Genomic DNA, 70745 nt, shown 5'->3' with positions numbered 1-70745 from the left:
GTAAAGGGTAACACACTGCACGCTTCATTCGGGGAGCTAGGTATCCCCAGCTACAGAAAGGTTTCATGAACACAGTTCTAGAAAATCCAGCATACCATGGAAATCGTCCTCGTGACCCTAGTCTCAGCTGTACTGAGAAAAACTCTCTGCTTACAAGTCCTTCTAGGACCTCATAACAAGTCACCGTATCTCAAGATTAAAGGCAGATTGCATTGCAACTTCCACTACAACACTGTTTTCTGTGGAACAATTCAGGCTTTTGGGAGAGGCACAGGACCCTAGGAGACCTAGGGCACTCTTTCGTCTAGGCATTTCACTACACGCAGAGCACCCTGTGTAGAAAAGTTGAATGAGGGAAGAGCCAGGGAGGTAGCTAGGTCTCTTTGGACCTGCCAGAAGCCAGAGACACTTACGCTGCGTGTCAACCTGGAGATGGTGCCTGATGGGACTGGCCTTGTTTTCCCACCTTGAAAGCTCCTCTTCTGCGCCTTGAAGCTCCCTTAAAAACCCTGTTGTTGTCAGGCTTATACTCATTGCAGGCATGACTGTTAGAGGAAAAAGAGGTTACACGAAGAGACAGGGTATTTTAGTTTCCGAGTCAGAGCGCATCCTGTCCTGTTTTATAGCTAAAGGGAAACTCAAAGGGAGCTCTCACTTCCAAGGTGGGCCCTGATATGCCAAGTAGCGGGGTAGGCGTGCAACAGTTTCCATGAGGCCTTAGAAGTTCTCCTGCGTTAGATGAACGCTAGTAAGGTTTTCAGGACTCCTAAATGCCTCGCGGCAGCACTCGTTTCCATACAAAGACACTGAGTACTCCAAGGCTTCCCTGGGCTTGCTGGGCCACAGTCAGACCCGTAGGCCCGTCAGGATGCCCCTGGGTAGGCCGAGTGAAGGGTAACACGCTGCACGCTTTACTCGGGGAGCTAGATATCCCCAACTACCGAAAGGTTTCATGAACACGGTTCTAGAAAGTCAGGCATGCCGTGGAAGTCGTCCTCGTTGCCCTAGTCTGAGCTGTACTGAGAAAAACTCTCTGCTTACAAGTCCTTCTAGGACCTCATAGCTTAAGTCACCGTATCTCAAGGAGAAAGGCAGCTTGCATTGCAACTTCCACTACAGCACAGTTTTCTGTGGAACACTTCAGGCTTTTGGGAGAGGCACCGGACCCTCAGAGACCTAGGGCCCTCTTTCGTCTAGGCAGTTCACTACACGCAGAACACCCTGTGTAGAAAAGTTGAATCAGGGAAGAGCCAGGGAGCTAGCTAGGTCTCTTTTGACCTGCCAGTACCCTGAGACACTTACTCTGAGTGTCATCCTGGAGATGGTGCCTGATGGGACTGGCCTTGTTTTCCCACCTTGAAAGCTCCTCTTATGCGCCTTGAAGATCCCTTAAAAACACTGTGGTTGTCAGCCTTATACTCACGGCAGGCATGGCTGTGAGAGGGAAAAAAAGGTTTCACGAAGAAACAGGGTATCCCAGTTTCTCGGTCAGAGCTCATCCTGTCCTGTTCTATAGCTAAAGGGAATCTCAACGTGAGGCCTAACTTCGAAGGAGGGCCCTGATATGCCATGCAGCAGGGTAGGAGTGCGCAGCTTCCATGAGGCCTTAGTCGCACTTCTGCATTAGTTTCACGGTACTAATCTTCTCAGGACTCCTGCTCCCTTGCGTCTGCACCCGTTTCCGTACAAAGACACTGAGTAACCCCCAGGCTCCCCTGAGTTGAAGATCAACATTCAGACACGTAGGCCCTTCGGAGTGCCCGTGTCTGTGCCGAGTGAAGGGCAGCATGATGCACGCTCCCTCGGGGGAGCTCGATTTCCTCAGCTCACCAACAGCCTCAGGAACACGGTTGTAGTAGGTGCAGCATGCCATGCCAGTCTGCCTGCTTACAGTAGTCCGAGCTGTACTGAGGAAAACTCTTTGCTTACAGTTCCTTCTACCAGCTCCTAGCTGAAGTCAACCAACCTCTAGGAGAGAGTCGGCTTGTGGTCCAAGTGCAACTAGAGCACACTTTCTGGTGTAACGCCGCAGGCTTTTGGAAGATGCCCAGGAGCCCAGGACACCTAGGGAATTCTTTCATTTAGGCAGTTCGCTACACGCAGAACACCCTGCAGAGAAAAGTTGATTCTCCAAGGACCCAGTGAGGAGCTAGGTCTCTTTTGACCTGCTAGAAACCACAGATGCTTCTTCTGCGTGTCAGCCTGGAAATGGCGGCCTTAGGAGACAAGCCTTGTTTTCCCGTCTTGAAAGCTCCATTCATGCGGCCTTGAAGCTACCTGAAAAACACTGTGGTTGTCGGACTTGTCCTCACTCCAGGCATGGCTCTGGAAGAAAATGAGTTTTCTCCAAAGAAAGAGGGTGCTTCCAGGCCCTGGTGGGGAGCATATCCTGCCCTGCACTAGAGCTAAGGGGAATCTCAACGTGCGCCCTACCCTCGACCTAAGGCTCTGATTTGCCCTCCAGAAGGGTAGTTGTGCAGCATTTTCCTTGAGGCCTTAGTCGCAGTCCTGCATTAGTTTAAAGGTACTACTCTTCTCAGGACTCCAGGCCCACTCGTGTCAGTACCCATTTGCGTACAAGAACTCTGAGTACCCCAGGACTCCCCTGGGCTTGCTGGGCCACACTCAGACCCGTAGGCCCTTCAGTGTGCCCCTTTTTAGGCCGAGTGAAAGATAACAAACTGCACTCTTTCTTGGGAAAGCTAGATTTCCTCAGCTCACCATCAGCCTCAGGAACACGGTTCTAGCAAGGCCAGCAAACCATGGAAGTCTGCCTCATCGGCCGATTCTGAGCTGTACTGAGTAAAACTCTCTGCTTTGAAGTCCTTCGAGGACCTCGTACCTGAAGTCACCGTATCTCAAGGAGAAAGACGGCTTGCATTCCAACTTCCACTACGGCACAGTGTTCTGTGTAACACTTCAGGCTTTGGGACATGCACAGGGCTCTTAGAGACCTAGGGCAGTCTATTGTCTAGGCACTTCACTACACGTACAACACCCTGTGCAGAAATATTGATTCTGGGCAGAGCCAAGTAGGTAGCCAGGTCTCTTTTGACCTCTTAGAAACCACAGCTACTTATGCTGTGTGTCAATCTGGAAACAGGACCTGATGGGGCTAGCCTTGCTGTCCCATCATGAAAGCTCCTTTTATGCGCCTAGAAGCTAACTGAAAAACACTGTTGGTGTCGGGCTTATACTCACGACAGGCATGGCTGTGAGAGGGAAAAAGAGGTTTCACGAAGAAACACGTATTCCAGTTTCTGATTCAGAGCTCATCCTGTCCTGTTCTCTAGCTAAAGGGAAACTCAAAGTGAGGCCTAGCTTCGAAGGAGGGCCCTGATACGCCATGCAGTGGAGTAGGCGTGCAAAGGCTTCCATGAGGCCTTAGTCGCTCTTCTGCTTTAGTTGAACGCTAGTAAGCTTTTCAGGACTCGTAGAGCCCTCGCGGCAGCACTCGTTTCCGTACAAGGACACTGAGTACTCCAAGGCTTCCCTGGGCTTGCTGGGCCACAGTCAGACCCGTAGGCCTGTCAGGGTGCCCATGGGTAGGCGGAGTAAAGGGTAACACACTGCACGCTTCATTCGGGGAGCTAGGTATCCCCAGCTACAGAAAGGTTTCATGAACACAGTTCTAGAAAATCCAGCATACCATGGAAATCGTCCTCGTGACCCTAGTCTCAGCTGTACTGAGAAAAACTCTCTGCTTACAAGTCCTTCTAGGACCTCATAACAAGTCACCGTATCTCAAGATTAAAGGCAGATTGCATTGCAACTTCCACTACAACACTGTTTTCTGTGGAACAATTCAGGCTTTTGGGAGAGGCACAGGACCCTAGGAGACCTAGGGCACTCTTTCGTCTAGGCATTTCACTACACGCAGAGCACCCTGTGTAGAAAAGTTGAATGAGGGAAGAGCCAGGGAGGTAGCTAGGTCTCTTTGGACCTGCCAGAAGCCAGAGACACTTACGCTGCGTGTCAACCTGGAGATGGTGCCTGATGGGACTGGCCTTGTTTTCCCACCTTGAAAGCTCCTCTTCTGCGCCTTGAAGCTCCCTTAAAAACCCTGTTGTTGTCAGGCTTATACTCATTGCAGGCATGACTGTTAGAGGAAAAAGAGGTTACACGAAGAGACAGGGTATTTTAGTTTCCGAGTCAGAGCGCATCCTGTCCTGTTTTATAGCTAAAGGGAAACTCAAAGGGAGCTCTCACTTCCAAGGTGGGCCCTGATATGCCAAGTAGCGGGGTAGGCGTGCAACAGTTTCCATGAGGCCTTAGAAGTTCTCCTGCGTTAGATGAACGCTAGTAAGGTTTTCAGGACTCCTAAATGCCTCGCGGCAGCACTCGTTTCCATACAAAGACACTGAGTACTCCAAGGCTTCCCTGGGCTTGCTGGGCCACAGTCAGACCCGTAGGCCCGTCAGGATGCCCCTGGGTAGGCCGAGTGAAGGGTAACACGCTGCACGCTTTACTCGGGGAGCTAGATATCCCCAACTACCGAAAGGTTTCATGAACACGGTTCTAGAAAGTCAGGCATGCCGTGGAAGTCGTCCTCGTTGCCCTAGTCTGAGCTGTACTGAGAAAAACTCTCTGCTTACAAGTCCTTCTAGGACCTCATAGCTTAAGTCACCGTATCTCAAGGAGAAAGGCAGCTTGCATTGCAACTTCCACTACAGCACAGTTTTCTGTGGAACACTTCAGGCTTTTGGGAGAGGCACCGGACCCTCAGAGACCTAGGGCCCTCTTTCGTCTAGGCAGTTCACTACACGCAGAACACCCTGTGTAGAAAAGTTGAATCAGGGAAGAGCCAGGGAGCTAGCTAGGTCTCTTTTGACCTGCCAGTACCCTGAGACACTTACTCTGAGTGTCATCCTGGAGATGGTGCCTGATGGGACTGGCCTTGTTTTCCCACCTTGAAAGCTCCTCTTATGCGCCTTGAAGATCCCTTAAAAACACTGTGGTTGTCAGCCTTATACTCACGGCAGGCATGGCTGTGAGAGGGAAAAAAAGGTTTCACGAAGAAACAGGGTATCCCAGTTTCTCGGTCAGAGCTCATCCTGTCCTGTTCTATAGCTAAAGGGAATCTCAACGTGAGGCCTAACTTCGAAGGAGGGCCCTGATATGCCATGCAGCAGGGTAGGAGTGCGCAGCTTCCATGAGGCCTTAGTCGCACTTCTGCATTAGTTTCACGGTACTAATCTTCTCAGGACTCCTGCTCCCTTGCGTCTGCACCCGTTTCCGTACAAAGACACTGAGTAACCCCCAGGCTCCCCTGAGTTGAAGATCAACATTCAGACACGTAGGCCCTTCGGAGTGCCCGTGTCTGTGCCGAGTGAAGGGCAGCATGATGCACGCTCCCTCGGGGGAGCTCGATTTCCTCAGCTCACCAACAGCCTCAGGAACACGGTTGTAGTAGGTGCAGCATGCCATGCCAGTCTGCCTGCTTACAGTAGTCCGAGCTGTACTGAGGAAAACTCTTTGCTTACAGTTCCTTCTACCAGCTCCTAGCTGAAGTCAACCAACCTCTAGGAGAGAGTCGGCTTGTGGTCCAAGTGCAACTAGAGCACACTTTCTGGTGTAACGCCGCAGGCTTTTGGAAGATGCCCAGGAGCCCAGGACACCTAGGGAATTCTTTCATTTAGGCAGTTCGCTACACGCAGAACACCCTGCAGAGAAAAGTTGATTCTCCAAGGACCCAGTGAGGAGCTAGGTCTCTCTTGACCTGCTAGAAACCACAGATGCTTCTTCTGCGTGTCAGCCTGGAAATGGCGGCCTTAGGAGACAAGCCTTGTTTTCCCGTCTTGAAAGCTCCATTCATGCGGCCTTGAAGCTACCTGAAAAACACTGTGGTTGTCGGACTTGTCCTCACTCCAGGCATGGCTCTGGAAGAAAATGAGTTTTCTCCAAAGAAAGAGGGTGCTTCCAGGCCCTGGTGGGGAGCATATCCTGCCCTGCACTAGAGCTAAGGGGAATCTCAACGTGCGCCCTACCCTCGACCTAAGGCTCTGATTTGCCCTCCAGAAGGGTAGTTGTGCAGCATTTTCCTTGAGGCCTTAGTCGCAGTCCTGCATTAGTTTAAAGGTACTACTCTTCTCAGGACTCCAGGCCCACTCGTGTCAGTACCCATTTGCGTACAAGAACTCTGAGTACCCCAGGACTCCCCTGGGCTTGCTGGGCCACACTCAGACCCGTAGGCCCTTCAGTGTGCCCCTTTTTAGGCCGAGTGAAAGATAACAAACTGCACTCTTTCTTGGGAAAGCTAGATTTCCTCAGCTCACCATCAGCCTCAGGAACACGGTTCTAGCAAGGCCAGCAAACCATGGAAGTCTGCCTCATCGGCCGATTCTGAGCTGTACTGAGTAAAACTCTCTGCTTTGAAGTCCTTCGAGGACCTCGTACCTGAAGTCACCGTATCTCAAGGAGAAAGACGGCTTGCATTCCAACTTCCACTACGGCACAGTGTTCTGTGTAACACTTCAGGCTTTGGGACATGCACAGGGCTCTTAGAGACCTAGGGCAGTCTATTGTCTAGGCACTTCACTACACGTACAACACCCTGTGCAGAAATATTGATTCTGGGCAGAGCCAAGTAGGTAGCCAGGTCTCTTTTGACCTCTTAGAAACCACAGCTACTTATGCTGTGTGTCAATCTGGAAACAGGACCTGATGGGGCTAGCCTTGCTGTCCCATCATGAAAGCTCCTTTTATGCGCCTAGAAGCTAACTGAAAAACACTGTTGGTGTCGGGCTTATACTCACGACAGGCATGGCTGTGAGAGGGAAAAAGAGGTTTCACGAAGAAACACGTATTCCAGTTTCTGATTCAGAGCTCATCCTGTCCTGTTCTCTAGCTAAAGGGAAACTCAAAGTGAGGCCTAGCTTCGAAGGAGGGCCCTGATACGCCATGCAGTGGAGTAGGCGTGCAGCAGCTTCCATGAGGCCTTAGTCGCTCTTCTGCTTTAGTTGAACGCTAGTAAGCTTTTCAGGACTCGTAGAGCCCTCGCGGCAGCACTCGTTTCCGTACAAGGACACTGAGTACTCCAAGGCTTCCCTGGGCTTGCTGGGCCACAGTCAGACCCGTAGGCCTGTCAGGGTGCCCATGGGTAGGCGGAGTAAAGGGTAACACACTGCACGCTTCATTCGGGGAGCTAGGTATCCCCAGCTACAGAAAGGTTTCATGAACACAGTTCTAGAAAATCCAGCATACCATGGAAATCGTCCTCGTGACCCTAGTCTCAGCTGTACTGAGAAAAACTCTCTGCTTACAAGTCCTTCTAGGACCTCATAACAAGTCACCGTATCTCAAGATTAAAGGCAGATTGCATTGCAACTTCCACTACAACACTGTTTTCTGTGGAACAATTCAGGCTTTTGGGAGAGGCACAGGACCCTAGGAGACCTAGGGCACTCTTTCGTCTAGGCATTTCACTACACGCAGAGCACCCTGTGTAGAAAAGTTGAATGAGGGAAGAGCCAGGGAGGTAGCTAGGTCTCTTTGGACCTGCCAGAAGCCAGAGACACTTACGCTGCGTGTCAACCTGGAGATGGTGCCTGATGGGACTGGCCTTGTTTTCCCACCTTGAAAGCTCCTCTTCTGTGCCTTGAAGCTCCCTTAAAAACCCTGTTGTTGTCAGGCTTATACTCATTGCAGGCATGACTGTTAGAGGAAAAAGAGGTTACACGAAGAGACAGGGTATTTTAGTTTCCGAGTCAGAGCGCATCCTGTCCTGTTTTATAGCTAAAGGGAAACTCAAAGGGAGCTCTCACTTCCAAGGTGGGCCCTGATATGCCAAGTAGCGGGGTAGGCGTGCAACAGTTTCCATGAGGCCTTAGAAGTTCTCCTGCGTTAGATGAACGCTAGTAAGGTTTTCAGGACTCCTAAATGCCTCGCGGCAGCACTCGTTTCCATACAAAGACACTGAGTACTCCAAGGCTTCCCTGGGCTTGCTGGGCCACAGTCAGACCCGTAGGCCCGTCAGGATGCCCCTGGGTAGGCCGAGTGAAGGGTAACACGCTGCACGCTTTACTCGGGGAGCTAGATATCCCCAACTACCGAAAGGTTTCATGAACACGGTTCTAGAAAGTCAGGCATGCCGTGGAAGTCGTCCTCGTTGCCCTAGTCTGAGCTGTACTGAGAAAAACTCTCTGCTTACAAGTCCTTCTAGGACCTCATAGCTTAAGTCACCGTATCTCAAGGAGAAAGGCAGCTTGCATTGCAACTTCCACTACAGCACAGTTTTCTGTGGAACACTTCAGGCTTTTGGGAGAGGCACCGGACCCTCAGAGACCTAGGGCCCTCTTTCGTCTAGGCAGTTCACTACACGCAGAACACCCTGTGTAGAAAAGTTGAATCAGGGAAGAGCCAGGGAGCTAGCTAGGTCTCTTTTGACCTGCCAGTACCCTGAGACACTTACTCTGAGTGTCATCCTGGAGATGGTGCCTGATGGGACTGGCCTTGTTTTCCCACCTTGAAAGCTCCTCTTATGCGCCTTGAAGATCCCTTAAAAACACTGTGGTTGTCAGCCTTATACTCACGGCAGGCATGGCTGTGAGAGGGAAAAAAAGGTTTCACGAAGAAACAGGGTATCCCAGTTTCTCGGTCAGAGCTCATCCTGTCCTGTTCTATAGCTAAAGGGAATCTCAACGTGAGGCCTAACTTCGAAGGAGGGCCCTGATATGCCATGCAGCAGGGTAGGAGTGCGCAGCTTCCATGAGGCCTTAGTCGCACTTCTGCATTAGTTTCACGGTACTAATCTTCTCAGGACTCCTGCTCCCTTGCGTCTGCACCCGTTTCCGTACAAAGACACTGAGTAACCCCCAGGCTCCCCTGAGTTGAAGATCAACATTCAGACACGTAGGCCCTTCGGAGTGCCCGTGTCTGTGCCGAGTGAAGGGCAGCATGATGCACGCTCCCTCGGGGGAGCTCGATTTCCTCAGCTCACCAACAGCCTCAGGAACACGGTTGTAGTAGGTGCAGCATGCCATGCCAGTCTGCCTGCTTACAGTAGTCCGAGCTGTACTGAGGAAAACTCTTTGCTTACAGTTCCTTCTACCAGCTCCTAGCTGAAGTCAACCAACCTCTAGGAGAGAGTCGGCTTGTGGTCCAAGTGCAACTAGAGCACACTTTCTGGTGTAACGCCGCAGGCTTTTGGAAGATGCCCAGGAGCCCAGGACACCTAGGGAATTCTTTCATTTAGGCAGTTCGCTACACGCAGAACACCCTGCAGAGAAAAGTTGATTCTCCAAGGACCCAGTGAGGAGCTAGGTCTCTTTTGACCTGCTAGAAACCACAGATGCTTCTTCTGCGTGTCAGCCTGGAAATGGCGGCCTTAGGAGACAAGCCTTGTTTTCCCGTCTTGAAAGCTCCATTCATGCGGCCTTGAAGCTACCTGAAAAACACTGTGGTTGTCGGACTTGTCCTCACTCCAGGCATGGCTCTGGAAGAAAATGAGTTTTCTCCAAAGAAAGAGGGTGCTTCCAGGCCCTGGTGGGGAGCATATCCTGCCCTGCACTAGAGCTAAGGGGAATCTCAACGTGCGCCCTACCCTCGACCTAAGGCTCTGATTTGCCCTCCAGAAGGGTAGTTGTGCAGCATTTTCCTTGAGGCCTTAGTCGCAGTCCTGCATTAGTTTAAAGGTACTACTCTTCTCAGGACTCCAGGCCCACTCGTGTCAGTACCCATTTGCGTACAAGAACTCTGAGTACCCCAGGACTCCCCTGGGCTTGCTGGGCCACACTCAGACCCGTAGGCCCTTCAGTGTGCCCCTTTTTAGGCCGAGTGAAAGATAACAAACTGCACTCTTTCTTGGGAAAGCTAGATTTCCTCAGCTCACCATCAGCCTCAGGAACACGGTTCTAGCAAGGCCAGCAAACCATGGAAGTCTGCCTCATCGGCCGATTCTGAGCTGTACTGAGTAAAACTCTCTGCTTTGAAGTCCTTCGAGGACCTCGTACCTGAAGTCACCGTATCTCAAGGAGAAAGACGGCTTGCATTCCAACTTCCACTACGGCACAGTGTTCTGTGTAACACTTCAGGCTTTGGGACATGCACAGGGCTCTTAGAGACCTAGGGCAGTCTATTGTCTAGGCACTTCACTACACGTACAACACCCTGTGCAGAAATATTGATTCTGGGCAGAGCCAAGTAGGTAGCCAGGTCTCTTTTGACCTCTTAGAAACCACAGCTACTTATGCTGTGTGTCAATCTGGAAACAGGACCTGATGGGGCTAGCCTTGCTGTCCCATCATGAAAGCTCCTTTTATGCGCCTAGAAGCTAACTGAAAAACACTGTTGGTGTCGGGCTTATACTCACGACAGGCATGGCTGTGAGAGGGAAAAAGAGGTTTCACGAAGAAACACGTATTCCAGTTTCTGATTCAGAGCTCATCCTGTCCTGTTCTCTAGCTAAAGGGAAACTCAAAGTGAGGCCTAGCTTCGAAGGAGGGCCCTGATACGCCATGCAGTGGAGTAGGCGTGCAAAGGCTTCCATGAGGCCTTAGTCGCTCTTCTGCTTTAGTTGAACGCTAGTAAGCTTTTCAGGACTCGTAGAGCCCTCGCGGCAGCACTCGTTTCCGTACAAGGACACTGAGTACTCCAAGGCTTCCCTGGGCTTGCTGGGCCACAGTCAGACCCGTAGGCCTGTCAGGGTGCCCATGGGTAGGCGGAGTAAAGGGTAACACACTGCACGCTTCATTCGGGGAGCTAGGTATCCCCAGCTACAGAAAGGTTTCATGAACACAGTTCTAGAAAATCCAGCATACCATGGAAATCGTCCTCGTGACCCTAGTCTCAGCTGTACTGAGAAAAACTCTCTGCTTACAAGTCCTTCTAGGACCTCATAACAAGTCACCGTATCTCAAGATTAAAGGCAGATTGCATTGCAACTTCCACTACAACACTGTTTTCTGTGGAACAATTCAGGCTTTTGGGAGAGGCACAGGACCCTAGGAGACCTAGGGCACTCTTTCGTCTAGGCATTTCACTACACGCAGAGCACCCTGTGTAGAAAAGTTGAATGAGGGAAGAGCCAGGGAGGTAGCTAGGTCTCTTTGGACCTGCCAGAAGCCAGAGACACTTACGCTGCGTGTCAACCTGGAGATGGTGCCTGATGGGACTGGCCTTGTTTTCCCACCTTGAAAGCTCCTCTTATGCGCCTTGAAGCTCCCTTAAAAACCCTGTTGTTGTCAGGCTTATACTCATTGCAGGCATGACTGTTAGAGGAAAAAGAGGTTACACGAAGAGACAGGGTATTTTAGTTTCCGAGTCAGAGCGCATCCTGTCCTGTTTTATAGCTAAAGGGAAACTCAAAGGGAGCTCTCACTTCCAAGGTGGGCCCTGATATGCCAAGTAGCGGGGTAGGCGTGCAACAGTTTCCATGAGGCCTTAGAAGTTCTCCTGCGTTAGATGAACGCTAGTAAGGTTTTCAGGACTCCTAAATGCCTCGCGGCAGCACTCGTTTCCATACAAAGACACTGAGTACTCCAAGGCTTCCCTGGGCTTGCTGGGCCACAGTCAGACCCGTAGGCCCGTCAGGATGCCCCTGGGTAGGCCGAGTGAAGGGTAACACGCTGCACGCTTTACTCGGGGAGCTAGATATCCCCAACTACCGAAAGGTTTCATGAACACGGTTCTAGAAAGTCAGGCATGCCGTGGAAGTCGTCCTCGTTGCCCTAGTCTGAGCTGTACTGAGAAAAACTCTCTGCTTACAAGTCTTCTAGGACCTCATAGCTTAAGTCACCGTATCTCAAGGAGAAAGGCAGCTTGCATTGCAACTTCCACTACAGCACAGTTTTCTGTGGAACACTTCAGGCTTTTGGGAGAGGCACCGGACCCTCAGAGACCTAGGGCCCTCTTTCGTCTAGGCAGTTCACTACACGCAGAACACCCTGTGTAGAAAAGTTGAATCAGGGAAGAGCCAGGGAGCTAGCTAGGTCTCTTTTGACCTGCCAGTACCCTGAGACACTTACTCTGAGTGTCATCCTGGAGATGGTGCCTGATGGGACTGGCCTTGTTTTCCCACCTTGAAAGCTCCTCTTATGCGCCTTGAAGATCCCTTAAAAACACTGTGGTTGTCAGCCTTATACTCACGGCAGGCATGGCTGTGAGAGGGAAAAAAAGGTTTCACGAAGAAACAGGGTATCCCAGTTTCTCGGTCAGAGCTCATCCTGTCCTGTTCTATAGCTAAAGGGAATCTCAACGTGAGGCCTAACTTCGAAGGAGGGCCCTGATATGCCATGCAGCAGGGTAGGAGTGCGCAGCTTCCATGAGGCCTTAGTCGCACTTCTGCATTAGTTTCACGGTACTAATCTTCTCAGGACTCCTGCTCCCTTGCGTCTGCACCCGTTTCCGTACAAAGACACTGAGTAACCCCCAGGCTCCCCTGAGTTGAAGATCAACATTCAGACACGTAGGCCCTTCGGAGTGCCCGTGTCTGTGCCGAGTGAAGGGCAGCATGATGCACGCTCCCTCGGGGGAGCTCGATTTCCTCAGCTCACCAACAGCCTCAGGAACACGGTTGTAGTAGGTGCAGCATGCCATGCCAGTCTGCCTGCTTACAGTAGTCCGAGCTGTACTGAGGAAAACTCTTTGCTTACAGTTCCTTCTACCAGCTCCTAGCTGAAGTCAACCAACCTCTAGGAGAGAGTCGGCTTGTGGTCCAAGTGCAACTAGAGCACACTTTCTGGTGTAACGCCGCAGGCTTTTGGAAGATGCCCAGGAGCCCAGGACACCTAGGGAATTCTTTCATTTAGGCAGTTCGCTACACGCAGAACACCCTGCAGAGAAAAGTTGATTCTCCAAGGACCCAGTGAGGAGCTAGGTCTCTCTTGACCTGCTAGAAACCACAGATGCTTCTTCTGCGTGTCAGCCTGGAAATGGCGGCCTTAGGAGACAAGCCTTGTTTTCCCGTCTTGAAAGCTCCATTCATGCGGCCTTGAAGCTACCTGAAAAACACTGTGGTTGTCGGACTTGTCCTCACTCCAGGCATGGCTCTGGAAGAAAATGAGTTTTCTCCAAAGAAAGAGGGTGCTTCCAGGCCCTGGTGGGGAGCATATGTTGCCCTGCACTAGAGCTAAGGGGAATCTCAACGTGCGCCCTACCCTCGACCTAAGGCTCTGATTTGCCCTCCAGAAGGGTAGTTGTGCAGCATTTTCCTTGAGGCCTTAGTCGCAGTCCTGCATTAGTTTAAAGGTACTACTCTTCTCAGGACTCCAGGCCCACTCGTGTCAGTACCCATTTGCGTACAAGAACTCTGAGTACCCCAGGACTCCCCTGGGCTTGCTGGGCCACACTCAGACCCGTAGGCCCTTCAGTGTGCCCCTTTTTAGGCCGAGTGAAAGATAACAAACTGCACTCTTTCTTGGGAAAGCTAGATTTCCTCAGCTCACCATCAGCCTCAGGAACACGGTTCTAGCAAGGCCAGCAAACCATGGAAGTCTGCCTCATCGGCCGATTCTGAGCTGTACTGAGTAAAACTCTCTGCTTTGAAGTCCTTCGAGGACCTCGTACCTGAAGTCACCGTATCTCAAGGAGAAAGACGGCTTGCATTCCAACTTCCACTACGGCACAGTGTTCTGTGTAACACTTCAGGCTTTGGGACATGCACAGGGCTCTTAGAGACCTAGGGCAGTCTATTGTCTAGGCACTTCACTACACGTACAACACCCTGTGCAGAAATATTGATTCTGGGCAGAGCCAAGTAGGTAGCCAGGTCTCTTTTGACCTCTTAGAAACCACAGCTACTTATGCTGTGTGTCAATCTGGAAACAGGACCTGATGGGGCTAGCCTTGCTGTCCCATCATGAAAGCTCCTTTTATGCGCCTAGAAGCTAACTGAAAAACACTGTTGGTGTCGGGCTTATACTCACGACAGGCATGGCTGTGAGAGGGAAAAAGAGGTTTCACGAAGAAACACGTATTCCAGTTTCTGATTCAGAGCTCATCCTGTCCTGTTCTCTAGCTAAAGGGAAACTCAAAGTGAGGCCTAGCTTCGAAGGAGGGCCCTGATACGCCATGCAGTGGAGTAGGCGTGCAGCAGCTTCCATGAGGCCTTAGTCGCTCTTCTGCTTTAGTTGAACGCTAGTAAGCTTTTCAGGACTCGTAGAGCCCTCGCGGCAGCACTCGTTTCCGTACAAGGACACTGAGTACTCCAAGGCTTCCCTGGGCTTGCTGGGCCACAGTCAGACCCGTAGGCCTGTCAGGGTGCCCATGGGTAGGCGGAGTAAAGGGTAACACACTGCACGCTTCATTCGGGGAGCTAGGTATCCCCAGCTACAGAAAGGTTTCATGAACACAGTTCTAGAAAATCCAGCATACCATGGAAATCGTCCTCGTGACCCTAGTCTCAGCTGTACTGAGAAAAACTCTCTGCTTACAAGTCCTTCTAGGACCTCATAACAAGTCACCGTATCTCAAGATTAAAGGCAGATTGCATTGCAACTTCCACTACAACACTGTTTTCTGTGGAACAATTCAGGCTTTTGGGAGAGGCACAGGACCCTAGGAGACCTAGGGCACTCTTTCGTCTAGGCATTTCACTACACGCAGAGCACCCTGTGTAGAAAAGTTGAATGAGGGAAGAGCCAGGGAGGTAGCTAGGTCTCTTTGGACCTGCCAGAAGCCAGAGACACTTACGCTGCGTGTCAACCTGGAGATGGTGCCTGATGGGACTGGCCTTGTTTTCCCACCTTGAAAGCTCCTCTTCTGCGCCTTGAAGCTCCCTTAAAAACCCTGTTGTTGTCAGGCTTATACTCATTGCAGGCATGACTGTTAGAGGAAAAAGAGGTTACACGAAGAGACAGGGTATTTTAGTTTCCGAGTCAGAGCGCATCCTGTCCTGTTTTATAGCTAAAGGGAAACTCAAAGGGAGCTCTCACTTCCAAGGTGGGCCCTGATATGCCAAGTAGCGGGGTAGGCGTGCAACAGTTTCCATGAGGCCTTAGAAGTTCTCCTGCGTTAGATGAACGCTAGTAAGGTTTTCAGGACTCCTAAATGCCTCGCGGCAGCACTCGTTTCCATACAAAGACACTGAGTACTCCAAGGCTTCCCTGGGCTTGCTGGGCCACAGTCAGACCCGTAGGCCCGTCAGGATGCCCCTGGGTAGGCCGAGTGAAGGGTAACACGCTGCACGCTTTACTCGGGGAGCTAGATATCCCCAACTACCGAAAGGTTTCATGAACACGGTTCTAGAAAGTCAGGCATGCCGTGGAAGTCGTCCTCGTTGCCCTAGTCTGAGCTGTACTGAGAAAAACTCTCTGCTTACAAGTCCTTCTAGGACCTCATAGCTTAAGTCACCGTATCTCAAGGAGAAAGGCAGCTTGCATTGCAACTTCCACTACAGCACAGTTTTCTGTGGAACACTTCAGGCTTTTGGGAGAGGCACCGGACCCTCAGAGACCTAGGGCCCTCTTTCGTCTAGGCAGTTCACTACACGCAGAACACCCTGTGTAGAAAAGTTGAATCAGGGAAGAGCCAGGGAGCTAGCTAGGTCTCTTTTGACCTGCCAGTACCCTGAGACACTTACTCTGAGTGTCATCCTGGAGATGGTGCCTGATGGGACTGGCCTTGTTTTCCCACCTTGAAAGCTCCTCTTATGCGCCTTGAAGATCCCTTAAAAACACTGTGGTTGTCAGCCTTATACTCACGGCAGGCATGGCTGTGAGAGGGAAAAAAAGGTTTCACGAAGAAACAGGGTATCCCAGTTTCTCGGTCAGAGCTCATCCTGTCCTGTTCTATAGCTAAAGGGAATCTCAACGTGAGGCCTAACTTCGAAGGAGGGCCCTGATATGCCATGCAGCAGGGTAGGAGTGCGCAGCTTCCATGAGGCCTTAGTCGCACTTCTGCATTAGTTTCACGGTACTAATCTTCTCAGGACTCCTGCTCCCTTGCGTCTGCACCCGTTTCCGTACAAAGACACTGAGTAACCCCCAGGCTCCCCTGAGTTGAAGATCAACATTCAGACACGTAGGCCCTTCGGAGTGCCCGTGTCTGTGCCGAGTGAAGGGCAGCATGATGCACGCTCCCTCGGGGGAGCTCGATTTCCTCAGCTCACCAACAGCCTCAGGAACACGGTTGTAGTAGGTGCAGCATGCCATGCCAGTCTGCCTGCTTACAGTAGTCCGAGCTGTACTGAGGAAAACTCTTTGCTTACAGTTCCTTCTACCAGCTCCTAGCTGAAGTCAACCAACCTCTAGGAGAGAGTCGGCTTGTGGTCCAAGTGCAACTAGAGCACACTTTCTGGTGTAACGCCGCAGGCTTTTGGAAGATGCCCAGGAGCCCAGGACACCTAGGGAATTCTTTCATTTAGGCAGTTCGCTACACGCAGAACACCCTGCAGAGAAAAGTTGATTCTCCAAGGACCCAGTGAGGAGCTAGGTCTCTCTTGACCTGCTAGAAACCACAGATGCTTCTTCTGCGTGTCAGCCTGGAAATGGCGGCCTTAGGAGACAAGCCTTGTTTTCCCGTCTTGAAAGCTCCATTCATGCGGCCTTGAAGCTACCTGAAAAACACTGTGGTTGTCGGACTTGTCCTCACTCCAGGCATGGCTCTGGAAGAAAATGAGTTTTCTCCAAAGAAAGAGGGTGCTTCCAGGCCCTGGTGGGGAGCATATCCTGCCCTGCACTAGAGCTAAGGGGAATCTCAACGTGCGCCCTACCCTCGACCTAAGGCTCTGATTTGCCCTCCAGAAGGGTAGTTGTGCAGCATTTTCCTTGAGGCCTTAGTCGCAGTCCTGCATTAGTTTAAAGGTACTACTCTTCTCAGGACTCCAGGCCCACTCGTGTCAGTACCCATTTGCGTACAAGAACTCTGAGTACCCCAGGACTCCCCTGGGCTTGCTGGGCCACACTCAGACCCGTAGGCCCTTCAGTGTGCCCCTTTTTAGGCCGAGTGAAAGATAACAAACTGCACTCTTTCTTGGGAAAGCTAGATTTCCTCAGCTCACCATCAGCCTCAGGAACACGGTTCTAGCAAGGCCAGCAAACCATGGAAGTCTGCCTCCTCACCCGATTCTGAGCTGTACTGAGTAAAACTCTCTGCTTTGAAGTCCTTCGAGGACCTCGTACCTGAAGTCACCGTATCTCAAGGAGAAAGACGGCTTGCATTCCAACTTCCACTACGGCACAGTGTTCTGTGTAACACTTCAGGCTTTGGGACATGCACAGGGCTCTTAGAGACCTAGGGCAGTCTATTGTCTAGGCACTTCACTACACGTACAACACCCTGTGCAGAAATATTGATTCTGGGCAGAGCCAAGTAGGTAGCCAGGTCTCTTTTGACCTCTTAGAAACCACAGCTACTTATGCTGTGTGTCAATCTGGAAACAGGACCTGATGGGGCTAGCCTTGCTGTCCCATCATGAAAGCTCCTTTTATGCGCCTAGAAGCTAACTGAAAAACACTGTTGGTGTCGGGCTTATACTCACGACAGGCATGGCTGTGAGAGGGAAAAAGAGGTTTCACGAAGAAACACGTATTCCAGTTTCTGATTCAGAGCTCATCCTGTCCTGTTCTCTAGCTAAAGGGAAACTCAAAGTGAGGCCTAGCTTCGAAGGAGGGCCCTGATACGCCATGCAGTGGAGTAGGCGTGCAAAGGCTTCCATGAGGCCTTAGTCGCTCTTCTGCTTTAGTTGAACGCTAGTAAGCTTTTCAGGACTCGTAGAGCCCTCGCGGCAGCACTCGTTTCCGTACAAGGACACTGAGTACTCCAAGGCTTCCCTGGGCTTGCTGGGCCACAGTCAGACCCGTAGGCCTGTCAGGGTGCCCATGGGTAGGCGGAGTAAAGGGTAACACACTGCACGCTTCATTCGGGGAGCTAGGTATCCCCAGCTACAGAAAGGTTTCATGAACACAGTTCTAGAAAATCCAGCATACCATGGAAATCGTCCTCGTGACCCTAGTCTCAGCTGTACTGAGAAAAACTCTCTGCTTACAAGTCCTTCTAGGACCTCATAACAAGTCACCGTATCTCAAGATTAAAGGCAGATTGCATTGCAACTTCCACTACAACACTGTTTTCTGTGGAACAATTCAGGCTTTTGGGAGAGGCACAGGACCCTAGGAGACCTAGGGCACTCTTTCGTCTAGGCATTTCACTACACGCAGAGCACCCTGTGTAGAAAAGTTGAATGAGGGAAGAGCCAGGGAGGTAGCTAGGTCTCTTTGGACCTGCCAGAAGCCAGAGACACTTACGCTGCGTGTCAACCTGGAGATGGTGCCTGATGGGACTGGCCTTGTTTTCCCACCTTGAAAGCTCCTCTTATGCGCCTTGAAGCTCCCTTAAAAACCCTGTTGTTGTCAGGCTTATACTCATTGCAGGCATGACTGTTAGAGGAAAAAGAGGTTACACGAAGAGACAGGGTATTTTAGTTTCCGAGTCAGAGCGCATCCTGTCCTGTTTTATAGCTAAAGGGAAACTCAAAGGGAGCTCTCACTTCCAAGGTGGGCCCTGATATGCCAAGTAGCGGGGTAGGCGTGCAACAGTTTCCATGAGGCCTTAGAAGTTCTCCTGCGTTAGATGAACGCTAGTAAGGTTTTCAGGACTCCTAAATGCCTCGCGGCAGCACTCGTTTCCATACAAAGACACTGAGTACTCCAAGGCTTCCCTGGGCTTGCTGGGCCACAGTCAGACCCGTAGGCCCGTCAGGATGCCCCTGGGTAGGCCGAGTGAAGGGTAACACGCTGCACGCTTTACTCGGGGAGCTAGATATCCCCAACTACCGAAAGGTTTCATGAACACGGTTCTAGAAAGTCAGGCATGCCGTGGAAGTCGTCCTCGTTGCCCTAGTCTGAGCTGTACTGAGAAAAACTCTCTGCTTACAAGTCCTTCTAGGACCTCATAGCTTAAGTCACCGTATCTCAAGGAGAAAGGCAGCTTGCATTGCAACTTCCACTACAGCACAGTTTTCTGTGGAACACTTCAGGCTTTTGGGAGAGGCACCGGACCCTCAGAGACCTAGGGCCCTCTTTCGTCTAGGCAGTTCACTACACGCAGAACACCCTGTGTAGAAAAGTTGAATCAGGGAAGAGCCAGGGAGCTAGCTAGGTCTCTTTTGACCTGCCAGTACCCTGAGACACTTACTCTGAGTGTCATCCTGGAGATGGTGCCTGATGGGACTGGCCTTGTTTTCCCACCTTGAAAGCTCCTCTTATGCGCCTTGAAGATCCCTTAAAAACACTGTGGTTGTCAGCCTTATACTCACGGCAGGCATGGCTGTGAGAGGGAAAAAAAGGTTTCACGAAGAAACAGGGTATCCCAGTTTCTCGGTCAGAGCTCATCCTGTCCTGTTCTATAGCTAAAGGGAATCTCAACGTGAGGCCTAACTTCGAAGGAGGGCCCTGATATGCCATGCAGCAGGGTAGGAGTGCGCAGCTTCCATGAGGCCTTAGTCGCACTTCTGCATTAGTTTCACGGTACTAATCTTCTCAGGACTCCTGCTCCCTTGCGTCTGCACCCGTTTCCGTACAAAGACACTGAGTAACCCCCAGGCTCCCCTGAGTTGAAGATCAACATTCAGACACGTAGGCCCTTCGGAGTGCCCGTGTCTGTGCCGAGTGAAGGGCAGCATGATGCACGCTCCCTCGGGGGAGCTCGATTTCCTCAGCTCACCAACAGCCTCAGGAACACGGTTGTAGTAGGTGCAGCATGCCATGCCAGTCTGCCTGCTTACAGTAGTCCGAGCTGTACTGAGGAAAACTCTTTGCTTACAGTTCCTTCTACCAGCTCCTAGCTGAAGTCAACCAACCTCTAGGAGAGAGTCGGCTTGTGGTCCAAGTGCAACTAGAGCACACTTTCTGGTGTAACGCCGCAGGCTTTTGGAAGATGCCCAGGAGCCCAGGACACCTAGGGAATTCTTTCATTTAGGCAGTTCGCTACACGCAGAACACCCTGCAGAGAAAAGTTGATTCTCCAAGGACCCAGTGAGGAGCTAGGTCTCTTTTGACCTGCTAGAAACCACAGATGCTTCTTCTGCGTGTCAGCCTGGAAATGGCGGCCTTAGGAGACAAGCCTTGTTTTCCCGTCTTGAAAGCTCCATTCATGCGGCCTTGAAGCTACCTGAAAAACACTGTGGTTGTCGGACTTGTCCTCACTCCAGGCATGGCTCTGGAAGAAAATGAGTTTTCTCCAAAGAAAGAGGGTGCTTCCAGGCCCTGGTGGGGAGCATATCCTGCCCTGCACTAGAGCTAAGGGGAATCTCAACGTGCGCCCTACCCTCGACCTAAGGCTCTGATTTGCCCTCCAGAAGGGTAGTTGTGCAGCATTTTCCTTGAGGCCTTAGTCGCAGTCCTGCATTAGTTTAAAGGTACTACTCTTCTCAGGACTCCAGGCCCACTCGTGTCAGTACCCATTTGCGTACAAGAACTCTGAGTACCCCAGGACTCCCCTGGGCTTGCTGGGCCACACTCAGACCCGTAGGCCCTTCAGTGTGCCCCTTTTTAGGCCGAGTGAAAGATAACAAACTGCACTCTTTCTTGGGAAAGCTAGATTTCCTCAGCTCACCATCAGCCTCAGGAACACGGTTCTAGCAAGGCCAGCAAACCATGGAAGTCTGCCTCATCGGCCGATTCTGAGCTGTACTGAGTAAAACTCTCTGCTTTGAAGTCCTTCGAGGACCTCGTACCTGAAGTCACCGTATCTCAAGGAGAAAGACGGCTTGCATTCCAACTTCCACTACGGCACAGTGTTCTGTGTAACACTTCAGGCTTTGGGACATGCACAGGGCTCTTAGAGACCTAGGGCAGTCTATTGTCTAGGCACTTCACTACACGTACAACACCCTGTGCAGAAATATTGATTCTGGGCAGAGCCAAGTAGGTAGCCAGGTCTCTTTTGACCTCTTAGAAACCACAGCTACTTATGCTGTGTGTCAATCTGGAAACAGGACCTGATGGGGCTAGCCTTGCTGTCCCATCATGAAAGCTCCTTTTATGCGCCTAGAAGCTAACTGAAAAACACTGTTGGTGTCGGGCTTATACTCACGACAGGCATGGCTGTGAGAGGGAAAAAGAGGTTTCACGAAGAAACACGTATTCCAGTTTCTGATTCAGAGCTCATCCTGTCCTGTTCTCTAGCTAAAGGGAAACTCAAAGTGAGGCCTAGCTTCGAAGGAGGGCCCTGATACGCCATGCAGTGGAGTAGGCGTGCAGCAGCTTCCATGAGGCCTTAGTCGCTCTTCTGCTTTAGTTGAACGCTAGTAAGCTTTTCAGGACTCGTAGAGCCCTCGCGGCAGCACTCGTTTCCGTACAAGGACACTGAGTACTCCAAGGCTTCCCTGGGCTTGCTGGGCCACAGTCAGACCCGTAGGCCTGTCAGGGTGCCCATGGGTAGGCGGAGTAAAGGGTAACACACTGCACGCTTCATTCGGGGAGCTAGGTATCCCCAGCTACAGAAAGGTTTCATGAACACAGTTCTAGAAAATCCAGCATACCATGGAAATCGTCCTCGTGACCCTAGTCTCAGCTGTACTGAGAAAAACTCTCTGCTTACAAGTCCTTCTAGGACCTCATAACAAGTCACCGTATCTCAAGATTAAAGGCAGATTGCATTGCAACTTCCACTACAACACTGTTTTCTGTGGAACAATTCAGGCTTTTGGGAGAGGCACAGGACCCTAGGAGACCTAGGGCACTCTTTCGTCTAGGCATTTCACTACACGCAGAGCACCCTGTGTAGAAAAGTTGAATGAGGGAAGAGCCAGGGAGGTAGCTAGGTCTCTTTGGACCTGCCAGAAGCCAGAGACACTTACGCTGCGTGTCAACCTGGAGATGGTGCCTGATGGGACTGGCCTTGTTTTCCCACCTTGAAAGCTCCTCTTATGCGCCTTGAAGCTCCCTTAAAAACCCTGTTGTTGTCAGGCTTATACTCATTGCAGGCATGACTGTTAGAGGAAAAAGAGGTTACACGAAGAGACAGGGTATTTTAGTTTCCGAGTCAGAGCGCATCCTGTCCTGTTTTATAGCTAAAGGGAAACTCAAAGGGAGCTCTCACTTCCAAGGTGGGCCCTGATATGCCAAGTAGCGGGGTAGGCGTGCAACAGTTTCCATGAGGCCTTAGAAGTTCTCCTGCGTTAGATGAACGCTAGTAAGGTTTTCAGGACTCCTAAATGCCTCGCGGCAGCACTCGTTTCCATACAAAGACACTGAGTACTCCAAGGCTTCCCTGGGCTTGCTGGGCCACAGTCAGACCCGTAGGCCCGTCAGGATGCCCCTGGGTAGGCCGAGTGAAGGGTAACACGCTGCACGCTTTACTCGGGGAGCTAGATATCCCCAACTACCGAAAGGTTTCATGAACACGGTTCTAGAAAGTCAGGCATGCCGTGGAAGTCGTCCTCGTTGCCCTAGTCTGAGCTGTACTGAGAAAAACTCTCTGCTTACAAGTCCTTCTAGGACCTCATAGCTTAAGTCACCGTATCTCAAGGAGAAAGGCAGCTTGCATTGCAACTTCCACTACAGCACAGTTTTCTGTGGAACACTTCAGGCTTTTGGGAGAGGCACCGGACCCTCAGAGACCTAGGGCCCTCTTTCGTCTAGGCAGTTCACTACACGCAGAACACCCTGTGTAGAAAAGTTGAATCAGGGAAGAGCCAGGGAGCTAGCTAGGTCTCTTTTGACCTGCCAGTACCCTGAGACACTTACTCTGAGTGTCATCCTGGAGATGGTGCCTGATGGGACTGGCCTTGTTTTCCCACCTTGAAAGCTCCTCTTATGCGCCTTGAAGATCCCTTAAAAACACTGTGGTTGTCAGCCTTATACTCACGGCAGGCATGGCTGTGAGAGGGAAAAAAAGGTTTCACGAAGAAACAGGGTATCCCAGTTTCTCGGTCAGAGCTCATCCTGTCCTGTTCTATAGCTAAAGGGAATCTCAACGTGAGGCCTAACTTCGAAGGAGGGCCCTGATATGCCATGCAGCAGGGTAGGAGTGCGCAGCTTCCATGAGGCCTTAGTCGCACTTCTGCATTAGTTTCACGGTACTAATCTTCTCAGGACTCCTGCTCCCTTGCGTCTGCACCCGTTTCCGTACAAAGACACTGAGTAACCCCCAGGCTCCCCTGAGTTGAAGATCAACATTCAGACACGTAGGCCCTTCGGAGTGCCCGTGTCTGTGCCGAGTGAAGGGCAGCATGATGCACGCTCCCTCGGGGGAGCTCGATTTCCTCAGCTCACCAACAGCCTCAGGAACACGGTTGTAGTAGGTGCAGCATGCCATGCCAGTCTGCCTGCTTACAGTAGTCCGAGCTGTACTGAGGAAAACTCTTTGCTTACAGTTCCTTCTACCAGCTCCTAGCTGAAGTCAACCAACCTCTAGGAGAGAGTCGGCTTGTGGTCCAAGTGCAACTAGAGCACACTTTCTGGTGTAACGCCGCAGGCTTTTGGAAGATGCCCAGGAGCCCAGGACACCTAGGGAATTCTTTCATTTAGGCAGTTCGCTACACGCAGAACACCCTGCAGAGAAAAGTTGATTCTCCAAGGACCCAGTGAGGAGCTAGGTCTCTTTTGACCTGCTAGAAACCACAGATGCTTCTTCTGCGTGTCAGCCTGGAAATGGCGGCCTTAGGAGACAAGCCTTGTTTTCCCGTCTTGAAAGCTCCATTCATGCGGCCTTGAAGCTACCTGAAAAACACTGTGGTTGTCGGACTTGTCCTCACTCCAGGCATGGCTCTGGAAGAAAATGAGTTTTCTCCAAAGAAAGAGGGTGCTTCCAGGCCCTGGTGGGGAGCATATCCTGCCCTGCACTAGAGCTAAGGGGAATCTCAACGTGCGCCCTACCCTCGACCTAAGGCTCTGATTTGCCCTCCAGAAGGGTAGTTGTGCAGCATTTTCCTTGAGGCCTTAGTCGCAGTCCTGCATTAGTTTAAAGGTACTACTCTTCTCAGGACTCCAGGCCCACTCGTGTCAGTACCCATTTGCGTACAAGAACTCTGAGTACCCCAGGACTCCCCTGGGCTTGCTGGGCCACACTCAGACCCGTAGGCCCTTCAGTGTGCCCCTTTTTAGGCCGAGTGAAAGATAACAAACTGCACTCTTTCTTGGGAAAGCTAGATTTCCTCAGCTCACCATCAGCCTCAGGAACACGGTTCTAGCAAGGCCAGCAAACCATGGAAGTCTGCCTCCTCACCCGATTCTGAGCTGTACTGAGTAAAACTCTCTGCTTTGAAGTCCTTCGAGGACCTCGTACCTGAAGTCACCGTATCTCAAGGAGAAAGACGGCTTGCATTCCAACTTCCACTACGGCACAGTGTTCTGTGTAACACTTCAGGCTTTGGGACATGCACAGGGCTCTTAGAGACCTAGGGCAGTCTATTGTCTAGGCACTTCACTACACGTACAACACCCTGTGCAGAAATATTGATTCTGGGCAGAGCCAAGTAGGTAGCCAGGTCTCTTTTGACCTCTTAGAAACCACAGCTACTTATGCTGTGTGTCAATCTGGAAACAGGACCTGATGGGGCTAGCCTTGCTGTCCCATCATGAAAGCTCCTTTTATGCGCCTAGAAGCTAACTGAAAAACACTGTTGGTGTCGGGCTTATACTCACGACAGGCATGGCTGTGAGAGGGAAAAAGAGGTTTCACGAAGAAACACGTATTCCAGTTTCTGATTCAGAGCTCATCCTGTCCTGTTCTCTAGCTAAAGGGAAACTCAAAGTGAGGCCTAGCTTCGAAGGAGGGCCCTGATACGCCATGCAGTGGAGTAGGCGTGCAAAGGCTTCCATGAGGCCTTAGTCGCTCTTCTGCTTTAGTTGAACGCTAGTAAGCTTTTCAGGACTCGTAGAGCCCTCGCGGCAGCACTCGTTTCCGTACAAGGACACTGAGTACTCCAAGGCTTCCCTGGGCTTGCTGGGCCACAGTCAGACCCGTAGGCCTGTCAGGGTGCCCATGGGTAGGCGGAGTAAAGGGTAACACACTGCACGCTTCATTCGGGGAGCTAGGTATCCCCAGCTACAGAAAGGTTTCATGAACACAGTTCTAGAAAATCCAGCATACCATGGAAATCGTCCTCGTGACCCTAGTCTCAGCTGTACTGAGAAAAACTCTCTGCTTACAAGTCCTTCTAGGACCTCATAACAAGTCACCGTATCTCAAGATTAAAGGCAGATTGCATTGCAACTTCCACTACAACACTGTTTTCTGTGGAACAATTCAGGCTTTTGGGAGAGGCACAGGACCCTAGGAGACCTAGGGCACTCTTTCGTCTAGGCATTTCACTACACGCAGAGCACCCTGTGTAGAAAAGTTGAATGAGGGAAGAGCCAGGGAGGTAGCTAGGTCTCTTTGGACCTGCCAGAAGCCAGAGACACTTACGCTGCGTGTCAACCTGGAGATGGTGCCTGATGGGACTGGCCTTGTTTTCCCACCTTGAAAGCTCCTCTTATGCGCCTTGAAGCTCCCTTAAAAACCCTGTTGTTGTCAGGCTTATACTCATTGCAGGCATGACTGTTAGAGGAAAAAGAGGTTACACGAAGAGACAGGGTATTTTAGTTTCCGAGTCAGAGCGCATCCTGTCCTGTTTTATAGCTAAAGGGAAACTCAAAGGGAGCTCTCACTTCCAAGGTGGGCCCTGATATGCCAAGTAGCGGGGTAGGCGTGCAACAGTTTCCATGAGGCCTTAGAAGTTCTCCTGCGTTAGATGAACGCTAGTAAGGTTTTCAGGACTCCTAAATGCCTCGCGGCAGCACTCGTTTCCATACAAAGACACTGAGTACTCCAAGGCTTCCCTGGGCTTGCTGGGCCACAGTCAGACCCGTAGGCCCGTCAGGATGCCCCTGGGTAGGCCGAGTGAAGGGTAACACGCTGCACGCTTTACTCGGGGAGCTAGATATCCCCAACTACCGAAAGGTTTCATGAACACGGTTCTAGAAAGTCAGGCATGCCGTGGAAGTCGTCCTCGTTGCCCTAGTCTGAGCTGTACTGAGAAAAACTCTCTGCTTACAAGTCCTTCTAGGACCTCATAGCTTAAGTCACCGTATCTCAAGGAGAAAGGCAGCTTGCATTGCAACTTCCACTACAGCACAGTTTTCTGTGGAACACTTCAGGCTTTTGGGAGAGGCACCGGACCCTCAGAGACCTAGGGCCCTCTTTCGTCTAGGCAGTTCACTACACGCAGAACACCCTGTGTAGAAAAGTTGAATCAGGGAAGAGCCAGGGAGCTAGCTAGGTCTCTTTTGACCTGCCAGTACCCTGAGACACTTACTCTGAGTGTCATCCTGGAGATGGTGCCTGATGGGACTGGCCTTGTTTTCCCACCTTGAAAGCTCCTCTTATGCGCCTTGAAGATCCCTTAAAAACACTGTGGTTGTCAGCCTTATACTCACGGCAGGCATGGCTGTGAGAGGGAAAAAAAGGTTTCACGAAGAAACAGGGTATCCCAGTTTCTCGGTCAGAGCTCATCCTGTCCTGTTCTATAGCTAAAGGGAATCTCAACGTGAGGCCTAACTTCGAAGGAGGGCCCTGATATGCCATGCAGCAGGGTAGGAGTGCGCAGCTTCCATGAGGCCTTAGTCGCACTTCTGCATTAGTTTCACGGTACTAATCTTCTCAGGACTCCTGCTCCCTTGCGTCTGCACCCGTTTCCGTACAAAGACACTGAGTAACCCCCAGGCTCCCCTGAGTTGAAGATCAACATTCAGACACGTAGGCCCTTCGGAGTGCCCGTGTCTGTGCCGAGTGAAGGGCAGCATGATGCACGCTCCCTCGGGGGAGCTCGATTTCCTCAGCTCACCAACAGCCTCAGGAACACGGTTGTAGTAGGTGCAGCATGCCATGCCAGTCTGCCTGCTTACAGTAGTCCGAGCTGTACTGAGGAAAACTCTTTGCTTACAGTTCCTTCTACCAGCTCCTAGCTGAAGTCAACCAACCTCTAGGAGAGAGTCGGCTTGTGGTCCAAGTGCAACTAGAGCACACTTTCTGGTGTAACGCCGCAGGCTTTTGGAAGATGCCCAGGAGCCCAGGACACCTAGGGAATTCTTTCATTTAGGCAGTTCGCTACACGCAGAACACCCTGCAGAGAAAAGTTGATTCTCCAAGGACCCAGTGAGGAGCTAGGTCTCTTTTGACCTGCTAGAAACCACAGATGCTTCTTCTGCGTGTCAGCCTGGAAATGGCGGCCTTAGGAGACAAGCCTTGTTTTCCCGTCTTGAAAGCTCCATTCATGCGGCCTTGAAGCTACCTGAAAAACACTGTGGTTGTCGGACTTGTCCTCACTCCAGGCATGGCTCTGGAAGAAAATGAGTTTTCTCCAAAGAAAGAGGGTGCTTCCAGGCCCTGGTGGGGAGCATATCCTGCCCTGCACTAGAGCTAAGGGGAATCTCAACGTGCGCCCTACCCTCGACCTAAGGCTCTGATTTGCCCTCCAGAAGGGTAGTTGTGCAGCATTTTCCTTGAGGCCTTAGTCGCAGTCCTGCATTAGTTTAAAGGTACTACTCTTCTCAGGACTCCAGGCCCACTCGTGTCAGTACCCATTTGCGTACAAGAACTCTGAGTACCCCAGGACTCCCCTGGGCTTGCTGGGCCACACTCAGACCCGTAGGCCCTTCAGTGTGCCCCTTTTTAGGCCGAGTGAAAGATAACAAACTGCACTCTTTCTTGGGAAAGCTAGATTTCCTCAGCTCACCATCAGCCTCAGGAACACGGTTCTAGCAAGGCCAGCAAACCATGGAAGTCTGCCTCATCGGCCGATTCTGAGCTGTACTGAGTAAAACTCTCTGCTTTGAAGTCCTTCGAGGACCTCGTACCTGAAGTCACCGTATCTCAAGGAGAAAGACGGCTTGCATTCCAACTTCCACTACGGCACAGTGTTCTGTGTAACACTTCAGGCTTTGGGACATGCACAGGGCTCTTAGAGACCTAGGGCAGTCTATTGTCTAGGCACTTCACTACACGTACAACACCCTGTGCAGAAATATTGATTCTGGGCAGAGCCAAGTAGGTAGCCAGGTCTCTTTTGACCTCTTAGAAACCACAGCTACTTATGCTGTGTGTCAATCTGGAAACAGGACCTGATGGGGCTAGCCTTGCTGTCCCATCATGAAAGCTCCTTTTATGCGCCTAGAAGCTAACTGAAAAACACTGTTGGTGTCGGGCTTATACTCACGACAGGCATGGCTGTGAGAGGGAAAAAGAGGTTTCACGAAGAAACACGTATTCCAGTTTCTGATTCAGAGCTCATCCTGTCCTGTTCTCTAGCTAAAGGGAAACTCAAAGTGAGGCCTAGCTTCGAAGGAGGGCCCTGATACGCCATGCAGTGGAGTAGGCGTGCAAAGGCTTCCATGAGGCCTTAGTCGCTCTTCTGCTTTAGTTGAACGCTAGTAAGCTTTTCAGGACTCGTAGAGCCCTCGCGGCAGCACTCGTTTCCGTACAAGGACACTGAGTACTCCAAGGCTTCCCTGGGCTTGCTGGGCCACAGTCAGACCCGTAGGCCTGTCAGGGTGCCCATGGGTAGGCGGAGTAAAGGGTAACACACTGCACGCTTCATTCGGGGAGCTAGGTATCCCCAGCTACAGAAAGGTTTCATGAACACAGTTCTAGAAAATCCAGCATACCATGGAAATCGTCCTCGTGACCCTAGTCTCAGCTGTACTGAGAAAAACTCTCTGCTTACAAGTCCTTCTAGGACCTCATAACAAGTCACCGTATCTCAAGATTAAAGGCAGATTGCATTGCAACTTCCACTACAACACTGTTTTCTGTGGAACAATTCAGGCTTTTGGGAGAGGCACAGGACCCTAGGAGACCTAGGGCACTCTTTCGTCTAGGCATTTCACTACACGCAGAGCACCCTGTGTAGAAAAGTTGAATGAGGGAAGAGCCAGGGAGGTAGCTAGGTCTCTTTGGACCTGCCAGAAGCCAGAGACACTTACGCTGCGTGTCAACCTGGAGATGGTGCCTGATGGGACTGGCCTTGTTTTCCCACCTTGAAAGCTCCTCTTATGCGCCTTGAAGCTCCCTTAAAAACCCTGTTGTTGTCAGGCTTATACTCATTGCAGGCATGACTGTTAGAGGAAAAAGAGGTTACACGAAGAGACAGGGTATTTTAGTTTCCGAGTCAGAGCGCATCCTGTCCTGTTTTATAGCTAAAGGGAAACTCAAAGGGAGCTCTCACTTCCAAGGTGGGCCCTGATATGCCAAGTAGCGGGGTAGGCGTGCAACAGTTTCCATGAGGCCTTAGAAGTTCTCCTGCGTTAGATGAACGTTAGTAAGGTTTTCAGGACTCCTAAATGCCTCGCGGCAGCACTCGTTTCCATACAAAGACACTGAGTACTCCAAGGCTTCCCTGGGCTTGCTGGGCCACAGTCAGACCCGTAGGCCCGTCAGGATGCCCCTGGGTAGGCCGAGTGAAGGGTAACACGCTGCACGCTTTACTCGGGGAGCTAGATATCCCCAACTACCGAAAGGTTTCATGAACACGGTTCTAGAAAGTCAGGCATGCCGTGGAAGTCGTCCTCGTTGCCCTAGTCTGAGCTGTACTGAGAAAAACTCTCTGCTTACAAGTCCTTCTAGGACCTCATAGCTTAAGTCACCGTATCTCAAGGAGAAAGGCAGCTTGCATTGCAACTTCCACTACAGCACAGTTTTCTGTGGAACACTTCAGGCTTTTGGGAGAGGCACCGGACCCTCAGAGACCTAGGGCCCTCTTTCGTCTAGGCAGTTCACTACACGCAGAACACCCTGTGTAGAAAAGTTGAATCAGGGAAGAGCCAGGGAGCTAGCTAAGTCTCTTTTGACCTGCCAGTACCCTGAGACACTTACTCTGAGTGTCATCCTGGAGATGGTGCCTGATGGGACTGGCCTTGTTTTCCCACCTTGAAAGCTCCTCTTATGCGCCTTGAAGATCCCTTAAAAACACTGTGGTTGTCAGCCTTATACTCACGGCAGGCATGGCTGTGAGAGGGAAAAAAAGGTTTCACGAAGAAACAGGGTATCCCAGTTTCTCGGTCAGAGCTCATCCTGTCCTGTTCTATAGCTAAAGGGAATCTCAACGTGAGGCCTAACTTCGAAGGAGGGCCCTGATATGCCATGCAGCAGGGTAGGAGTGCGCAGCTTCCATGAGGCCTTAGTCGCACTTCTGCATTAGTTTCACGGTACTAATCTTCTCAGGACTCCTGCTCCCTTGCGTCTGCACCCGTTTCCGTACAAAGACACTGAGTAACCCCCAGGCTCCCCTGAGTTGAAGATCAACATTCAGACACGTAGGCCCTTCGGAGTGCCCGTGTCTGTGCCGAGTGAAGGGCAGCATGATGCACGCTCCCTCGGGGGAGCTCGATTTCCTCAGCTCACCAACAGCCTCAGGAACACGGTTGTAGTAGGTGCAGCATGCCATGCCAGTCTGCCTGCTTACAGTAGTCCGAGCTGTACTGAGGAAAACTCTTTGCTTACAGTTCCTTCTACCAGCTCCTAGCTGAAGTCAACCAACCTCTAGGAGAGAGTCGGCTTGTGGTCCAAGTGCAACTAGAGCACACTTTCTGGTGTAACGCCGCAGGCTTTTGGAAGATGCCCAGGAGCCCAGGACACCTAGGGAATTCTTTCATTTAGGCAGTTCGCTACACGCAGAACACCCTGCAGAGAAAAGTTGATTCTCCAAGGACCCAGTGAGGAGCTAGGTCTCTTTTGACCTGCTAGAAACCACAGATGCTTCTTCTGCGTGTCAGCCTGGAAATGGCGGCCTTAGGAGACAAGCCTTGTTTTCCCGTCTTGAAAGCTCCATTCATGCGGCCTTGAAGCTACCTGAAAAACACTGTGGTTGTCGGACTTGTCCTCACTCCAGGCATGGCTCTGGAAGAAAATGAGTTTTCTCCAAAGAAAGAGGGTGCTTCCAGGCCCTGGTGGGGAGCATATCCTGCCCTGCACTAGAGCTAAGGGGAATCTCAACGTGCGCCCTACCCTCGACCTAAGGCTCTGATTTGCCCTCCAGAAGGGTAGTTGTGCAGCATTTTCCTTGAGGCCTTAGTCGCAGTCCTGCATTAGTTTAAAGGTACTACTCTTCTCAGGACTCCAGGCCCACTCGTGTCAGTACCCATTTGCGTACAAGAACTCTGAGTACCCCAGGACTCCCCTGGGCTTGCTGGGCCACACTCAGACCCGTAGGCCCTTCAGTGTGCCCCTTTTTAGGCCGAGTGAAAGATAACAAACTGCACTCTTTCTTGGGAAAGCTAGATTTCCTCAGCTCACCATCAGCCTCAGGAACACGGTTCTAGCAAGGCCAGCAAACCATGGAAGTCTGCCTCCTCACCCGATTCTGAGCTGTACTGAGTAAAACTCTCTGCTTTGAAGTCCTTCGAGGACCTCGTACCTGAAGTCACCGTATCTCAAGGAGAAAGACGGCTTGCATTCCAACTTCCACTACGGCACAGTGTTCTGTGTAACACTTCAGGCTTTGGGACATGCACAGGGCTCTTAGAGACCTAGGGCAGTCTATTGTCTAGGCACTTCACTACACGTACAACACCCTGTGCAGAAATATTGATTCTGGGCAGAGCCAAGTAGGTAGCCAGGTCTCTTTTGACCTCTTAGAAACCACAGCTACTTATGCTGTGTGTCAATCTGGAAACAGGACCTGATGGGGCTAGCCTTGCTGTCCCATCATGAAAGCTCCTTTTATGCGCCTAGAAGCTAACTGAAAAACACTGTTGGTGTCGGGCTTATACTCACGACAGGCATGGCTGTGAGAGGGAAAAAGAGGTTTCACGAAGAAACACGTATTCCAGTTTCTGATTCAGAGCTCATCCTGTCCTGTTCTCTAGCTAAAGGGAAACTCAAAGTGAGGCCTAGCTTCGAAGGAGGGCCCTGATACGCCATGCAGTGGAGTAGGCGTGCAGCAGCTTCCATGAGGCCTTAGTCGCTCTTCTGCTTTAGTTGAACGCTAGTAAGCTTTTCAGGACTCGTAGAGCCCTCGCGGCAGCACTCGTTTCCGTACAAGGACACTGAGTACTCCAAGGCTTCCCTGGGCTTGCTGGGCCACAGTCAGACCCGTAGGCCTGTCAGGGTGCCCATGGGTAGGCGGAGTAAAGGGTAACACACTGCACGCTTCATTCGGGGAGCTAGGTATCCCCAGCTACAGAAAGGTTTCATGAACACAGTTCTAGAAAATCCAGCATACCATGGAAATCGTCCTCGTGACCCTAGTCTCAGCTGTACTGAGAAAAACTCTCTGCTTACAAGTCCTTCTAGGACCTCATAACAAGTCACCGTATCTCAAGATTAAAGGCAGATTGCATTGCAACTTCCACTACAACACTGTTTTCTGTGGAACAATTCAGGCTTTTGGGAGAGGCACAGGACCCTAGGAGACCTAGGGCACTCTTTCGTCTAGGCATTTCACTACACGCAGAGCACCCTGTGTAGAAAAGTTGAATGAGGGAAGAGCCAGGGAGGTAGCTAGGTCTCTTTGGACCTGCCAGAAGCCAGAGACACTTACGCTGCGTGTCAACCTGGAGATGGTGCCTGATGGGACTGGCCTTGTTTTCCCACCTTGAAAGCTCCTCTTATGCGCCTTGAAGCTCCCTTAAAAACCCTGTTGTTGTCAGGCTTATACTCATTGCAGGCATGACTGTTAGAGGAAAAAGAGGTTACACGAAGAGACAGGGTATTTTAGTTTCCGAGTCAGAGCGCATCCTGTCCTGTTTTATAGCTAAAGGGAAACTCAAAGGGAGCTCTCACTTCCAAGGTGGGCCCTGATATGCCAAGTAGCGGGGTAGGCGTGCAACAGTTTCCATGAGGCCTTAGAAGTTCTCCTGCGTTAGATGAACGCTAGTAAGGTTTTCAGGACTCCTAAATGCCTCGCGGCAGCACTCGTTTCCATACAAAGACACTGAGTACTCCAAGGCTTCCCTGGGCTTGCTGGGCCACAGTCAGACCCGTAGGCCCGTCAGGATGCCCCTGGGTAGGCCGAGTGAAGGGTAACACGCTGCACGCTTTACTCGGGGAGCTAGATATCCCCAACTACCGAAAGGTTTCATGAACACGGTTCTAGAAAGTCAGGCATGCCGTGGAAGTCGTCCTCGTTGCCCTAGTCTGAGCTGTACTGAGAAAAACTCTCTGCTTACAAGTCCTTCTAGGACCTCATAGCTTAAGTCACCGTATCTCAAGGAGAAAGGCAGCTTGCATTGCAACTTCCACTACAGCACAGTTTTCTGTGGAACACTTCAGGCTTTTGGGAGAGGCACCGGACCCTCAGAGACCTAGGGCCCTCTTTCGTCTAGGCAGTTCACTACACGCAGAACACCCTGTGTAGAAAAGTTGAATCAGGGAAGAGCCAGGGAGCTAGCTAGGTCTCTTTTGACCTGCCAGTACCCTGAGACACTTACTCTGAGTGTCATCCTGGAGATGGTGCCTGATGGGACTGGCCTTGTTTTCCCACCTTGAAAGCTCCTCTTATGCGCCTTGAAGATCCCTTAAAAACACTGTGGTTGTCAGCCTTATACTCACGGCAGGCATGGCTGTGAGAGGGAAAAAAAGGTTTCACGAAGAAACAGGGTATCCCAGTTTCTCGGTCAGAGCTCATCCTGTCCTGTTCTATAGCTAAAGGGAATCTCAACGTGAGGCCTAACTTCGAAGGAGGGCCCTGATATGCCATGCAGCAGGGTAGGAGTGCGCAGCTTCCATGAGGCCTTAGTCGCACTTCTGCATTAGTTTCACGGTACTAATCTTCTCAGGACTCCTGCTCCCTTGCGTCTGCACCCGTTTCCGTACAAAGACACTGAGTAACCCCCAGGCTCCCCTGAGTTGAAGATCAACATTCAGACACGTAGGCCCTTCGGAGTGCCCGTGTCTGTGCCGAGTGAAGGGCAGCATGATGCACGCTCCCTCGGGGGAGCTCGATTTCCTCAGCTCACCAACAGCCTCAGGAACACGGTTGTAGTAGGTGCAGCATGCCATGCCAGTCTGCCTGCTTACAGTAGTCCGAGCTGTACTGAGGAAAACTCTTTGCTTACAGTTCCTTCTACCAGCTCCTAGCTGAAGTCAACCAACCTCTAGGAGAGAGTCGGCTTGTGGTCCAAGTGCAACTAGAGCACACTTTCTGGTGTAACGCCGCAGGCTTTTGGAAGATGCCCAGGAGCCCAGGACACCTAGGGAATTCTTTCATTTAGGCAGTTCGCTACACGCAGAACACCCTGCAGAGAAAAGTTGATTCTCCAAGGACCCAGTGAGGAGCTAGGTCTCTTTTGACCTGCTAGAAACCACAGATGCTTCTTCTGCGTGTCAGCCTGGAAATGGCGGCCTTAGGAGACAAGCCTTGTTTTCCCGTCTTGAAAGCTCCATTCATGCGGCCTTGAAGCTACCTGAAAAACACTGTGGTTGTCGGACTTGTCCTCACTCCAGGCATGGCTCTGGAAGAAAATGAGTTTTCTCCAAAGAAAGAGGGTGCTTCCAGGCCCTGGTGGGGAGCATATCCTGCCCTGCACTAGAGCTAAGGGGAATCTCAACGTGCGCCCTACCCTCGACCTAAGGCTCTGATTTGCCCTCCAGAAGGGTAGTTGTGCAGCATTTTCCTTGAGGCCTTAGTCGCAGTCCTGCATTAGTTTAAAGGTACTACTCTTCTCAGGACTCCAGGCCCACTCGTGTCAGTACCCATTTGCGTACAAGAACTCTGAGTACCCCAGGACTCCCCTGGGCTTGCTGGGCCACACTCAGACCCGTAGGCCCTTCAGTGTGCCCCTTTTTAGGCCGAGTGAAAGATAACAAACTGCACTCTTTCTTGGGAAAGCTAGATTTCCTCAGCTCACCATCAGCCTCAGGAACACGGTTCTAGCAAGGCCAGCAAACCATGGAAGTCTGCCTCATCGGCCGATTCTGAGCTGTACTGAGTAAAACTCTCTGCTTTGAAGTCCTTCGAGGACCTCGTACCTGAAGTCACCGTATCTCAAGGAGAAAGACGGCTTGCATTCCAACTTCCACTACGGCACAGTGTTCTGTGTAACACTTCAGGCTTTGGGACATGCACAGGGCTCTTAGAGACCTAGGGCAGTCTATTGTCTAGGCACTTCACTACACGTACAACACCCTGTGCAGAAATATTGATTCTGGGCAGAGCCAAGTAGGTAGCCAGGTCTCTTTTGACCTCTTAGAAACCACAGCTACTTATGCTGTGTGTCAATCTGGAAACAGGACCTGATGGGGCTAGCCTTGCTGTCCCATCATGAAAGCTCCTTTTATGCGCCTAGAAGCTAACTGAAAAACACTGTTGGTGTCGGGCTTATACTCACGACAGGCATGGCTGTGAGAGGGAAAAAGAGGTTTCACGAAGAAACACGTATTCCAGTTTCTGATTCAGAGCTCATCCTGTCCTGTTCTCTAGCTAAAGGGAAACTCAAAGTGAGGCCTAGCTTCGAAGGAGGGCCCTGATACGCCATGCAGTGGAGTAGGCGTGCAAAGGCTTCCATGAGGCCTTAGTCGCTCTTCTGCTTTAGTTGAACGCTAGTAAGCTTTTCAGGACTCGTAGAGCCCTCGCGGCAGCACTCGTTTCCGTACAAGGACACTGAGTACTCCAAGGCTTCCCTGGGCTTGCTGGGCCACAGTCAGACCCGTAGGCCTGTCAGGGTGCCCATGGGTAGGCGGAGTAAAGGGTAACACACTGCACGCTTCATTCGGGGAGCTAGGTATCCCCAGCTACAGAAAGGTTTCATGAACACAGTTCTAGAAAATCCAGCATACCATGGAAATCGTCCTCGTGACCCTAGTCTCAGCTGTACTGAGAAAAACTCTCTGCTTACAAGTCCTTCTAGGACCTCATAACAAGTCACCGTATCTCAAGATTAAAGGCAGATTGCATTGCAACTTCCACTACAACACTGTTTTCTGTGGAACAATTCAGGCTTTTGGGAGAGGCACAGGACCCTAGGAGACCTAGGGCACTCTTTCGTCTAGGCATTTCACTACACGCAGAGCACCCTGTGTAGAAAAGTTGAATGAGGGAAGAGCCAGGGAGGTAGCTAGGTCTCTTTGGACCTGCCAGAAGCCAGAGACACTTACGCTGCGTGTCAACCTGGAGATGGTGCCTGATGGGACTGGCCTTGTTTTCCCACCTTGAAAGCTCCTCTTATGCGCCTTGAAGCTCCCTTAAAAACCCTGTTGTTGTCAGGCTTATACTCATTGCAGGCATGACTGTTAGAGGAAAAAGAGGTTACACGAAGAGACAGGGTATTTTAGTTTCCGAGTCAGAGCGCATCCTGTCCTGTTTTATAGCTAAAGGGAAACTCAAAGGGAGCTCTCACTTCCAAGGTGGGCCCTGATATGCCAAGTAGCGGGGTAGGCGTGCAACAGTTTCCATGAGGCCTTAGAAGTTCTCCTGCGTTAGATGAACGCTAGTAAGGTTTTCAGGACTCCTAAATGCCTCGCGGCAGCACTCGTTTCCATACAAAGACACTGAGTACTCCAAGGCTTCCCTGGGCTTGCTGGGCCACAGTCAGACCCGTAGGCCCGTCAGGATGCCCCTGGGTAGGCCGAGTGAAGGGTAACACGCTGCACGCTTTACTCGGGGAGCTAGATATCCCCAACTACCGAAAGGTTTCATGAACACGGTTCTAGAAAGTCAGGCATGCCGTGGAAGTCGTCCTCGTTGCCCTAGTCTGAGCTGTACTGAGAAAAACTCTCTGCTTACAAGTCCTTCTAGGACCTCATAGCTTAAGTCACCGTATCTCAAGGAGAAAGGCAGCTTGCATTGCAACTTCCACTACAGCACAGTTTTCTGTGGAACACTTCAGGCTTTTGGGAGAGGCACCGGACCCTCAGAGACCTAGGGCCCTCTTTCGTCTAGGCAGTTCACTACACGCAGAACACCCTGTGTAGAAAAGTTGAATCAGGGAAGAGCCAGGGAGCTAGCTAGGTCTCTTTTGACCTGCCAGTACCCTGAGACACTTACTCTGAGTGTCATCCTGGAGATGGTGCCTGATGGGACTGGCCTTGTTTTCCCACCTTGAAAGCTCCTCTTATGCGCCTTGAAGATCCCTTAAAAACACTGTGGTTGTCAGCCTTATACTCACGGCAGGCATGGCTGTGAGAGGGAAAAAAAGGTTTCACGAAGAAACAGGGTATCCCAGTTTCTCGGTCAGAGCTCATCCTGTCCTGTTCTATAGCTAAAGGGAATCTCAACGTGAGGCCTAACTTCGAAGGAGGGCCCTGATATGCCATGCAGCAGGGTAGGAGTGCGCAGCTTCCATGAGGCCTTAGTCGCACTTCTGCATTAGTTTCACGGTACTAATCTTCTCAGGACTCCTGCTCCCTTGCGTCTGCACCCGTTTCCGTACAAAGACACTGAGTAACCCCCAGGCTCCCCTGAGTTGAAGATCAACATTCAGACACGTAGGCCCTTCGGAGTGCCCGTGTCTGTGCCGAGTGAAGGGCAGCATGATGCACGCTCCCTCGGGGGAGCTCGATTTCCTCAGCTCACCAACAGCCTCAGGAACACGGTTGTAGTAGGTGCAGCATGCCATGCCAGTCTGCCTGCTTACAGTAGTCCGAGCTGTACTGAGGAAAACTCTTTGCTTACAGTTCCTTCTACCAGCTCCTAGCTGAAGTCAACCAACCTCTAGGAGAGAGTCGGCTTGTGGTCCAAGTGCAACTAGAGCACACTTTCTGGTGTAACGCCGCAGGCTTTTGGAAGATGCCCAGGAGCCCAGGACACCTAGGGAATTCTTTCATTTAGGCAGTTCGCTACACGCAGAACACCCTGCAGAGAAAAGTTGATTCTCCAAGGACCCAGTGAGGAGCTAGGTCTCTTTTGACCTGCTAGAAACCACAGATGCTTCTTCTGCGTGTCAGCCTGGAAATGGCGGCCTTAGGAGACAAGCCTTGTTTTCCCGTCTTGAAAGCTCCATTCATGCGGCCTTGAAGCTACCTGAAAAACACTGTGGTTGTCGGACTTGTCCTCACTCCAGGCATGGCTCTGGAAGAAAATGAGTTTTCTCCAAAGAAAGAGGGTGCTTCCAGGCCCTGGTGGGGAGCATATCCTGCCCTGCACTAGAGCTAAGGGGAATCTCAACGTGCGCCCTACCCTCGACCTAAGGCTCTGATTTGCCCTCCAGAAGGGTAGTTGTGCAGCATTTTCCTTGAGGCCTTAGTCGCAGTCCTGCATTAGTTTAAAGGTACTACTCTTCTCAGGACTCCAGGCCCACTCGTGTCAGTACCCATTTGCGTACAAGAACTCTGAGTACCCCAGGACTCCCCTGGGCTTGCTGGGCCACACTCAGACCCGTAGGCCCTTCAGTGTGCCCCTTTTTAGGCCGAGTGAAAGATAACAAACTGCACTCTTTCTTGGGAAAGCTAGATTTCCTCAGCTCACCATCAGCCTCAGGAACACGGTTCTAGCAAGGCCAGCAAACCATGGAAGTCTGCCTCATCGGCCGATTCTGAGCTGTACTGAGTAAAACTCTCTGCTTTGAAGTCCTTCGAGGACCTCGTACCTGAAGTCACCGTATCTCAAGGAGAAAGACGGCTTGCATTCCAACTTCCACTACGGCACAGTGTTCTGTGTAACACTTCAGGCTTTGGGACATGCACAGGGCTCTTAGAGACCTAGGGCAGTCTATTGTCTAGGCACTTCACTACACGTACAACACCCTGTGCAGAAATATTGATTCTGGGCAGAGCCAAGTAGGTAGCCAGGTCTCTTTTGACCTCTTAGAAACCACAGCTACTTATGCTGTGTGTCAATCTGGAAACAGGACCTGATGGGGCTAGCCTTGCTGTCCCATCATGAAAGCTCCTTTTATGCGCCTAGAAGCTAACTGAAAAACACTGTTGGTGTCGGGCTTATACTCACGACAGGCATGGCTGTGAGAGGGAAAAAGAGGTTTCACGAAGAAACACGTATTCCAGTTTCTGATTCAGAGCTCATCCTGTCCTGTTCTCTAGCTAAAGGGAAACTCAAAGTGAGGCCTAGCTTCGAAGGAGGGCCCTGATACGCCATGCAGTGGAGTAGGCGTGCAAAGGCTTCCATGAGGCCTTAGTCGCTCTTCTGCTTTAGTTGAACGCTAGTAAGCTTTTCAGGACTCGTAGAGCCCTCGCGGCAGCACTCGTTTCCGTACAAGGACACTGAGTACTCCAAGGCTTCCCTGGGCTTGCTGGGCCACAGTCAGACCCGTAGGCCTGTCAGGGTGCCCATGGGTAGGCGGAGTAAAGGGTAACACACTGCACGCTTCATTCGGGGAGCTAGGTATCCCCAGCTACAGAAAGGTTTCATGAACACAGTTCTAGAAAATCCAGCATACCATGGAAATCGTCCTCGTGACCCTAGTCTCAGCTGTACTGAGAAAAACTCTCTGCTTACAAGTCCTTCTAGGACCTCATAACAAGTCACCGTATCTCAAGATTAAAGGCAGATTGCATTGCAACTTCCACTACAACACTGTTTTCTGTGGAACAATTCAGGCTTTTGGGAGAGGCACAGGACCCTAGGAGACCTAGGGCACTCTTTCGTCTAGGCATTTCACTACACGCAGAGCACCCTGTGTAGAAAAGTTGAATGAGGGAAGAGCCAGGGAGGTAGCTAGGTCTCTTTGGACCTGCCAGAAGCCAGAGACACTTACGCTGCGTGTCAACCTGGAGATGGTGCCTGATGGGACTGGCCTTGTTTTCCCACCTTGAAAGCTCCTCTTATGCGCCTTGAAGCTCCCTTAAAAACCCTGTTGTTGTCAGGCTTATACTCATTGCAGGCATGACTGTTAGAGGAAAAAGAGGTTACACGAAGAGACAGGGTATTTTAGTTTCCGAGTCAGAGCGCATCCTGTCCTGTTTTATAGCTAAAGGGAAACTCAAAGGGAGCTCTCACTTCCAAGGTGGGCCCTGATATGCCAAGTAGCGGGGTAGGCGTGCAACAGTTTCCATGAGGCCTTAGAAGTTCTCCTGCGTTAGATGAACGTTAGTAAGGTTTTCAGGACTCCTAAATGCCTCGCGGCAGCACTCGTTTCCATACAAAGACACTGAGTACTCCAAGGCTTCCCTGGGCTTGCTGGGCCACAGTCAGACCCGTAGGCCCGTCAGGATGCCCCTGGGTAGGCCGAGTGAAGGGTAACACGCTGCACGCTTTACTCGGGGAGCTAGATATCCCCAACTACCGAAAGGTTTCATGAACACGGTTCTAGAAAGTCAGGCATGCCGTGGAAGTCGTCCTCGTTGCCCTAGTCTGAGCTGTACTGAGAAAAACTCTCTGCTTACAAGTCCTTCTAGGACCTCATAGCTTAAGTCACCGTATCTCAAGGAGAAAGGCAGCTTGCATTGCAACTTCCACTACAGCACAGTTTTCTGTGGAACACTTCAGGCTTTTGGGAGAGGCACCGGACCCTCAGAGACCTAGGGCCCTCTTTCGTCTAGGCAGTTCACTACACGCAGAACACCCTGTGTAGAAAAGTTGAATCAGGGAAGAGCCAGGGAGCTAGCTAGGTCTCTTTTGACCTGCCAGTACCCTGAGACACTTACTCTGAGTGTCATCCTGGAGATGGTGCCTGATGGGACTGGCCTTGTTTTCCCACCTTGAAAGCTCCTCTTATGCGCCTTGAAGATCCCTTAAAAACACTGTGGTTGTCAGCCTTATACTCACGGCAGGCATGGCTGTGAGAGGGAAAAAAAGGTTTCACGAAGAAACAGGGTATCCCAGTTTCTCGGTCAGAGCTCATCCTGTCCTGTTCTATAGCTAAAGGGAATCTCAACGTGAGGCCTAACTTCGAAGGAGGGCCCTGATATGCCATGCAGCAGGGTAGGAGTGCGCAGCTTCCATGAGGCCTTAGTCGCACTTCTGCATTAGTTTCACGGTACTAATCTTCTCAGGACTCCTGCTCCCTTGCGTCTGCACCCGTTTCCGTACAAAGACACTGAGTAACCCCCAGGCTCCCCTGAGTTGAAGATCAACATTCAGACACGTAGGCCCTTCGGAGTGCCCGTGTCTGTGCCGAGTGAAGGGCAGCATGATGCACGCTCCCTCGGGGGAGCTCGATTTCCTCAGCTCACCAACAGCCTCAGGAACACGGTTGTAGTAGGTGCAGCATGCCATGCCAGTCTGCCTGCTTACAGTAGTCCGAGCTGTACTGAGGAAAACTCTTTGCTTACAGTTCCTTCTACCAGCTCCTAGCTGAAGTCAACCAACCTCTAGGAGAGAGTCGGCTTGTGGTCCAAGTGCAACTAGAGCACACTTTCTGGTGTAACGCCGCAGGCTTTTGGAAGATGCCCAGGAGCCCAGGACACCTAGGGAATTCTTTCATTTAGGCAGTTCGCTACACGCAGAACACCCTGCAGAGAAAAGTTGATTCTCCAAGGACCCAGTGAGGAGCTAGGTCTCTTTTGACCTGCTAGAAACCACAGATGCTTCTTCTGCGTGTCAGCCTGGAAATGGCGGCCTTAGGAGACAAGCCTTGTTTTCCCGTCTTGAAAGCTCCATTCATGCGGCCTTGAAGCTACCTGAAAAACACTGTGGTTGTCGGACTTGTCCTCACTCCAGGCATGGCTCTGGAAGAAAATGAGTTTTCTCCAAAGAAAGAGGGTGCTTCCAGGCCCTGGTGGGGAGCATATCCTGCCCTGCACTAGAGCTAAGGGGAATCTCAACGTGCGCCCTACCCTCGACCTAAGGCTCTGATTTGCCCTCCAGAAGGGTAGTTGTGCAGCATTTTCCTTGAGGCCTTAGTCGCAGTCCTGCATTAGTTTAAAGGTACTACTCTTCTCAGGACTCCAGGCCCACTCGTGTCAGTACCCATTTGCGTACAAGAACTCTGAGTACCCCAGGACTCCCCTGGGCTTGCTGGGCCACACTCAGACCCGTAGGCCCTTCAGTGTGCCCCTTTTTAGGCCGAGTGAAAGATAACAAACTGCACTCTTTCTTGGGAAAGCTAGATTTCCTCAGCTCACCATCAGCCTCAGGAACACGGTTCTAGCAAGGCCAGCAAACCATGGAAGTCTGCCTCATCGGCCGATTCTGAGCTGTACTGAGTAAAACTCTCTGCTTTGAAGTCCTTCGAGGACCTCGTACCTGAAGTCACCGTATCTCAAGGAGAAAGACGGCTTGCATTCCAACTTCCACTACGGCACAGTGTTCTGTGTAACACTTCAGGCTTTGGGACATGCACAGGGCTCTTAGAGACCTAGGGCAGTCTATTGTCTAGGCACTTCACTACACGTACAACACCCTGTGCAGAAATATTGATTCTGGGCAGAGCCAAGTAGGTAGCCAGGTCTCTTTTGACCTCTTAGAAACCACAGCTACTTATGCTGTGTGTCAATCTGGAAACAGGACCTGATGGGGCTAGCCTTGCTGTCCCATCATGAAAGCTCCTTTTATGCGCCTAGAAGCTAACTGAAAAACACTGTTGGTGTCGGGCTTATACTCACGACAGGCATGGCTGTGAGAGGGAAAAAGAGGTTTCACGAAGAAACACGTATTCCAGTTTCTGATTCAGAGCTCATCCTGTCCTGTTCTCTAGCTAAAGGGAAACTCAAAGTGAGGCCTAGCTTCGAAGGAGGGCCCTGATACGCCATGCAGTGGAGTAGGCGTGCAAAGGCTTCCATGAGGCCTTAGTCGCTCTTCTGCTTTAGTTGAACGCTAGTAAGCTTTTCAGGACTCGTAGAGCCCTCGCGGCAGCACTCGTTTCCGTACAAGGACACTGAGTACTCCAAGGCTTCCCTGGGCTTGCTGGGCCACAGTCAGACCCGTAGGCCTGTCAGGGTGCCCATGGGTAGGCGGAGTAAAGGGTAACACACTGCACGCTTCATTCGGGGAGCTAGGTATCCCCAGCTACAGAAAGGTTTCATGAACACAGTTCTAGAAAATCCAGCATACCATGGAAATCGTCCTCGTGACCCTAGTCTCAGCTGTACTGAGAAAAACTCTCTGCTTACAAGTCCTTCTAGGACCTCATAACAAGTCACCGTATCTCAAGATTAAAGGCAGATTGCATTGCAACTTCCACTACAACACTGTTTTCTGTGGAACAATTCAGGCTTTTGGGAGAGGCACAGGACCCTAGGAGACCTAGGGCACTCTTTCGTCTAGGCATTTCACTACACGCAGAGCACCCTGTGTAGAAAAGTTGAATGAGGGAAGAGCCAGGGAGGTAGCTAGGTCTCTTTGGACCTGCCAGAAGCCAGAGACACTTACGCTGCGTGTCAACCTGGAGATGGTGCCTGATGGGACTGGCCTTGTTTTCCCACCTTGAAAGCTCCTCTTATGCGCCTTGAAGCTCCCTTAAAAACCCTGTTGTTGTCAGGCTTATACTCATTGCAGGCATGACTGTTAGAGGAAAAAGAGGTTACACGAAGAGACAGGGTATTTTAGTTTCCGAGTCAGAGCGCATCCTGTCCTGTTTTATAGCTAAAGGGAAACTCAAAGGGAGCTCTCACTTCCAAGGTGGGCCCTGATATGCCAAGTAGCGGGGTAGGCGTGCAACAGTTTCCATGAGGCCTTAGAAGTTCTCCTGCGTTAGATGAACGCTAGTAAGGTTTTCAGGACTCCTAAATGCCTCGCGGCAGCACTCGTTTCCATACAAAGACACTGAGTACTCCAAGGCTTCCCTGGGCTTGCTGGGCCACAGTCAGACCCGTAGGCCCGTCAGGATGCCCCTGGGTAGGCCGAGTGAAGGGTAACACGCTGCACGCTTTACTCGGGGAGCTAGATATCCCCAACTACCGAAAGGTTTCATGAACACGGTTCTAGAAAGTCAGGCATGCCGTGGAAGTCGTCCTCGTTGCCCTAGTCTGAGCTGTACTGAGAAAAACTCTCTGCTTACAAGTCCTTCTAGGACCTCATAGCTTAAGTCACCGTATCTCAAGGAGAAAGGCAGCTTGCATTGCAACTTCCACTACAGCACAGTTTTCTGTGGAACACTTCAGGCTTTTGGGAGAGGCACCGGACCCTCAGAGACCTAGGGCCCTCTTTCGTCTAGGCAGTTCACTACACGCAGAACACCCTGTGTAGAAAAGTTGAATCAGGGAAGAGCCAGGGAGCTAGCTAGGTCTCTTTTGACCTGCCAGTACCCTGAGACACTTACTCTGAGTGTCATCCTGGAGATGGTGCCTGATGGGACTGGCCTTGTTTTCCCACCTTGAAAGCTCCTCTTATGCGCCTTGAAGATCCCTTAAAAACACTGTGGTTGTCAGCCTTATACTCACGGCAGGCATGGCTGTGAGAGGGAAAAAAAGGTTTCACGAAGAAACAGGGTATCCCAGTTTCTCGGTCAGAGCTCATCCTGTCCTGTTCTATAGCTAAAGGGAATCTCAACGTGAGGCCTAACTTCGAAGGAGGGCCCTGATATGCCATGCAGCAGGGTAGGAGTGCGCAGCTTCCATGAGGCCTTAGTCGCACTTCTGCATTAGTTTCACGGTACTAATCTTCTCAGGACTCCTGCTCCCTTGCGTCTGCACCCGTTTCCGTACAAAGACACTGAGTAACCCCCAGGCTCCCCTGAGTTGAAGATCAACATTCAGACACGTAGGCCCTTCGGAGTGCCCGTGTCTGTGCCGAGTGAAGGGCAGCATGATGCACGCTCCCTCGGGGGAGCTCGATTTCCTCAGCTCACCAACAGCCTCAGGAACACGGTTGTAGTAGGTGCAGCATGCCATGCCAGTCTGCCTGCTTACAGTAGTCCGAGCTGTACTGAGGAAAACTCTTTGCTTACAGTTCCTTCTACCAGCTCCTAGCTGAAGTCAACCAACCTCTAGGAGAGAGTCGGCTTGTGGTCCAAGTGCAACTAGAGCACACTTTCTGGTGTAACGCCGCAGGCTTTTGGAAGATGCCCAGGAGCCCAGGACACCTAGGGAATTCTTTCATTTAGGCAGTTCGCTACACGCAGAACACCCTGCAGAGAAAAGTTGATTCTCCAAGGACCCAGTGAGGAGCTAGGTCTCTCTTGACCTGCTAGAAACCACAGATGCTTCTTCTGCGTGTCAGCCTGGAAATGGCGGCCTTAGGAGACAAGCCTTGTTTTCCCGTCTTGAAAGCTCCATTCATGCGGCCTTGAAGCTACCTGAAAAACACTGTGGTTGTCGGACTTGTCCTCACTCCAGGCATGGCTCTGGAAGAAAATGAGTTTTCTCCAAAGAAAGAGGGTGCTTCCAGGCCCTGGTGGGGAGCATATCCTGCCCTGCACTAGAGCTAAGGGGAATCTCAACGTGCGCCCTACCCTCGACCTAAGGCTCTGATTTGCCCTCCAGAAGGGTAGTTGTGCAGCATTTTCCTTGAGGCCTTAGTCGCAGTCCTGCATTAGTTTAAAGGTACTACTCTTCTCAGGACTCCAGGCCCACTCGTGTCAGTACCCATTTGCGTACAAGAACTCTGAGTACCCCAGGACTCCCCTGGGCTTGCTGGGCCACACTCAGACCCGTAGGCCCTTCAGTGTGCCCCTTTTTAGGCCGAGTGAAAGATAACAAACTGCACTCTTTCTTGGGAAAGCTAGATTTCCTCAGCTCACCATCAGCCTCAGGAACACGGTTCTAGCAAGGCCAGCAAACCATGGAAGTCTGCCTCCTCGGCCGATTCTGAGCTGTACTGAGTAAAACTCTCTGCTTTGAAGTCCTTCGAGGACCTCGTACCTGAAGTCACCGTATCTCAAGGAGAAAGACGGCTTGCATTCCAACTTCCACTACGGCACAGTGTTCTGTGTAACACTTCAGGCTTTGGGACATGCACAGGGCTCTTAGAGACCTAGGGCAGTCTATTGTCTAGGCACTTCACTACACGTACAACACCCTGTGCAGAAATATTGATTCTGGGCAGAGCCAAGTAGGTAGCCAGGTCTCTTTTGACCTCTTAGAAACCACAGCTACTTATGCTGTGTGTCAATCTGGAAACAGGACCTGATGGGGCTAGCCTTGCTGTCCCATCATGAAAGCTCCTTTTATGCGCCTAGAAGCTAACTGAAAAACACTGTTGGTGTCGGGCTTATACTCACGACAGGCATGGCTGTGAGAGGGAAAAAGAGGTTTCACGAAGAAACACGTATTCCAGTTTCTGATTCAGAGCTCATCCTGTCCTGTTCTCTAGCTAAAGGGAAACTCAAAGTGAGGCCTAGCTTCGAAGGAGGGCCCTGATACGCCATGCAGTGGAGTAGGCGTGCAGCAGCTTCCATGAGGCCTTAGTCGCTCTTCTGCTTTAGTTGAACGCTAGTAAGCTTTTCAGGACTCGTAGAGCCCTCGCGGCAGCACTCGTTTCCGTACAAGGACACTGAGTACTCCAAGGCTTCCCTGGGCTTGCTGGGCCACAGTCAGACCCGTAGGCCTGTCAGGGTGCCCATGGGTAGGCGGAGTAAAGGGTAACACACTGCACGCTTCATTCGGGGAGCTAGGTATCCCCAGCTACAGAAAGGTTTCATGAACACAGTTCTAGAAAATCCAGCATACCATGGAAATCGTCCTCGTGACCCTAGTCTCAGCTGTACTGAGAAAAACTCTCTGCTTACAAGTCCTTCTAGGACCTCATAACAAGTCACCGTATCTCAAGATTAAAGGCAGATTGCATTGCAACTTCCACTACAACACTGTTTTCTGTGGAACAATTCAGGCTTTTGGGAGAGGCACAGGACCCTAGGAGACCTAGGGCACTCTTTCGTCTAGGCATTTCACTACACGCAGAGCACCCTGTGTAGAAAAGTTGAATGAGGGAAGAGCCAGGGAGGTAGCTAGGTCTCTTTGGACCTGCCAGAAGCCAGAGACACTTACGCTGCGTGTCAACCTGGAGATGGTGCCTGATGGGACTGGCCTTGTTTTCCCACCTTGAAAGCTCCTCTTCTGCGCCTTGAAGCTCCCTTAAAAACCCTGTTGTTGTCAGGCTTATACTCATTGCAGGCATGACTGTTAGAGGAAAAAGAGGTTACACGAAGAGACAGGGTATTTTAGTTTCCGAGTCAGAGCGCATCCTGTCCTGTTTTATAGCTAAAGGGAAACTCAAAGGGAGCTCTCACTTCCAAGGTGGGCCCTGATATGCCAAGTAGCGGGGTAGGCGTGCAACAGTTTCCATGAGGCCTTAGAAGTTCTCCTGCGTTAGATGAACGCTAGTAAGGTTTTCAGGACTCCTAAATGCCTCGCGGCAGCACTCGTTTCCATACAAAGACACTGAGTACTCCAAGGCTTCCCTGGGCTTGCTGGGCCACAGTCAGACCCGTAGGCCCGTCAGGATGCCCCTGGGTAGGCCGAGTGAAGGGTAACACGCTGCACGCTTTACTCGGGGAGCTAGATATCCCCAACTACCGAAAGGTTTCATGAACACGGTTCTAGAAAGTCAGGCATGCCGTGGAAGTCGTCCTCGTTGCCCTAGTCTGAGCTGTACTGAGAAAAACTCTCTGCTTACAAGTCCTTCTAGGACCTCATAGCTTAAGTCACCGTATCTCAAGGAGAAAGGCAGCTTGCATTGCAACTTCCACTACAGCACAGTTTTCTGTGGAACACTTCAGGCTTTTGGGAGAGGCACCGGACCCTCAGAGACCTAGGGCCCTCTTTCGTCTAGGCAGTTCACTACACGCAGAACACCCTGTGTAGAAAAGTTGAATCAGGGAAGAGCCAGGGAGCTAGCTAGGTCTCTTTTGACCTGCCAGTACCCTGAGACACTTACTCTGAGTGTCATCCTGGAGATGGTGCCTGATGGGACTGGCCTTGTTTTCCCACCTTGAAAGCTCCTCTTATGCGCCTTGAAGATCCCTTAAAAACACTGTGGTTGTCAGCCTTATACTCACGGCAGGCATGGCTGTGAGAGGGAAAAAAAGGTTTCACGAAGAAACAGGGTATCCCAGTTTCTCGGTCAGAGCTCATCCTGTCCTGTTCTATAGCTAAAGGGAATCTCAACGTGAGGCCTAACTTCGAAGGAGGGCCCTGATATGCCATGCAGCAGGGTAGGAGTGCGCAGCTTCCATGAGGCCTTAGTCGCACTTCTGCATTAGTTTCACGGTACTAATCTTCTCAGGACTCCTGCTCCCTTGCGTCTGCACCCGTTTCCGTACAAAGACACTGAGTAACCCCCAGGCTCCCCTGAGTTGAAGATCAACATTCAGACACGTAGGCCCTTCGGAGTGCCCGTGTCTGTGCCGAGTGAAGGGCAGCATGATGCACGCTCCCTCGGGGGAGCTCGATTTCCTCAGCTCACCAACAGCCTCAGGAACACGGTTGTAGTAGGTGCAGCATGCCATGCCAGTCTGCCTGCTTACAGTAGTCCGAGCTGTACTGAGGAAAACTCTTTGCTTACAGTTCCTTCTACCAGCTCCTAGCTGAAGTCAACCAACCTCTAGGAGAGAGTCGGCTTGTGGTCCAAGTGCAACTAGAGCACACTTTCTGGTGTAACGCCGCAGGCTTTTGGAAGATGCCCAGGAGCCCAGGACACCTAGGGAATTCTTTCATTTAGGCAGTTCGCTACACGCAGAACACCCTGCAGAGAAAAGTTGATTCTCCAAGGACCCAGTGAGGAGCTAGGTCTCTTTTGACCTGCTAGAAACCACAGATGCTTCTTCTGCGTGTCAGCCTGGAAATGGCGGCCTTAGGAGACAAGCCTTGTTTTCCCGTCTTGAAAGCTCCATTCATGCGGCCTTGAAGCTACCTGAAAAACACTGTGGTTGTCGGACTTGTCCTCACTCCAGGCATGGCTCTGGAAGAAAATGAGTTTTCTCCAAAGAAAGAGGGTGCTTCCAGGCCCTGGTGGGGAGCATATCCTGCCCTGCACTAGAGCTAAGGGGAATCTCAACGTGCGCCCTACCCTCGACCTAAGGCTCTGATTTGCCCTCCAGAAGGGTAGTTGTGCAGCATTTTCCTTGAGGCCTTAGTCGCAGTCCTGCATTAGTTTAAAGGTACTACTCTTCTCAGGACTCCAGGCCCACTCGTGTCAGTACCCATTTGCGTACAAGAACTCTGAGTACCCCAGGACTCCCCTGGGCTTGCTGGGCCACACTCAGACCCGTAGGCCCTTCAGTGTGCCCCTTTTTAGGCCGAGTGAAAGATAACAAACTGCACTCTTTCTTGGGAAAGCTAGATTTCCTCAGCTCACCATCAGCCTCAGGAACACGGTTCTAGCAAGGCCAGCAAACCATGGAAGTCTGCCTCCTCACCCGATTCTGAGCTGTACTGAGTAAAACTCTCTGCTTTGAAGTCCTTCGAGGACCTCGTACCTGAAGTCACCGTATCTCAAGGAGAAAGACGGCTTGCATTCCAACTTCCACTACGGCACAGTGTTCTGTGTAACACTTCAGGCTTTGGGACATGCACAGGGCTCTTAGAGACCTAGGGCAGTCTATTGTCTAGGCACTTCACTACACGTACAACACCCTGTGCAGAAATATTGATTCTGGGCAGAGCCAAGTAGGTAGCCAGGTCTCTTTTGACCTCTTAGAAACCACAGCTACTTATGCTGTGTGTCAATCTGGAAACAGGACCTGATGGGGCTAGCCTTGCTGTCCCATCATGAAAGCTCCTTTTATGCGCCTAGAAGCTAACTGAAAAACACTGTTGGTGTCGGGCTTATACTCACGACAGGCATGGCTGTGAGAGGGAAAAAGAGGTTTCACGAAGAAACACGTATTCCAGTTTCTGATTCAGAGCTCATCCTGTCCTGTTCTCTAGCTAAAGGGAAACTCAAAGTGAGGCCTAGCTTCGAAGGAGGGCCCTGATACGCCATGCAGTGGAGTAGGCGTGCAAAGGCTTCCATGAGGCCTTAGTCGCTCTTCTGCTTTAGTTGAACGCTAGTAAGCTTTTCAGGACTCGTAGAGCCCTCGCGGCAGCACTCGTTTCCGTACAAGGACACTGAGTACTCCAAGGCTTCCCTGGGCTTGCTGGGCCACAGTCAGACCCGTAGGCCTGTCAGGGTGCCCATGGGTAGGCGGAGTAAAGGGTAACACACTGCACGCTTCATTCGGGGAGCTAGGTATCCCCAGCTACAGAAAGGTTTCATGAACACAGTTCTAGAAAATCCAGCATACCATGGAAATCGTCCTCGTGACCCTAGTCTCAGCTGTACTGAGAAAAACTCTCTGCTTACAAGTCCTTCTAGGACCTCATAACAAGTCACCGTATCTCAAGATTAAAGGCAGATTGCATTGCAACTTCCACTACAACACTGTTTTCTGTGGAACAATTCAGGCTTTTGGGAGAGGCACAGGACCCTAGGAGACCTAGGGCACTCTTTCGTCTAGGCATTTCACTACACGCAGAGCACCCTGTGTAGAAAAGTTGAATGAGGGAAGAGCCAGGGAGGTAGCTAGGTCTCTTTGGACCTGCCAGAAGCCAGAGACACTTACGCTGCGTGTCAACCTGGAGATGGTGCCTGATGGGACTGGCCTTGTTTTCCCACCTTGAAAGCTCCTCTTATGCGCCTTGAAGCTCCCTTAAAAACCCTGTTGTTGTCAGGCTTATACTCATTGCAGGCATGACTGTTAGAGGAAAAAGAGGTTACACGAAGAGACAGGGTATTTTAGTTTCCGAGTCAGAGCGCATCCTGTCCTGTTTTATAGCTAAAGGGAAACTCAAAGGGAGCTCTCACTTCCAAGGTGGGCCCTGATATGCCAAGTAGCGGGGTAGGCGTGCAACAGTTTCCATGAGGCCTTAGAAGTTCTCCTGCGTTAGATGAACGCTAGTAAGGTTTTCAGGACTCCTAAATGCCTCGCGGCAGCACTCGTTTCCATACAAAGACACTGAGTACTCCAAGGCTTCCCTGGGCTTGCTGGGCCACAGTCAGACCCGTAGGCCCGTCAGGATGCCCCTGGGTAGGCCGAGTGAAGGGTAACACGCTGCACGCTTTACTCGGGGAGCTAGATATCCCCAACTACCGAAAGGTTTCATGAACACGGTTCTAGAAAGTCAGGCATGCCGTGGAAGTCGTCCTCGTTGCCCTAGTCTGAGCTGTACTGAGAAAAACTCTCTGCTTACAAGTCCTTCTAGGACCTCATAGCTTAAGTCACCGTATCTCAAGGAGAAAGGCAGCTTGCATTGCAACTTCCACTACAGCACAGTTTTCTGTGGAACACTTCAGGCTTTTGGGAGAGGCACCGGACCCTCAGAGACCTAGGGCCCTCTTTCGTCTAGGCAGTTCACTACACGCAGAACACCCTGTGTAGAAAAGTTGAATCAGGGAAGAGCCAGGGAGCTAGCTAGGTCTCTTTTGACCTGCCAGTACCCTGAGACACTTACTCTGAGTGTCATCCTGGAGATGGTGCCTGATGGGACTGGCCTTGTTTTCCCACCTTGAAAGCTCCTCTTATGCGCCTTGAAGATCCCTTAAAAACACTGTGGTTGTCAGCCTTATACTCACGGCAGGCATGGCTGTGAGAGGGAAAAAAAGGTTTCACGAAGAAACAGGGTATCCCAGTTTCTCGGTCAGAGCTCATCCTGTCCTGTTCTATAGCTAAAGGGAATCTCAACGTGAGGCCTAACTTCGAAGGAGGGCCCTGATATGCCATGCAGCAGGGTAGGAGTGCGCAGCTTCCATGAGGCCTTAGTCGCACTTCTGCATTAGTTTCACGGTACTAATCTTCTCAGGACTCCTGCTCCCTTGCGTCTGCACCCGTTTCCGTACAAAGACACTGAGTAACCCCCAGGCTCCCCTGAGTTGAAGATCAACATTCAGACACGTAGGCCCTTCGGAGTGCCCGTGTCTGTGCCGAGTGAAGGGCAGCATGATGCACGCTCCCTCGGGGGAGCTCGATTTCCTCAGCTCACCAACAGCCTCAGGAACACGGTTGTAGTAGGTGCAGCATGCCATGCCAGTCTGCCTGCTTACAGTAGTCCGAGCTGTACTGAGGAAAACTCTTTGCTTACAGTTCCTTCTACCAGCTCCTAGCTGAAGTCAACCAACCTCTAGGAGAGAGTCGGCTTGTGGTCCAAGTGCAACTAGAGCACACTTTCTGGTGTAACGCCGCAGGCTTTTGGAAGATGCCCAGGAGCCCAGGACACCTAGGGAATTCTTTCATTTAGGCAGTTCGCTACACGCAGAACACCCTGCAGAGAAAAGTTGATTCTCCAAGGACCCAGTGAGGAGCTAGGTCTCTTTTGACCTGCTAGAAACCACAGATGCTTCTTCTGCGTGTCAGCCTGGAAATGGCGGCCTTAGGAGACAAGCCTTGTTTTCCCGTCTTGAAAGCTCCATTCATGCGGCCTTGAAGCTACCTGAAAAACACTGTGGTTGTCGGACTTGTCCTCACTCCAGGCATGGCTCTGGAAGAAAATGAGTTTTCTCCAAAGAAAGAGGGTGCTTCCAGGCCCTGGTGGGGAGCATATCCTGCCCTGCACTAGAGCTAAGGGGAATCTCAACGTGCGCCCTACCCTCGACCTAAGGCTCTGATTTGCCCTCCAGAAGGGTAGTTGTGCAGCATTTTCCTTGAGGCCTTAGTCGCAGTCCTGCATTAGTTTAAAGGTACTACTCTTCTCAGGACTCCAGGCCCACTCGTGTCAGTACCCATTTGCGTACAAGAACTCTGAGTACCCCAGGACTCCCCTGGGCTTGCTGGGCCACACTCAGACCCGTAGGCCCTTCAGTGTGCCCCTTTTTAGGCCGAGTGAAAGATAACAAACTGCACTCTTTCTTGGGAAAGCTAGATTTCCTCAGCTCACCATCAGCCTCAGGAACACGGTTCTAGCAAGGCCAGCAAACCATGGAAGTCTGCCTCATCGGCCGATTCTGAGCTGTACTGAGTAAAACTCTCTGCTTTGAAGTCCTTCGAGGACCTCGTACCTGAAGTCACCGTATCTCAAGGAGAAAGACGGCTTGCATTCCAACTTCCACTACGGCACAGTGTTCTGTGTAACACTTCAGGCTTTGGGACATGCACAGGGCTCTTAGAGACCTAGGGCAGTCTATTGTCTAGGCACTTCACTACACGTACAACACCCTGTGCAGAAATATTGATTCTGGGCAGAGCCAAGTAGGTAGCCAGGTCTCTTTTGACCTCTTAGAAACCACAGCTACTTATGCTGTGTGTCAATCTGGAAACAGGACCTGATGGGGCTAGCCTTGCTGTCCCATCATGAAAGCTCCTTTTATGCGCCTAGAAGCTAACTGAAAAACACTGTTGGTGTCGGGCTTATACTCACGACAGGCATGGCTGTGAGAGGGAAAAAGAGGTTTCACGAAGAAACACGTATTCCAGTTTCTGATTCAGAGCTCATCCTGTCCTGTTCTCTAGCTAAAGGGAAACTCAAAGTGAGGCCTAGCTTCGAAGGAGGGCCCTGATACGCCATGCAGTGGAGTAGGCGTGCAAAGGCTTCCATGAGGCCTTAGTCGCTCTTCTGCTTTAGTTGAACGCTAGTAAGCTTTTCAGGACTCGTAGAGCCCTCGCGGCAGCACTCGTTTCCGTACAAGGACACTGAGTACTCCAAGGCTTCCCTGGGCTTGCTGGGCCACAGTCAGACCCGTAGGCCTGTCAGGGTGCCCATGGGTAGGCGGAGTAAAGGGTAACACACTGCACGCTTCATTCGGGGAGCTAGGTATCCCCAGCTACAGAAAGGTTTCATGAACACAGTTCTAGAAAATCCAGCATACCATGGAAATCGTCCTCGTGACCCTAGTCTCAGCTGTACTGAGAAAAACTCTCTGCTTACAAGTCCTTCTAGGACCTCATAACAAGTCACCGTATCTCAAGATTAAAGGCAGATTGCATTGCAACTTCCACTACAACACTGTTTTCTGTGGAACAATTCAGGCTTTTGGGAGAGGCACAGGACCCTAGGAGACCTAGGGCACTCTTTCGTCTAGGCATTTCACTACACGCAGAGCACCCTGTGTAGAAAAGTTGAATGAGGGAAGAGCCAGGGAGGTAGCTAGGTCTCTTTGGACCTGCCAGAAGCCAGAGACACTTACGCTGCGTGTCAACCTGGAGATGGTGCCTGATGGGACTGGCCTTGTTTTCCCACCTTGAAAGCTCCTCTTATGCGCCTTGAAGCTCCCTTAAAAACCCTGTTGTTGTCAGGCTTATACTCATTGCAGGCATGACTGTTAGAGGAAAAAGAGGTTACACGAAGAGACAGGGTATTTTAGTTTCCGAGTCAGAGCGCATCCTGTCCTGTTTTATAGCTAAAGGGAAACTCAAAGGGAGCTCTCACTTCCAAGGTGGGCCCTGATATGCCAAGTAGCGGGGTAGGCGTGCAACAGTTTCCATGAGGCCTTAGAAGTTCTCCTGCGTTAGATGAACGCTAGTAAGGTTTTCAGGACTCCTAAATGCCTCGCGGCAGCACTCGTTTCCATACAAAGACACTGAGTACTCCAAGGCTTCCCTGGGCTTGCTGGGCCACAGTCAGACCCGTAGGCCCGTCAGGATGCCCCTGGGTAGGCCGAGTGAAGGGTAACACGCTGCACGCTTTACTCGGGGAGCTAGATATCCCCAACTACCGAAAGGTTTCATGAACACGGTTCTAGAAAGTCAGGCATGCCGTGGAAGTCGTCCTCGTTGCCCTAGTCTGAGCTGTACTGAGAAAAACTCTCTGCTTACAAGTCCTTCTAGGACCTCATAGCTTAAGTCACCGTATCTCAAGGAGAAAGGCAGCTTGCATTGCAACTTCCACTACAGCACAGTTTTCTGTGGAACACTTCAGGCTTTTGGGAGAGGCACCGGACCCTCAGAGACCTAGGGCCCTCTTTCGTCTAGGCAGTTCACTACACGCAGAACACCCTGTGTAGAAAAGTTGAATCAGGGAAGAGCCAGGGAGCTAGCTAGGTCTCTTTTGACCTGCCAGTACCCTGAGACACTTACTCTGAGTGTCATCCTGGAGATGGTGCCTGATGGGACTGGCCTTGTTTTCCCACCTTGAAAGCTCCTCTTATGCGCCTTGAAGATCCCTTAAAAACACTGTGGTTGTCAGCCTTATACTCACGGCAGGCATGGCTGTGAGAGGGAAAAAAAGGTTTCACGAAGAAACAGGGTATCCCAGTTTCTCGGTCAGAGCTCATCCTGTCCTGTTCTATAGCTAAAGGGAATCTCAACGTGAGGCCTAACTTCGAAGGAGGGCCCTGATATGCCATGCAGCAGGGTAGGAGTGCGCAGCTTCCATGAGGCCTTAGTCGCACTTCTGCATTAGTTTCACGGTACTAATCTTCTCAGGACTCCTGCTCCCTTGCGTCTGCACCCGTTTCCGTACAAAGACACTGAGTAACCCCCAGGCTCCCCTGAGTTGAAGATCAACATTCAGACACGTAGGCCCTTCGGAGTGCCCGTGTCTGTGCCGAGTGAAGGGCAGCATGATGCACGCTCCCTCGGGGGAGCTCGATTTCCTCAGCTCACCAACAGCCTCAGGAACACGGTTGTAGTAGGTGCAGCATGCCATGCCAGTCTGCCTGCTTACAGTAGTCCGAGCTGTACTGAGGAAAACTCTTTGCTTACAGTTCCTTCTACCAGCTCCTAGCTGAAGTCAACCAACCTCTAGGAGAGAGTCGGCTTGTGGTCCAAGTGCAACTAGAGCACACTTTCTGGTGTAACGCCGCAGGCTTTTGGAAGATGCCCAGGAGCCCAGGACACCTAGGGAATTCTTTCATTTAGGCAGTTCGCTACACGCAGAACACCCTGCAGAGAAAAGTTGATTCTCCAAGGACCCAGTGAGGAGCTAGGTCTCTTTTGACCTGCTAGAAACCACAGATGCTTCTTCTGCGTGTCAGCCTGGAAATGGCGGCCTTAGGAGACAAGCCTTGTTTTCCCGTCTTGAAAGCTCCATTCATGCGGCCTTGAAGCTACCTGAAAAACACTGTGGTTGTCGGACTTGTCCTCACTCCAGGCATGGCTCTGGAAGAAAATGAGTTTTCTCCAAAGAAAGAGGGTGCTTCCAGGCCCTGGTGGGGAGCATATCCTGCCCTGCACTAGAGCTAAGGGGAATCTCAACGTGCGCCCTACCCTCGACCTAAGGCTCTGATTTGCCCTCCAGAAGGGTAGTTGTGCAGCATTTTCCTTGAGGCCTTAGTCGCAGTCCTGCATTAGTTTAAAGGTACTACTCTTCTCAGGACTCCAGGCCCACTCGTGTCAGTACCCATTTGCGTACAAGAACTCTGAGTACCCCAGGACTCCCCTGGGCTTGCTGGGCCACACTCAGACCCGTAGGCCCTTCAGTGTGCCCCTTTTTAGGCCGAGTGAAAGATAACAAACTGCACTCTTTCTTGGGAAAGCTAGATTTCCTCAGCTCACCATCAGCCTCAGGAACACGGTTCTAGCAAGGCCAGCAAACCATGGAAGTCTGCCTCATCGGCCGATTCTGAGCTGTACTGAGTAAAACTCTCTGCTTTGAAGTCCTTCGAGGACCTCGTACCTGAAGTCACCGTATCTCAAGGAGAAAGACGGCTTGCATTCCAACTTCCACTACGGCACAGTGTTCTGTGTAACACTTCAGGCTTTGGGACATGCACAGGGCTCTTAGAGACCTAGGGCAGTCTATTGTCTAGGCACTTCACTACACGTACAACACCCTGTGCAGAAATATTGATTCTGGGCAGAGCCAAGTAGGTAGCCAGGTCTCTTTTGACCTCTTAGAAACCACAGCTACTTATGCTGTGTGTCAATCTGGAAACAGGACCTGATGGGGCTAGCCTTGCTGTCCCATCATGAAAGCTCCTTTTATGCGCCTAGAAGCTAACTGAAAAACACTGCTGGTGTCGGGCTTATACTCACGACAGGCATGGCTGTGAGAGGGAAAAAGAGGTTTCACGAAGAAACACGTATTCCAGTTTCTGATTCAGAGCTCATCCTGTCCTGTTCTCTAGCTAAAGGGAAACTCAAAGTGAGGCCTAGCTTCGAAGGAGGGCCCTGATACGCCATGCAGTGGAGTAGGCGTGCAGCAGCTTCCATGAGGCCTTAGTCGCTCTTCTGCTTTAGTTGAACGCTAGTAAGCTTTTCAGGACTCGTAGAGCCCTCGCGGCAGCACTCGTTTCCGTACAGCGACCCTGAGTACCCCGAGGCTCCCCTGGGATTGCTGGGTCACACTCAGACCCGTAGGCCATTCAGGGTGGCCCTACGTAGGTCGAGTGAAGAGTCACACGCTGCACTCTTCCTTGGGCGAGCTAGATATCCCCAGCTCGCCAATGGCTTCATGAACACGGTCCTAGCAAGTCCAGCATACCATGAAATTCGTCCTCGTTGCCCTACTCTGAGCGGTACTGAGAAAAACTCTCTGCTTACAAGTCCTTCTAGGACCTCATAGCTTAAGTCACCGTATCTCAAGGAGAAAGGCAGCTTGCATTGCAACTTCCACTTCAGCACAGTTTTCTGTGGAACACTTCAGGCTTTTGGGAGAGGCACCGGACCCTCAGAGACCTAGGGCCCTCTTTCGTCTAGGCAGTTCACTACACGCAGAACACCCTGTGTAGAAAAGTTGAATCAGGGAAGAGCCAGGGAGCTAGCTAGGTCTCTTTTGACCTGCCAGTACCCTGAGACACTTACTCTGAGTGTCATCCTGGAGATGGTGCCTGATGGGACTGGCCTTGTTTTCCCACCTTGAAAGCTCCTCTTATGCGCCTTGAAGATCCCTTAAAAACACTGTGGTTGTCAGCCTTATACTCACGGCAGGCATGGCTGTGAGAGGGAAAAAAAGGTTTCACGAAGAAACAGGGTATCCCAGTTTCTCGGTCAGAGCTCATCCTGTCCTGTTCTATAGCTAAAGGGAATCTCAACGTGAGGCCTAACTTCGAAGGAGGGCCCTGATATGCCATGCAGCAGGGTAGGAGTGCGCAGCTTCCATGAGGCCTTAGTCGCACTTCTGCATTAGTTTCACGGTACTAATCTTCTCAGGACTCCTGCTCCCTTGCGTCTGCACCCGTTTCCGTACAAAGACACTGAGTAACCCCCAGGCTCCCCTGAGTTGAAGATCAACATTCAGACACGTAGGCCCTTCGGAGTGCCCGTGTCTGTGCCGAGTGAAGGGCAGCATGATGCACGCTCCCTCGGGGGAGCTCGATTTCCTCAGCTCACCAACAGCCTCAGGAACACGGTTGTAGTAGGTGCAGCATGCCATGCCAGTCTGCCTGCTTACAGTAGTCCGAGCTGTACTGAGGAAAACTCTTTGCTTACAGTTCCTTCTACCAGCTCCTAGCTGAAGTCAACCAACCTCTAGGAGAGAGTCGGCTTGTGGTCCAAGTGCAACTAGAGCACACTTTCTGGTGTAACGCCGCAGGCTTTTGGAAGATGCCCAGGAGCCCAGGACACCTAGGGAATTCTTTCATTTAGGCAGTTCGCTACACGCAGAACACCCTGCAGAGAAAAGTTGATTCTCCAAGGACCCAGTGAGGAGCTAGGTCTCTCTTGACCTGCTAGAAACCACAGATGCTTCTTCTGCGTGTCAGCCTGGAAATGGCGGCCTTAGGAGACAAGCCTTGTTTTCCCGTCTTGAAAGCTCCATTCATGCGGCCTTGAAGCTACCTGAAAAACACTGTGGTTGTCGGACTTGTCCTCACTCCAGGCATGGCTCTGGAAGAAAATGAGTTTTCTCCAAAGAAAGAGGGTGCTTCCAGGCCCTGGTGGGGAGCATATCCTGCCCTGCACTAGAGCTAAGGGGAATCTCAACGTGCGCCCTACCCTCGACCTAAGGCTCTGATTTGCCCTCCAGAAGGGTAGTTGTGCAGCATTTTCCTTGAGGCCTTAGTCGCAGTCCTGCATTAGTTTAAAGGTACTACTCTTCTCAGGACTCCAGGCCCACTCGTGTCAGTACCCATTTGCGTACAAGAACTCTGAGTACCCCAGGACTCCCCTGGGCTTGCTGGGCCACACTCAGACCCGTAGGCCCTTCAGTGTGCCCCTTTTTAGGCCGAGTGAAAGATAACAAACTGCACTCTTTCTTGGGAAAGCTAGATTTCCTCAGCTCACCATCAGCCTCAGGAACACGGTTCTAGCAAGGCCAGCAAACCATGGAAGTCTGCCTCCTCACCCGATTCTGAGCTGTACTGAGTAAACCTCTCTGCTTTGAAGTCCTTCGAGGACCTCAGACCTGAAGTCACCGTATCTCAAGGAGAAAGACGGCTTGCATTCCAACTTCCACTACGGCACAGTGTTCTGTGTAACACTTCAGGCTTTGGGACATGCACAGGGCTCTTAGAGACCTAGGGCAGTCTATTCTCTAGGCACTTCACTACACGTACAACACCCTGTGCAGAAAAATTGATTCTGGGAAGAGCCAAGTAGGTAGCTAGGTCTCTTTTGACCTCTTAGAAACCACAGCTACTTATGTGGTGTGTCAATCTGGAAACAGGACCTGATGGGGCTAGCCTTGCTGTCCCATCATGAAAGCTCCTTTTATGGGCCTAGAAGCTAGAAGCTAACTGAAAAACACTGTTGGTGTCGGGCTTATACTCACGACAGGCATGGCTGTGAGAGGGAAAAAGAGGTTTCACGAAGAAACACGTATTCCAGTTTCTGATTCAGAGCTCATCCTGTCCTGTTCTCTAGCTAAAGGGAAACTCAAAGTGAGGCCTAGCTTCGAAGGAGGGCCCTGACATGCCATGCAGCGGAGTAGGCGTGCAGCAGCTTCCATGAGGCCTTAGTCGCTCTTCTGCTTTAGTTGAACGCTAGTAAGCTTTTCAGGACTCGTAGACCCCCTCGCGGCAGCACTCGTTTCCGTACAAGGACCCTGAGCACCCCCAGGCTCCCCTGAGCTTGCTGGGCCACACTCAGACCCGTAGGCCATTCAGGGTGGCCCTGCGTAGGTCGAGTGAAGAGTCACACGCTGCACTCTTCCTTGGGCGAGCTAGATATCCCCAGCTCGCCAACGGCTTCATGAACGCGGTCCTAGCAAGTCCAGCATACCATGGAATTCGTCCTCGTTGCCCTACTCTGAGCGGTACTGAGAAAAACTCTCTGCTTACAAGTCCTTCTAGGACCTCATACCTGAAGTCACCGTATCTCCAGGAGAAAGGCAGCTTGCATTGCAACTTCCACTACAGCACAGTTTTGTGTGGAACACTTCAGGCTTTTGGGAGAGGCACAGGACCCTAGGAGTCCTAGGGCAGTCTTTCATCTAAGCAGTTCGCTACCCGCAGAGCACCTTATGTAGAAAAGTTGAATAAGGGAAGAGCCAGGGAGGTAGCTAGGTCTCTTTTGACCTGCCAGAAGCCGGAGACACTTACGCTGCGTGTCAACCTGGAGATGGTGCCTGATGGGACTGGCCTTGCTTTCCCACCTTGAAAGCTCCTCTTATGCGCCTTGAAGCTCCCATAAAAACACTGTGGTTGTCAGCATTATATTCATTGCAGGCATGGCTGTGTGAGGGAAAAAGAGGATACACGAAGAGACAGGGTATTTCAGTTTCTGATTCAGAGCTAATCCTGTCCTGTTTTATAGCTAAAGGGAAACTCAAAGTGAGCCCTCGCTTCGAAGGAGGGCCCTGATATGCCATGTAGCGGAGTCGGCGTGCAAAGGCTTCCATGAGGCCTTAGTCGCTCTCTTGCTTTAGTTGAACGCTAGTAAGGTATTCAGGACTCCTAGACCCCTCGCGGCAGCACTCGTTTCCGTACAAGGACACTGAGTACTCCAAGGCTTCCCTGGGCTTGCTGGGCCACAGTCAGACCCGTAGGCCTGTCAGGGTGCCCATGGGTAGGCGGAGTAAAGGGTAACACACTGCACGCTTCATTCGGGGAGCTAGGTATCCCCAGCTACAGAAAGGTTTCATGAACACAGTTCTAGAAAATCCAGCATAACATGGAAATCGTCCTCGTGACCCTAGTCTCAGCTGTACTGAGAAAAACTCTCTGCTTACAAGTCCTTCTAGGACCTCATAACAAGTCACCGTATCTCAAGATTAAAGGCAGATTGCATTGCAACTTCCACTACAACACTGTTTTCTGTGGAACAATTCAGGCTTTTGGGAGAGGCACAGGACCCTAGGAGACCTAGGGCACTCTTTCGTCTAGGCATTTCACTACACGCAGAGCACCCTGTGTAGAAAAGTTGAATGAGGGAAGAGCCAGGGAGGTAGCTAGGTCTCTTTGGACCTGCCAGAAGCCAGAGACACTTACGCTGCGTGTCAACCTGGAGATGGTGCCTGATGGGACTGGCCTTGTTTTCCCACCTTGAAAGCTCCTCTTATGCGCCTTGAAGCTCCCTTAAAAACCCTGTTGTTGTCAGGCTTATACTCATTGCAGGCATGACTGTTAGAGGAAAAAGAGGTTACACGAAGAGACAGGGTATTTTAGTTTCCGAGTCAGAGCGCATCCTGTCCTGTTTATAGCTAAAGGGAAACTCAAAGGGATCTCTCACTTCCAAGGTGGGCCCTGATATGCCAAGTAGCGTGGTAGGCGTGCAACAGTTTCCATGAGGCCTTAGAAGTTCTCCTGCGTTAGATGAACGCTAGTAAGGTTTTCAGGACTCCTAAATGCCTCGCGGCAGCACTCGTTTCCACACAAAGACACTGAGTACTCCAAGGCTTCCCTGGGCTTGCTGGGCCACAGTCAGACCCGTAGGCCCGTCAGGATGCCCCTGGGTAGGCCGAGTGAAGGGTAACACGCTGCACGCTTTACTCGGGGAGCTAGATATCCCCAACTACCGAAAGGTTTCATGAACACGGTTCTAGAAAGTCAGGCATGCCGTGGAAGTCGTCCTCGTTGCCCTAGTCTGAGCTGTACTGAGAAAAACTCTCTGCTTACAAGTCCTTCTAGGACCTCATAGCTTAAGTCACCGTATCTCAAGGAGAAAGGCAGCTTGCATTGCAACTTCCACTACAGCACAGTTTTCTGTGGAACACTTCAGGCTTTTGGGAGAGGCACCGGACCCTCAGAGACCTAGGGCCCTCTTTCGTCTAGGCAGTTCACTACACGCAGAACACCCTGTGTAGAAAAGTTGAATCAGGGAAGAGCCAGGGAGCTAGCTAGGTCTCTTTTGACCTGCCAGTACCCTGAGACACTTACTCTGAGTGTCATCCTGGAGATGGTGCCTGATGGGACTGGCCTTGTTTTCCCACCTTGAAAGCTCCTCTTATGCGCCTTGAAGATCCCTTAAAAACACTGTGGTTGTCAGCCTTATACTCACGGCAGGCATGGCTGTGAGAGGGAAAAAAAGGTTTCACGAAGAAACAGGGTATCCCAGTTTCTCGGTCAGAGCTCATCCTGTCCTGTTCTATAGCTAAAGGGAATCTCAACGTGAGGCCTAACTTCGAAGGAGGGCCCTGATATGCCATGCAGCAGGGTAGGAGTGCGCAGCTTCCATGAGGCCTTAGTCGCACTTCTGCATTAGTTTCACGGTACTAATCTTCTCAGGACTCCTGCTCCCTTGCGTCTGCACCCGTTTCCGTACAAAGACACTGAGTAACCCCCAGGCTCCCCTGAGTTGAAGATCAACATTCAGACACGTAGGCCCTTCGGAGTGCCCGTGTCTGTGCCGAGTGAAGGGCAGCATGATGCACGCTCCCTCGGGGGAGCTCGATTTCCTCAGCTCACCAACAGCCTCAGGAACACGGTTGTAGTAGGTGCAGCATGCCATGCCAGTCTGCCTGCTTACAGTAGTCCGAGCTGTACTGAGGAAAACTCTTTGCTTACAGTTCCTTCTACCAGCTCCTAGCTGAAGTCAACCAACCTCTAGGAGAGAGTCGGCTTGTGGTCCAAGTGCAACTAGAGCACACTTTCTGGTGTAACGCCGCAGGCTTTTGGAAGATGCCCAGGAGCCCAGGACACCTAGGGAATTCTTTCATTTAGGCAGTTCGCTACACGCAGAACACCCTGCAGAGAAAAGTTGATTCTCCAAGGACCCAGTGAGGAGCTAGGTCTCTCTTGACCTGCTAGAAACCACAGATGCTTCTTCTGCGTGTCAGCCTGGAAATGGCGGCCTTAGGAGACAAGCCTTGTTTTCCCGTCTTGAAAGCTCCATTCATGCGGCCTTGAAGCTACCTGAAAAACACTGTGGTTGTCGGACTTGTCCTCACTCCAGGCATGGCTCTGGAAGAAAATGAGTTTTCTCCAAAGAAAGAGGGTGCTTCCAGGCCCTGGTGGGGAGCATATCCTGCCCTGCACTAGAGCTAAGGGGAATCTCAACGTGCGCCCTACCCTCGACCTAAGGCTCTGATTTGCCCTCCAGAAGGGTAGTTGTGCAGCATTTTCCTTGAGGCCTTAGTCGCAGTCCTGCATTAGTTTAAAGGTACTACTCTTCTCAGGACTCCAGGCCCACTCGTGTCAGTACCCATTTGCGTACAAGAACTCTGAGTACCCCAGGACTCCCCTGGGCTTGCTGGGCCACACTCAGACCCGTAGGCCCTTCAGTGTGCCCCTTTTTAGGCCGAGTGAAAGATAACAAACTGCACTCTTTCTTGGGAAAGCTAGATTTCCTCAGCTCACCATCAGCCTCAGGAACACGGTTCTAGCAAGGCCAGCAAACCATGGAAGTCTGCCTCATCGGCCGATTCTGAGCTGTACTGAGTAAAACTCTCTGCTTTGAAGTCCTTCGAGGACCTCGTACCTGAAGTCACCGTATCTCAAGGAGAAAGACGGCTTGCATTCCAACTTCCACTACGGCACAGTGTTCTGTGTAACACTTCAGGCTTTGGGACATGCACAGGGCTCTTAGAGACCTAGGGCAGTCTATTGTCTAGGCACTTCACTACACGTACAACACCCTGTGCAGAAATATTGATTCTGGGCAGAGCCAAGTAGGTAGCCAGGTCTCTTTTGACCTCTTAGAAACCACAGCTACTTATGCTGTGTGTCAATCTGGAAACAGGACCTGATGGGGCTAGCCTTGCTGTCCCATCATGAAAGCTCCTTTTATGCGCCTAGAAGCTAACTGAAAAACACTGTTGGTGTCGGGCTTATACTCACGACAGGCATGGCTGTGAGAGGGAAAAAGAGGTTTCACGAAGAAACACGTATTCCAGTTTCTGATTCAGAGCTCATCCTGTCCTGTTCTCTAGCTAAAGGGAAACTCAAAGTGAGGCCTAGCTTCGAAGGAGGGCCCTGATACGCCATGCAGTGGAGTAGGCGTGCAAAGGCTTCCATGAGGCCTTAGTCGCTCTTCTGCTTTAGTTGAACGCTAGTAAGCTTTTCAGGACTCGTAGAGCCCTCGCGGCAGCACTCGTTTCCGTACAAGGACACTGAGTACTCCAAGGCTTCCCTGGGCTTGCTGGGCCACAGTCAGACCCGTAGGCCTGTCAGGGTGCCCATGGGTAGGCGGAGTAAAGGGTAACACACTGCACGCTTCATTCGGGGAGCTAGGTATCCCCAGCTACAGAAAGGTTTCATGAACACAGTTCTAGAAAATCCAGCATACCATGGAAATCGTCCTCGTGACCCTAGTCTCAGCTGTACTGAGAAAAACTCTCTGCTTACAAGTCCTTCTAGGACCTCATAACAAGTCACCGTATCTCAAGATTAAAGGCAGATTGCATTGCAACTTCCACTACAACACTGTTTTCTGTGGAACAATTCAGGCTTTTGGGAGAGGCACAGGACCCTAGGAGACCTAGGGCACTCTTTCGTCTAGGCATTTCACTACACGCAGAGCACCCTGTGTAGAAAAGTTGAATGAGGGAAGAGCCAGGGAGGTAGCTAGGTCTCTTTGGACCTGCCAGAAGCCAGAGACACTTACGCTGCGTGTCAACCTGGAGATGGTGCCTGATGGGACTGGCCTTGTTTTCCCACCTTGAAAGCTCCTCTTATGCGCCTTGAAGCTCCCTTAAAAACCCTGTTGTTGTCAGGCTTATACTCATTGCAGGCATGACTGTTAGAGGAAAAAGAGGTTACACGAAGAGACAGGGTATTTTAGTTTCCGAGTCAGAGCGCATCCTGTCCTGTTTTATAGCTAAAGGGAAACTCAAAGGGAGCTCTCACTTCCAAGGTGGGCCCTGATATGCCAAGTAGCGGGGTAGGCGTGCAACAGTTTCCATGAGGCCTTAGAAGTTCTCCTGCGTTAGATGAACGTTAGTAAGGTTTTCAGGACTCCTAAATGCCTCGCGGCAGCACTCGTTTCCATACAAAGACACTGAGTACTCCAAGGCTTCCCTGGGCTTGCTGGGCCACAGTCAGACCCGTAGGCCCGTCAGGATGCCCCTGGGTAGGCCGAGTGAAGGGTAACACGCTGCACGCTTTACTCGGGGAGCTAGATATCCCCAACTACCGAAAGGTTTCATGAACACGGTTCTAGAAAGTCAGGCATGCCGTGGAAGTCGTCCTCGTTGCCCTAGTCTGAGCTGTACTGAGAAAAACTCTCTGCTTACAAGTCCTTCTAGGACCTCATAGCTTAAGTCACCGTATCTCAAGGAGAAAGGCAGCTTGCATTGCAACTTCCACTACAGCACAGTTTTCTGTGGAACACTTCAGGCTTTTGGGAGAGGCACCGGACCCTCAGAGACCTAGGGCCCTCTTTCGTCTAGGCAGTTCACTACACGCAGAACACCCTGTGTAGAAAAGTTGAATCAGGGAAGAGCCAGGGAGCTAGCTAGGTCTCTTTTGACCTGCCAGTACCCTGAGACACTTACTCTGAGTGTCATCCTGGAGATGGTGCCTGATGGGACTGGCCTTGTTTTCCCACCTTGAAAGCTCCTCTTATGCGCCTTGAAGATCCCTTAAAAACACTGTGGTTGTCAGCCTTATACTCACGGCAGGCATGGCTGTGAGAGGGAAAAAAAGGTTTCACGAAGAAACAGGGTATCCCAGTTTCTCGGTCAGAGCTCATCCTGTCCTGTTCTATAGCTAAAGGGAATCTCAACGTGAGGCCTAACTTCGAAGGAGGGCCCTGATATGCCATGCAGCAGGGTAGGAGTGCGCAGCTTCCATGAGGCCTTAGTCGCACTTCTGCATTAGTTTCACGGTACTAATCTTCTCAGGACTCCTGCTCCCTTGCGTCTGCACCCGTTTCCGTACAAAGACACTGAGTAACCCCCAGGCTCCCCTGAGTTGAAGATCAACATTCAGACACGTAGGCCCTTCGGAGTGCCCGTGTCTGTGCCGAGTGAAGGGCAGCATGATGCACGCTCCCTCGGGGGAGCTCGATTTCCTCAGCTCACCAACAGCCTCAGGAACACGGTTGTAGTAGGTGCAGCATGCCATGCCAGTCTGCCTGCTTACAGTAGTCCGAGCTGTACTGAGGAAAACTCTTTGCTTACAGTTCCTTCTACCAGCTCCTAGCTGAAGTCAACCAACCTCTAGGAGAGAGTCGGCTTGTGGTCCAAGTGCAACTAGAGCACACTTTCTGGTGTAACGCCGCAGGCTTTTGGAAGATGCCCAGGAGCCCAGGACACCTAGGGAATTCTTTCATTTAGGCAGTTCGCTACACGCAGAACACCCTGCAGAGAAAAGTTGATTCTCCAAGGACCCAGTGAGGAGCTAGGTCTCTTTTGACCTGCTAGAAACCACAGATGCTTCTTCTGCGTGTCAGCCTGGAAATGGCGGCCTTAGGAGACAAGCCTTGTTTTCCCGTCTTGAAAGCTCCATTCATGCGGCCTTGAAGCTACCTGAAAAACACTGTGGTTGTCGGACTTGTCCTCACTCCAGGCATGGCTCTGGAAGAAAATGAGTTTTCTCCAAAGAAAGAGGGTGCTTCCAGGCCCTGGTGGGGAGCATATCCTGCCCTGCACTAGAGCTAAGGGGAATCTCAACGTGCGCCCTACCCTCGACCTAAGGCTCTGATTTGCCCTCCAGAAGGGTAGTTGTGCAGCATTTTCCTTGAGGCCTTAGTCGCAGTCCTGCATTAGTTTAAAGGTACTACTCTTCTCAGGACTCCAGGCCCACTCGTGTCAGTACCCATTTGCGTACAAGAACTCTGAGTACCCCAGGACTCCCCTGGGCTTGCTGGGCCACACTCAGACCCGTAGGCCCTTCAGTGTGCCCCTTTTTAGGCCGAGTGAAAGATAACAAACTGCACTCTTTCTTGGGAAAGCTAGATTTCCTCAGCTCACCATCAGCCTCAGGAACACGGTTCTAGCAAGGCCAGCAAACCATGGAAGTCTGCCTCCTCACCCGATTCTGAGCTGTACTGAGTAAAACTCTCTGCTTTGAAGTCCTTCGAGGACCTCGTACCTGAAGTCACCGTATCTCAAGGAGAAAGACGGCTTGCATTCCAACTTCCACTACGGCACAGTGTTCTGTGTAACACTTCAGGCTTTGGGACATGCACAGGGCTCTTAGAGACCTAGGGCAGTCTATTGTCTAGGCACTTCACTACACGTACAACACCCTGTGCAGAAATATTGATTCTGGGCAGAGCCAAGTAGGTAGCCAGGTCTCTTTTGACCTCTTAGAAACCACAGCTACTTATGCTGTGTGTCAATCTGGAAACAGGACCTGATGGGGCTAGCCTTGCTGTCCCATCATGAAAGCTCCTTTTATGCGCCTAGAAGCTAACTGAAAAACACTGTTGGTGTCGGGCTTATACTCACGACAGGCATGGCTGTGAGAGGGAAAAAGAGGTTTCACGAAGAAACACGTATTCCAGTTTCTGATTCAGAGCTCATCCTGTCCTGTTCTCTAGCTAAAGGGAAACTCAAAGTGAGGCCTAGCTTCGAAGGAGGGCCCTGATACGCCATGCAGTGGAGTAGGCGTGCAAAGGCTTCCATGAGGCCTTAGTCGCTCTTCTGCTTTAGTTGAACGCTAGTAAGCTTTTCAGGACTCGTAGAGCCCTCGCGGCAGCACTCGTTTCCGTACAAGGACACTGAGTACTCCAAGGCTTCCCTGGGCTTGCTGGGCCACAGTCAGACCCGTAGGCCTGTCAGGGTGCCCATGGGTAGGCGGAGTAAAGGGTAACACACTGCACGCTTCATTCGGGGAGCTAGGTATCCCCAGCTACAGAAAGGTTTCATGAACACAGTTCTAGAAAATCCAGCATACCATGGAAATCGTCCTCGTGACCCTAGTCTCAGCTGTACTGAGAAAAACTCTCTGCTTACAAGTCCTTCTAGGACCTCATAACAAGTCACCGTATCTCAAGATTAAAGGCAGATTGCATTGCAACTTCCACTACAACACTGTTTTCTGTGGAACAATTCAGGCTTTTGGGAGAGGCACAGGACCCTAGGAGACCTAGGGCACTCTTTCGTCTAGGCATTTCACTACACGCAGAGCACCCTGTGTAGAAAAGTTGAATGAGGGAAGAGCCAGGGAGGTAGCTAGGTCTCTTTGGACCTGCCAGAAGCCAGAGACACTTACGCTGCGTGTCAACCTGGAGATGGTGCCTGATGGGACTGGCCTTGTTTTCCCACCTTGAAAGCTCCTCTTATGCGCCTTGAAGCTCCCTTAAAAACCCTGTTGTTGTCAGGCTTATACTCATTGCAGGCATGACTGTTAGAGGAAAAAGAGGTTACACGAAGAGACAGGGTATTTTAGTTTCCGAGTCAGAGCGCATCCTGTCCTGTTTTATAGCTAAAGGGAAACTCAAAGGGAGCTCTCACTTCCAAGGTGGGCCCTGATATGCCAAGTAGCGGGGTAGGCGTGCAACAGTTTCCATGAGGCCTTAGAAGTTCTCCTGCGTTAGATGAACGCTAGTAAGGTTTTCAGGACTCCTAAATGCCTCGCGGCAGCACTCGTTTCCATACAAAGACACTGAGTACTCCAAGGCTTCCCTGGGCTTGCTGGGCCACAGTCAGACCCGTAGGCCCGTCAGGATGCCCCTGGGTAGGCCGAGTGAAGGGTAACACGCTGCACGCTTTACTCGGGGAGCTAGATATCCCCAACTACCGAAAGGTTTCATGAACACGGTTCTAGAAAGTCAGGCATGCCGTGGAAGTCGTCCTCGTTGCCCTAGTCTGAGCTGTACTGAGAAAAACTCTCTGCTTACAAGTCCTTCTAGGACCTCATAGCTTAAGTCACCGTATCTCAAGGAGAAAGGCAGCTTGCATTGCAACTTCCACTACAGCACAGTTTTGTGTGGAACACTTCAGGCTTTTGGGAGAGGCACCGGACCCTCAGAGACCTAGGGCCCTCTTTCGTCTAGGCAGTTCACTACACGCAGAACACCCTGTGTAGAAAAGTTGAATCAGGGAAGAGCCAGGGAGCTAGCTAGGTCTCTTTTGACCTGCCAGTACCCTGAGACACTTACTCTGAGTGTCATCCTGGAGATGGTGCCTGATGGGACTGGCCTTGTTTTCCCACCTTGAAAGCTCCTCTTATGCGCCTTGAAGATCCCTTAAAAACACTGTGGTTGTCAGCCTTATACTCACGGCAGGCATGGCTGTGAGAGGGAAAAAAAGGTTTCACGAAGAAACAGGGTATCCCAGTTTCTCGGTCAGAGCTCATCCTGTCCTGTTCTATAGCTAAAGGGAATCTCAACGTGAGGCCTAACTTCGAAGGAGGGCCCTGATATGCCATGCAGCAGGGTAGGAGTGCGCAGCTTCCATGAGGCCTTAGTCGCACTTCTGCATTAGTTTCACGGTACTAATCTTCTCAGGACTCCTGCTCCCTTGCGTCTGCACCCGTTTCCGTACAAAGACACTGAGTAACCCCCAGGCTCCCCTGAGTTGAAGATCAACATTCAGACACGTAGGCCCTTCGGAGTGCCCGTGTCTGTGCCGAGTGAAGGGCAGCATGATGCACGCTCCCTCGGGGGAGCTCGATTTCCTCAGCTCACCAACAGCCTCAGGAACACGGTTGTAGTAGGTGCAGCATGCCATGCCAGTCTGCCTGCTTACAGTAGTCCGAGCTGTACTGAGGAAAACTCTTTGCTTACAGTTCCTTCTACCAGCTCCTAGCTGAAGTCAACCAACCTCTAGGAGAGAGTCGGCTTGTGGTCCAAGTGCAACTAGAGCACACTTTCTGGTGTAACGCCGCAGGCTTTTGGAAGATGCCCAGGAGCCCAGGACACCTAGGGAATTCTTTCATTTAGGCAGTTCGCTACACGCAGAACACCCTGCAGAGAAAAGTTGATTCTCCAAGGACCCAGTGAGGAGCTAGGTCTCTTTTGACCTGCTAGAAACCACAGATGCTTCTTCTGCGTGTCAGCCTGGAAATGGCGGCCTTAGGAGACAAGCCTTGTTTTCCCGTCTTGAAAGCTCCATTCATGCGGCCTTGAAGCTACCTGAAAAACACTGTGGTTGTCGGACTTGTCCTCACTCCAGGCATGGCTCTGGAAGAAAATGAGTTTTCTCCAAAGAAAGAGGGTGCTTCCAGGCCCTGGTGGGGAGCATATCCTGCCCTGCACTAGAGCTAAGGGGAATCTCAACGTGCGCCCTACCCTCGACCTAAGGCTCTGATTTGCCCTCCAGAAGGGTAGTTGTGCAGCATTTTCCTTGAGGCCTTAGTCGCAGTCCTGCATTAGTTTAAAGGTACTACTCTTCTCAGGACTCCAGGCCCACTCGTGTCAGTACCCATTTGCGTACAAGAACTCTGAGTACCCCAGGACTCCCCTGGGCTTGCTGGGCCACACTCAGACCCGTAGGCCCTTCAGTGTGCCCCTTTTTAGGCCGAGTGAAAGATAACAAACTGCACTCTTTCTTGGGAAAGCTAGATTTCCTCAGCTCACCATCAGCCTCAGGAACACGGTTCTAGCAAGGCCAGCAAACCATGGAAGTCTGCCTCATCGGCCGATTCTGAGCTGTACTGAGTAAAACTCTCTGCTTTGAAGTCCTTCGAGGACCTCGTACCTGAAGTCACCGTATCTCAAGGAGAAAGACGGCTTGCATTCCAACTTCCACTACGGCACAGTGTTCTGTGTAACACTTCAGGCTTTGGGACATGCACAGGGCTCTTAGAGACCTAGGGCAGTCTATTGTCTAGGCACTTCACTACACGTACAACACCCTGTGCAGAAATATTGATTCTGGGCAGAGCCAAGTAGGTAGCCAGGTCTCTTTTGACCTCTTAGAAACCACAGCTACTTATGCTGTGTGTCAATCTGGAAACAGGACCTGATGGGGCTAGCCTTGCTGTCCCATCATGAAAGCTCCTTTTATGCGCCTAGAAGCTAACTGAAAAACACTGTTGGTGTCGGGCTTATACTCACGACAGGCAT

This window comes from Balaenoptera ricei, chromosome 6, assembly GCF_028023285.1.
Source record: "Balaenoptera ricei isolate mBalRic1 chromosome 6, mBalRic1.hap2, whole genome shotgun sequence".
In the NCBI taxonomy this organism is placed as follows: Eukaryota; Metazoa; Chordata; class Mammalia; order Artiodactyla; family Balaenopteridae; genus Balaenoptera; species Balaenoptera ricei.
This window is presented reverse-complemented; position numbering follows the sequence as displayed.